This window comes from Haliotis asinina, chromosome 13, assembly GCF_037392515.1.
Source record: "Haliotis asinina isolate JCU_RB_2024 chromosome 13, JCU_Hal_asi_v2, whole genome shotgun sequence".
Lineage (NCBI taxonomy): Eukaryota > Metazoa > Mollusca > Gastropoda > Lepetellida > Haliotidae > Haliotis > Haliotis asinina.
Genome location: NC_090292.1, coordinates 15,515,910 through 15,587,998, shown reverse-complemented (window position 1 = coordinate 15,587,998; position 72,089 = coordinate 15,515,910). Strand labels below are relative to the sequence as shown.

Genomic DNA, 72,089 nt, shown 5'->3' with positions numbered 1-72,089 from the left:
GTTAAATATTTCATTCTGCCTTACTTATTTAAGATCAACAAGAATACCTATGGGCGCATTGCAGGGGTATGAAACAGTGAGGATTCAAAAGTTTGATAATGTTCCAAGTGATTGCCAGAGTATACGATGGGGAGAGTACAATGTATGCAACTGTGCCCCTACCGTTTCTGCGGCTTGGTGCGCATTGTACTCAAGTAGTATAGGGAATGATAGTCCGAAAACACTTTTCAAAACCCCCTCTAAAAAGCCTCATTTACTAAATGAGGCTTTGGTGGGACTATTAGCTCTTGCTATTATTGCCCCTACTACAAAGCTACGCCATCACGTTTACCGTGACTTGGCAGGCGGTAACACTGTGCCGTACGGTACGATCAATAATTCTTCTCTTACAAATCCCCTACCCGGCCCACCCCTCAAGTAGTATAAGTTAGGTTCGTCGGCTTTCATATCCACTTTATCTATGTTGTAAGTTTTGACTGACCATATAGGATCGGTGGCTCGCTTACGGTTATGTTATGTTTATATCGATGAAACAGTTTAATGTGAACCGCCTACGATCTCTTTGGTGTTCATAATAAAGGCTTGCTGGGCTTTTTGTATTCCCTGTGCTATGTACTTTTTTTTCTCGTCCTCGCTGATAGCAGACTTACGAGACTTGGATCGAATATCTTGTTTCATTCCGTTATATTTTTTGAGTTCAGAGAGGATTGAACTAAACTCCTCTTCTGAGATCTTACTGTCAGAGAGTGCCGTGGAAATTCGCTCACTCACTGTGTTGAGTTTTGCTTCGGCCAGAACCCTGATCTCGTCGTGTTTCAATGCCTTACGATTAAGCCTGCGTGATACTAACTTAAGCGCCAACCCTACCAACCCTGCCACCCCAGCCGTTATTTCAATACCTAGCACTATAGGTGCAGCCACGATGGTGGTTAACAACCCAACGCCTGCCGCCCCTAGTCCCATGCTGGTTGCCATAAGGGTAGTGTCAGCCCCGTCCACGATATTGAAAGCTCTATTATATTTTTTACATAATGCTTTCCGCGTGTCACGGTCTTGTTCTAGTTGACGTTTCACATCACATAACTGCCTCAAGCGGAACCCATCTACGGTTTCTAACGTCTTAGCTACTTCCTCTACGACTGGGTACAGACCCATCCTATAATATATATTTTGAAAGATATTTTAATTGGGGTTCAGTTAAAAATCTATCAATGTATTTGAAGCCTATAAGTTCTATACTAGTATTCAGGGCAATAGGTGAGAGGCTAATAAAATATCCTATGCTAATAAAAACCTCACTGGGGTTTATTAAGTGGTTTATAGGACCCGTGGTATCCTGTTGTATAATAATACGACAATAATCGGTTGTGTAATCCCAGCGTATTGACACCCCGGGTAAAATTTGGGGTGCTATTCGGGGGTCTCTATCGAATGAATACTTAAGGAAGACTTCTATGATGAGTGTGAAAGGGGGGGTTATTATTTCAGGATTACTAAATGTTAATTCATTTTCGTAGTAAGTTGATAACCCTTTTTTGTCGTGACTATAAGATTGTCTGTGTGATAATCCCCTCTCCGGAATGAAATCCCCGGCCCAGATACCGTTGTTCCTAATCTTAGTGACCCAATTATTTTCGTCTATTGTGATATAAGGTGAGGTGGGTGTTAAGTTGATCAGCCATTTAGGTTTTTTAAAATCTGGTAACGGCACCGGTCTGTACATGTTGTCTTTGAAGTGTAGGATGTAGAATTCATCTTCCTCACCAGGCTGATCGAATCCATCTGTATCTCCCAGGTCGTTAAGTGTAGTGTTGGGATGATGATTAGTCATTATTATACTATTATGATATAATTTCCAACTGGTTTTCTGATAATAATTCAGGGGTTAACTTTATACCCATGAAGTGTATGTTGTCAGGCAGGAAGATATTGATTAATGATATCTTGTTTTCTACGATCACGTTGACCCCCTGCAGACTGGTCTTGGAGTCGACACCCACCCGCACGTAAACGTTGCAAACTTGAAACTGGTGTCGTTTCACCCACCCGAGTTTGATCCCCTTCACGATCTCGATATCATTCCCCGATGGTTCCCCTAGGTAGACTTTGATGAACAGTGTTGAGTTTGCCGGTAGACTCTCTAGTATCTTAACCACGCCTTCGAATTCAGACACCAACTGCAATTTCACGTTTTGCATGGCCGGTTTACTCGATAGCATGTGGGCTGCTATAGTGTTGACTGGGCTGACGACTATGCTACGTCTCTGAGTTGGGACGTAAGCCACGAGCAGGGTTCCATTGTTCACGACTTTGTTTAGGTGGTTGTCTTTGTTATCCGTGAACACGTAAGGGGAGACGAGTCTAATATTGAGAAACCATTTGTTATCGGGTAACAACACCCACTTGTCATCTTCGGTGAAGACGAGCATATATGGTTTGTTTTTGACGACGGTAGTGCTCTCAACATCGTCTAAGTCGAACAGTTTACCTCCGAATGATGGGTATATTCTCCAGTTGTCATCACCGGTGTTGACGAGGGCGTACTTAGTGTTGGCTGTTGCCCCTGTGGTATCTATCATATCACTTAGGGCTCCACCAGAGGGGATTTCAACGCGTTTGTAAATGTTGTTTTTTAGTTGCAAGGCGTATGATTTACCATCTACTCCGGGAGCGTCGAAACCGCGTGTGTCTCCGAGGTCGGAGATCCCGATATTGACGCATTTTTTCACTCCGGGTCCTTGTGCGCTGGTCATGTTACGTGAAGCGTTAAGCTGAGGTATCCTATATTTACAGGATTATGATTTATATCTAACACCGATATTGTCAGCTCAGGTATGTTGCCCTGGGTTAATCTCTTATACTGCCGTGGTGAAAATGACTCGGTTCTACCGTCGTTGAATTTCTCAGTTTTCACCGGCACTGCTCTCAGTATAGTGGAAGGGTGGCCTCCTTGAATGTTATACGTTGTGCTCACCTGACTGAGATGAATGTATAGCTCTCGGTACGGTACTAGTTCGGGTAACTTCGTGCCTGTGACGGTTGTTGTTGGTTTTATCTCGTCAGGAGACATACCGAGTATCCTCGCTAATGGTCGGCCGAGCCTCAAGGAGGTTCTTCCGTTGTTGATTAACACCACTGTGCCGTTTGAGTCGTTCATCTTGAGTTCGGCTCCCAGAGGTTTGAAGACCTCGTCGTTTAGCGAGCACACGCTGTAGTAGCCGTCAGTTATTTGACTGCGAGTTCCACTGACGAACAGCTTATTGTTGCTGATATTAATGTTAGTCCATTGCGGTAGGTAGGTGATATCGCAGAGTGCGACTTCGAGTTGACCTGACGTGTTATCGATCGCGTGCGTCAGCTGAACGGCCTCACCGCTAGTTATTCCTGGAAGTGTTATGTACATATTATAATATATAAATTATATAATATAATATGGATTTAGCACACTTGAAAATCGTGGTGAATGCAGATGGTACGGGGTTTAAAACAACCTTTATTGATATCTTTGAAAAGTATGTCGTGTCCGTTAATAACGCGCAGGCGGTGGTAAACTGGAATCAAAACCCAATGCAGTTTTGGCAGAACCAACTCAACTTTGCTGTGTGGTGTGCGACGACAGGGTCGGGTGTGACACCAGACTATGGTATAGACGAACTGAGTAAGGCGGTTGTTTTGTTTCATATTTATTATCAAACGAGACGAATATTGAAGGAAATAAGTGCTCCTCTTCCCCAAGATAAAGCGTGGAGTATGACGAATAACCCCTATGATAGACGCGCTTATGAACGTATTTGTGGGGAGTTTGAGATTCCAACGAATAAAGACTTTCGCCTTCCTGGTGTGAACCATGGTCTCGGTATAGTTCTCGTGTACTTCTACAGGTCCGGAAAATATTATGCCGGTTCTAAAGATGGTTCATACAACCCAAACCGGCATACATTTACAGGCCCCACAACGAATGAAAAGATCCATGTCAGCTGTATAAAGCAAACCAGTCCTGATGCAGCCACAGCCTGGACTAAAATGATCTCAAAAACATCGAAAGAATTCACTCGTGCTGGTACAATACGCTTGAACGACTCGATTCGAACGTACGTGTGGGCGCTGTTGGGTGCGCAGTCGATGACGCGTTCTAACATCCTCGGTAAGGGAACTGCTTACGACGCTCAGACACAATTCGTTTCCAACGTTGAGGATGCTATTAATTCTCCAGTTGATCTCCCGCGGGCCATCGAACGCTACCAAAACGTGTTAGAATACGCCAGATCGAAAGTCAATTACGTGTTCGGCGTGGGGTTATACATGGCTCCGAGTGATATGCAACTGAGAATAAAAAAAGTGGTGGGTTATAACAACAAAATAGTTATAGCCACGGCGGACCAAAAATTGGGTATCAACCCCGATATTAACACCCCACATATCCCACACATCCCACCACGTGAAAAGGGTATAGTGGCGCCACCTCCGGAGCCTAAAATTCATGTGGAGGTACCCCCTGGGGGTGTGGGGGTTTCCACCACCTATCAGCAGCATATTGATAATAAAACAGCCTTAGTGATTGGTGGGGTAACTTTGGGACTTATTTGGTTAAAGATTTCTTAGCCGCTACGTACACCAGACCCGCCACGGCGACGATGGCTGCCCACAGGTTTTGACTGAGCCACATGGCAGTTTTAGACAGAGCGCCCAACAACCACGAGACGATGCTACCCAGGATTCCGGGAAGGGCTTCGGCGGCTTTACCAGCCAGTTTAGCTAGGCCTTCCCCGAGTTTTTTAATCCAGTCTTTAACACCACCACCACCGCTGGGAGTTCCCCCGCCGCCGGCAGGCCCCATAGGGGTTCCTCCCACCAGTGACACCACCAGGGTTGATATAATAAAACCCAATGCAGTCAGAATGCTGGCGATGGTGATCCCTTGCTCCCGGAACAATATCCGAATCCTGTTGGCTAAAGTTGTATCTTCGTTCAGTATTCTATCGATTGTTTCCCGAATACGGCTGATCTGGGATCGAAGATGTTCACGATTCGAGGAAGCGGCTTCCAATCGTGTACGTCTCTCGTCTTCTAAATCACGTATTCGTTCATTGATACGATTCTTCATATCATCGTCGTCAGTTTCGGTGAGTTTGGTTTTTTCCCTAGCGATGTGCTCGTCGATTTCGTTCAGTTTCCCCATGTTGTTCACGAGTTCTCCACGCACGCGTTTCACGGCTTCGTCTAAGCCGTACAGTTCCCTTACCGGAAAGTCAAACCCCGGTAACGGTTTGTCCCAGTAGGTGCTCAACAGTTTTTCTATGCTGTCCGAGGCTTCTGTAGCACGCTCTGGCGTCATTTCATCTATAGTGGTGAGGTGGGATCTGGTAGCTTGCAGATCTTCAACAACGGCCTTAGGTATTGCACCACCGTAATCACGCATGTTTAGATGTTCACGGATAAATTCAGCACCACCATTGCGGCTGGCTAGAGTTGACAAGGCCAGTGGTTTTTTATTGATCTTGTTAAAGAGGTCAACCCCTGGGGCAGACTTAAGACGTAGAACACCCTTTGTATCAACAAAAAAATTCTTATGGTATATACCCTGGGGTTCAACGTAGTTTTTATCGCTTTTTAAACTTTTGTAATAATCATTTACCGTTGTTTCCAAGAGTTCTTGGTTCAATGATGAACTAGTAAATGAGGTCTCCTGCTCATCATATGCCTGGGCACTATCGCCCCGCATATCATCCATAGGTATGTCTTCATCCATTAGTATTTAAATATATTTTATTTATATATAACAATGTACGGTAGAAAATTAGATCCTTTCAGAAAATTGAGAGAGCCACTAGGTGCCAGAGCCGTGCGACAGTCGGTGACCATCACCAACAATCCCAGCAAGATAGACCAGAATCAAACTCTGCTGGTTAGATTTCCAAACCTTGGTGAGAATGACCTCATTGTACCAGGCACTGTTCGACTGGCGTTTAATATCACGTTGACCTCCGACAACGACAAACGCGAGCTAGTGCGGAACGTGGGTCGAGCTATCATCAAGAAAACGACCGTCAAGATCAGCGGTAACGAGGTACTGAGCATCGACGACAGCGACGTGTTTCACTGCTACAAGGATCTCTGGAAAAGCGAGAGAGAACGAGTCAATGATGTGTACCAGGGTATCAGCAAATCAACCCGGGCGCGCATAGGATACGTCTTCACGACAGACCAGCAAGACAAGCTATCGGACGGTGAAAAGGCCATCGCTCTAGCATACGGGAATCGATTCTGCGTGCCGCTCGACTTCGAGTTGCTCACGGGACACGCGCCGTTTTACCAGGCCGCGCTGGGTGATAGGCTAGAATACGAGCTCACGTTTAACGACTATAGCAAAGTAGTGCGTACGCCGAACGGTGATGAGGCCAGTTATGCCATAGACAACATCTCTCTGGAGTTCGACATGGTCACTAGCCCGGAGCTGGCCAGGCAGGTTCGAAGCCAGTACTCTGGGAAGATGGCTATCCTGTACGATCGCGTACTGAGACATAGATCAGTCGTGCGAGATAAGAGCGACACTGTGTGGAATATCAACCTGAACGTGCCGGCGCGATCGATGAAAGGTATCCTGGTCGTCCCCGTGGAGGATTACGATCCATTCCGGAGGGACAGCGAGAAGTTTTTCAACCCCGAGATTGAAAAGGTGGAAGTTACCATCGAGGGCGTGCCCAACCAGCTGTTCAGTCATGGTATGAGGCCACACCAGCAGTGGGATGAGATAAAAAAGCTACCAGTGGGGGATTACATAACAAAGGACCTGGACCTCGGCTCCGTGCAGATCGGTGAATACCTGACCACCAAGTACGCCCTATGGTTGGACATGCGATCCACGGATGATGATAAACTGCACGGTAGCGGGCGTCGTATAGATAACGGTAGCGAAGGGATAACCATCCAGATTAATAAGAAGGCCCAAACCGCTGGTAAGTTGAAATTATATCTGTACGTTATTATGGACGTGCAACTTAATATAGACAATGGGAGATTCGTGCAAGCCATCTACTAGTGGGGGTCTCCCCCACCTACCCACTGACCCACACTGCGCTATCATATGCGGGCAGACTGGCTGTGGGAAGACCGTTTTCGTGTTGGATATGTTGGAGGGTTACTACAAGGATGTGTTCGATAACATCGTTATCATGTGCCCTACTCTAGGTATGAATAAAACGTACGCGCGACCTTGGGTGATGACGGACCCGGACGTACACAAAATCGACCCTGGAACACGCCTGCAGGACTGGTTGAAAGCTCTTCACGAGAAATTTAAAGGGGAACCGACGCTGTTTATACTGGACGACTGCAGCGCTAATCGCGAGATAACAAAAAAGAGAGACATGCTATCGTACCTGGCCTTCTCCGGCCGGCATGCAAATCACAGCGTCTGGGTGCTAACACAGAAGTTCAACTCGGTGTTGAAAGACCTCAGGGAGCAGACGCGATGGGTGGCCTTATTTCACTGCAAGGACAGGGATTCGTTCGAGGAGTGTTTGAGAGAGAACGATGTGATGAGTAAATTAGAACGGGAACGGGTAAAGAAACAGCTCGCTGAAACTAAACACGCTAAGCTCGTACTAAAGACCGACCAACCAGTAGCATATATAGTTTGCTAAGCAAAGCTAAGTAAAAGCTAAGCAAAGCTAAGCAAAGCTAAGCAAATGCTAAGCATAGCTATGATATTTGAAGTATTTGTCGTGTGCAACTTAACTTTCATTTCTCTGTGTTTTGTCTGCATCGGGTATTATATAGTTAAAACTAAATCTTACTTGTTATATTATAAGATGGAGTGTGAGGAATTGCTCGAACAATTGTCTGTGGAGGGTTCCCCAACTGGGGATTCCCCCAAGCGAGAGAAACTGGTGGCGTTGGCTGTTGGCGGCAAAGCCAAACATTACTTTGGAGACTACACTCCAGATAAAATTAACAAAATGTCAGCCGAAGAAATCGATAAGCTGTACGCTAGATACGAGGCCCGGCTCGGAGCAGAAATGACAAAGACAATAGGATCGGCTATGACCCAGATATACACCGGTATTGTATCACAATTCCTTCCCATTCCACCAGAGCGCCGACTTTACCTGTGGGAGGACCTAGATAAAGACCCTTTTATCGAACACGCCGTGAGCTCTATCAGCTGCGGTTTGTACCACAAATATGGTATGTTGTTGGCTCCAGTGACGGCGGCGATTATCACGGCAAAACATTGCCAATTTGAGAGAAAGAATAATAATAATAGTATAGATGGATGCTGCACAGGAAACCCCAGTGGAGGTACCCCCAACAGTGATGGAGGAGACCACTTCAACAGTAACCAGGCAGAAGAATCCTAAGAGAGTAGCTGCCGGTAAAAAACGGTGGTGTAACCAACATAAAGTGACCAACCCAACCCGACTGTTGTTGGCTGTAGGCGTAACTGCTGCCGTGGTTATAACATGGTTATACACCTCCCACAGTGAGCCACAACCCAACAGTGAGAACAGTGTGGGTATGGAGGTATCCCCCATGGTAGACCCGCATATCATGTTATAATTTAAAATATTTTATATCATATACATAATGTCTGAGGGGAAAACGTTCGTCAACGACGCATACCACGCCACAGTGGTAGCCAGTCTAGCCGTAGGGTACGCTCGGTTGACTAAAATGGTGCTTAAACAACCAACTATCAAGCTAGATTTCAACCTGCAGGATATGGGTATGCTCATAATGAACCTTGGTATGGCGATGGCCACAAAAGACATCCTAGTAAAACAAGGAATAATACCTGATGGCCACGATAGCTATGATGGTCGGTGGGGCGTTAGTGAATGCCCTGGCATTTTCCGGGAGTAATTTCCTCTTCTCGAAACTACGAGATGATCACGCGGCTGAAATACAGGAAGAAAGGAAGCGACACGATCTCGCTACTGAGAAATTACAAAGAGCACAGGCTGAGTACGCTAAAAAACGCCTCCAGAGGCTCGATTTCATTAACGAACAACTCCAGCGTGAAAACCATGCCGTTCAAACATTCTACGATGTCGATGAAGGAATGAAAGAATACTACCTACTAACTGGTAAACGATTGGAAGCGCTCAATAAACCCACACTCGCTCAGTACTACACACCATCCAAGGGACAAATGAATCGTGAACTGGGCTTCATAGTGTTGGGTATAGCAGCTACTGCGTTGGTTGCTAAGCAATTAAACTAAAATACCTATATAAGTAAACATGAGACCCGCTCCATACCGATGCGAATATATACTTATGGGGAAGACCGAGGCCTGTGGTAGGAAATGCAGGAATCAGGGGTTCTGTTGTTTCCATATGGGAAGTCCTAACTACACGTGTTCTGTGTGTGGTATCGGGGTTAAAGGGCACTACTGTTTATGTAAAGCTCACGGAGCGAACGTAGTCAGACATCAACTCATATACGAGAATAAAAAAGACTACATAAAAGAACGTAGGCGACTGCTCAAGATAAAATCCAATTAGAGATTGGTTCTCTTAGGTGTAAACATGTCTACTGTACATTCTTGAATATGGAAGCCTATCTTACGGTAAAACAATTAAAAGCTATAGCAAAACAGCTTGGATGCCGGCGTTATTCAAACCTGGGGAGAGCCGGGTTAATTGAATTGTTATCAAATAACCAAACACTGATCGATGCCTACATAGATTCACACAAGCTGTTGGAAGACTTACGAGAATTGTGGCCAACAAACCGAGTTTGGTTAATAAGTGATTACAAGAAATAAAATATTTTTTATCAAGAGTGGAGGAGTTACCTCCCCTTACTGTGAACCAATTAGACATTAGTTCTCTTAGGTGTAAACACAATGACTACTGTGCGCGAGCTCAAGAGGGTCGCAAAACAGAGAGGTGTTATCGGGTATTCTAGAATGCGGAAGCCAGCATTGTTGAGATTACTAGGTTTAGAAGTCCCTCCTACAGTAAAACAGTTAAAAACTCAAGCGAAACAGCTTGGATACACGGGTTATTCAAAACTGGGGAAAGCCGGGTTAACCACATTGTTATCACATGCCCCAGTAGCACGTCCAACTGTAAAACAACTGAAAACCGAGGCACATGATTTGGGTTTAGGCGGGTATTCTCGTATGAGAAAACCACAGCTTGTAGAATTATTACGACAGAATAGAGCTATTGACCTACAGTTCGTGCGCACTGAGCACGCCGTAGGCAATTATTTGAGAGGTTGGCGCATGCACATTGATAGAAACATAGACATTACAGATATTAAGCCTCTGATAGCTGATAAGGTCAACCAGGAACTAAATAATCTAGGAAGTATCAAGTTTCAGATCACAGTGAAAATGTCGCTTGATAAGCAGGTTGGGAGTACCACTGAGTATGTTCAACCTTACTTCCGAGGCAAACAAGAGGTCGTCACACATGCAGAGACCATTGACACATCAATCGATAATAGTTTTCAGCAGATACGAGAATACCTAGAACGCTACACACACATGGGGTCCGGGTGGGCTGTAGATAAAATCGATAATGTCTATCTAGACATAGCTAAATACGTGCCGTTCAGAGGCGGGTCATACCTAGCCTCGCCTCCCTACTATAAGAACAAACAAGCCATAGTAAACGTTAAGAATAGAGGAAACGATTGCTTGAGGTTATCTATCAGGTCAGCCTTATTTCCAGCTGCCACTAATCCGAACAGGCCTTCTAATTATCCACAGGACGATGGGCTCAACTGGGATGGTATAGATGAACCCACCCCAATATCCCAGATCACTAAAGTAGAAAAACAGAATAATCTGGCTATAAATGTCTTTGGACACAAAGGTAATACAACAATAATACACAGGGTCAGCCCGGTGAAGGATTGTCAAGTTATTAATTTATTCATGATTCAAAAAGGTGAAACGTATCACTACACGTGGATAAAACATCTCAGCCGGTTGTTGCACGACCAGTCGAAACACGTTGGGGAAAAACACTTTTGTGTACGATGCCTACACTGTTTCAGTCGGGCCGATTTATTAGAATCCCACCTGGAGGATTGCCAAGGTGTTGGGCAGACGGCCATACGAGTCGACATGCCTAAGGAAGGTGAAAATATCCTAAAATTCGACAATCACAAGAATCAAATGTCTGTGCCTTATATTATATACGCCGACTTCGAAGCCTTAATTGTAGGGGAATCATCCACTAGTGGAAGTTTCACACACAAAACACAAGAGCATAAAGCCTGTTCATTTGGATACATTGTCGTCCGTTGTGACGGGGAAACGAAAGCTCCGGTAGTGTATAGGGGTCCTGACGCGGCTGAAAGGTTTCTAAAGTGTTTGCAGGAGGAAGAAAAAATTATTAGGAATGCATTGTATAAAATCGCTCCAATGCGTATGACCAGAGCCGACAAGCTAGCTCACGCCAGTAGCACTAACTGTCACATGTGCGACTCGCCACTTAACGGTGATTCGGTGAGAGATCACTGCCACATAACTGGTAAGTATAGAGGCGCCGCTCACAACGCGTGCAACCTCAAGCTTAAAATCAATCCTAAGACAATAAACATCCCCGTTGTCTTTCACAACTTGAGAGGATACGACTCTCACTTGATCATGCAGGCCATCGCGAAAATCGATGGTAATATATCGTGCATCCCAAACAACATGGAGAGATACATCTCCTTCAGCTTAAACGGACTTAGGTTCATTGACTCGTTTCAATTCCTCCTGTCGTCACTCGACAGTCTGGTCAAGGCCAACAATACCTTCCCTATCACAGATCGATACACAGACGCCGAGACTAGACACCTGCTCATGAGGAAGGGCGTATACCCATATGAGTACATGGATAGCTGGGCTAAGTTCACAGAGACCAGACTACCTCCTATCGACTGCTTTTATAGCAAGCTGAATGAAGCGTCCGTCTCACGAGACGATTACTCGCACGCGATTAACGTATGGAATAAACTGGGTTGTAAGAACCTTGGCGATTATCATGACCTGTACTTGAGGACAGATGTACTGCTGTTAGCCGACGTGTTCGAGACGTTTCGGCGGACATGTTTCAAGCAGTATAAACTCGACCCCGCATGGTATTACACCAGCCCAGGTCTGTCGTGGGACGCCTTGCTTAGAAAAACCGGAGTTAATTTGGAATTGCTCACAGATTACGACATGCACCTATTCATTGAGAAAGGCTTGCGAGGTGGGATTTCCATGGCATCCAAACGATACGCGAAAGCAAATAATCAATACGTGAAAGGTTACGATCCTAACAAACCAACCAATCACATTCTCTACCTCGACGCAAATAACCTGTACGGCTGGGCCATGAGCCAGTATCTACCTACAGGAGGATTCGAATGGGTACCAAACGTTGATGTTATGAGCATTGCACCAGATTCGAACAAAGGTTATATCCTCGAAATTGACTTAGAGTATCCCAAGGCATTACACGCATCGCACAACAGCTATCCCCTTGCACCCGAACGTATGAAGGTTAACACAGACTGGATGTCTGAGTACCAACATAACTTGTCAGGTGGTCGTGTGGCGGACGTTGAGAAACTCGTGCCTAACTTAATGAATAAGACCAAGTACATCGTTCACTATCGCAACCTACAGCTGTACCTGTCATTGGGTATGAGGCTGACCAAAATACACAGGGTGCTCATGTTCGACCAGAGCCCATGGATGGAGCCCTACATCAGAATGAACACAGACCTACGAAAAAAAGCCACCAGTGATTTTGAGAAAAATCTCTACAAGCTCATGAACAACTCGGTGTTTGGTAAGACTATGGAAAACCTGAGGAAACGCGTAACCGTGAAACTGGTTAGATCTAGTGAGGAAGACAAGCTCAGGAAATTGATAGCCAGTCCGGCATTCAACCGTAATAAAATATTCACAGATGACCTAGTTGCCATACACATGAAGAAAAGTCATATAAAATTCAACCGACCTGTTTACGTTGGGATGAGTATCCTCGATTTATCCAAACACCTGATGTACGACTTTTACTACAACGAGCTCAAGAAACAGTACGGCGACAGGTGCGAAGTGTTGTACACTGACACGGATTCCCTGCTGATGGAGATTCGAACCGAGGACGTGTACGAGGACATGAAAAAACACATCGATTTATACGACACCAGCGACTATCCTAAGACCCATACTATACACAGCACGGTAAATAAAAAGGTCCTAGGTAAGATGAAGGACGAGTGTGCTGGCACGCCAATAGCTGAGTACATAGGTTTGAGACCTAAGATGTACTCCATATTGAAAGCCGACAATAGTGAGATCCGGAAGGCTAAGGGGGTTAAGAAGTATGTGGTGAAACAACACATCAAACACGCCAGATTCAAGGAGGCTCTGTTCAAGACCCGTACCTTTAGGCATAAGATGAACACGCTTAGAAGTGATGGACATAAGATATACGGACTGACTATAAACAAGACGTCCCTATCACCTATGGACACGAAACGTTGGATAGCTATTGATGGTATAAACACATACGCGTATGGACATGAAAAAATTTGAGGCTATTTATTACAGCCCGCGTGGATATTGGAAAGGAGCTAGCGCAGTAGATAAGCTATCTAAAATGGCACGAGTATCACCAGAGAAAGCCAAAGCGTGGCTTGAAAAACAAGCCCTGTGGCAGATCTATTTGCCGGCGCCACGCTACGTACCTAGAAGGAGTTTCGGAATTAACATACCTAATAGCATTCACCAGGCAGACCTACTGTTCCTACCTCATGATAAGAGGTACAAGTATGCCTTAACCGTAGTGGACGTAGCCAGTCGTTACAAGGAAGCCGAACCCTTGACCACGAAAGATTCGGCCAAAGTAGCCAAAGGATTAGAACGCATATACAAACGCAGCCCGCTGACTTGGCCAACAGAGCTGCAAGTTGATCCCGGACGGGAGTTCATGGGTGCCGTGTCACAACTGCTAGCCAAACACGATACGAAGGTCAGGCGTGGCACGGCCGGAGCCCATCGCAGCCAAGCCATAGTTGAGAGATTTAATAGGACTTTGGCTGAGCGCTTGTTCGGCCATCAGTATGCTAGGGAGATGACCACCCCTGGAAAACGATCGACCGAATGGGTCACGAGGTTACCAGAGGTGGTGTCAGCAATCAACCATGAAGTCACCCGTCTCACCGGTAATAAACCGGCAGACGCTATCAAACTAAAATCAGTGTTAGCAGAGTCGTCTGCTCCATTGCGTGGAAAGGAGAAACAGATACCAGATAGGGCCTTAGTTAGGTATCTATACCAGCCGGGGGAACACGAGGGTGATAGCCGTAAGCGAGCCACCGATCCTATATGGTCAGTCAAAACTTACAACATAGATAAAGTGGATATGAAAGCCGACGAACCTAACTTGTACTACTTGAGGGGTGGGCCGGGTAGGGGTTTTGTAAGAGAAGAATTATTGATCGTACCGTACGGCACAGTGTTACCGCCTGCCAAGTCACGGTAAACGTGATGGCGTGGCTTTGTAGTAGGGGCAATAATATCAAGAGCTAAGGGTCCCACCAAAGCCTCATTTACTAAATGAGGCTTTTTAGAGGGGTTTTTGAAAAGTGTTTTCGGACTATCATTCCCTATACTACTACTCAGACCACACTAGCATACAATTTAAGGCTTTATCTCTCCAATGCTCTCTGTCCCGGTGTGTCGTGTCAATTTCAGTCACGTGAATTTCGTGTAACACAGTCACACCTACTCAGGGCGGACGAGAACTCCTATGTTGAGGAGGCGTTAGCCAGGTTATAGAACTTGGACAGACTGTAGACAAAAGCTGTTTGGCTCCGATACCAATGTTGAGGCGGCCTCAGCCACGTAATGGAACTTGAGCAGTTTGTAGCAATTGGTGAATGCAAGTCCTCAAGCAAATATATCAACGAAAGCCCATGCATGTTCATAATATATGACAAGTCTAGATTGCTACAGTTTCTGAAAATGAACTAAGTCTCTTTATTAGCTATTTTTTACTCTATATTATTTAGTTAGTTTAATTAACGATAAATTCACAGACTCGCTAAAACTGCACGTTTAATCGAAGCTGACTATATTTTATATCATCACTATCGGCCCGTAAAGACAACGGAAAGAATTGATCTTTAGCAGCCAATTTGTGTCATGGAGGCGACAAACAAAACGTGTGTTCTCGCTCGCTGACTTGGGCACGGCGCTGACCAACGAGCTTAAGGCTGCATCACACTGCAGCAACCACACAGTTTTCAAACCACATTGAAGCAGTCTAGGCCGATGCTCATTGGATTGTCTGGTCCAGACTCGATAATAGAGCACCACCTTAAACGTGCTGAGTGCCATATAAACAACAAACAAACTTTAATGACACGGAAGAGATGTTACATTTCCCAATGCTACGGGACAGCAAGCAGCAAACAATCAGTTATTTCACTTTTTTAGCTGTTGCGTGGTGCCTTTGAGGGTTACTTCCAAAAATATAAGAGGGCCGGACTTTTTTAACTGCTACCGTCCCACGCAGCTTCTGTGTGGCTGCGCTTTCTTGTGGTACTGCAGTAGAGTCATGCGGGATTTGTGTTTAAGATGTAGCACTGCAGATTGTACAAGTTTGAAAGTCCGATAGTTAGCCGTCAACTCTGGTGGTCACAGCACAGATGACTAACTGACAAGTTTGGTAAGCCACTTCCCCAGGACGAGGTAATGTTGCCTGGTCATTCGAGCATGACCCCTATTAGGAATGTTCTGGTGCAAGTTGAACACCAGAGTTTCAGAAGGGGTGTGCCCCTGAGTTGGTGAGAGTGGGTTTGAGTGAGTGAGTGAGTTTAGTATTACGCCGCACTCAGCAATATTCCAGCAATATGGGGGCGGCCTGTAAATAATCGAGTCTGGACCAGACAATGCAGTGATCAATCTAAGTATGAATCTTCGCAACTGGGATACGGTGACACCTGTCAACCAAGTCAGCGAGTCTGACCACCAGATCCCGTTAGCGTATCACTGAAGTTTGTAAACTCAATTTCATGATGAAGAACGAGGACTATAGAATAAATTTTAGAACTTGCACAATTTGTAAGTTTGTGCTCAGTCTTAATAGTTATTTTTATAAACTTGACATGATGAACGTTCTCCAAAATTAGGCATTGTTAGAGAAAAATAACATCTCCTGACAACAGCTCACTGAAACATTGAAACCCCACCACCACCCTCCTTTCACACCTTGTCCAGTCAAAGGAAAGATCTTCAGTCCAATACATTGCTTACTGTGTTCTGCAACTGTAGATCTTCATACTGACATCATTGTGTTTTCATTAGGTCACTCGACCCATATCGTGTCCAGCCCCATGAGATAGTTTATCTTCATTGATAAAACACCATACTGCAGAGCCGCCAACAAATTTACTTAAAAATTCAGATCAGGGACCATCAGTATATCGGGAATTATATTTTAATTCTGTTTTTCATTTCATTGTTCATTTTTAATATTCAATATCCTAACTCTATTTTTAACACGTGAAACAATATTGGTGCACAAAGCGGTAACGTCGGCATGAGACACTACATGTGTATGTATATTTCTGAGGAATGTTTACTCCGAACCAGACAATCCAGTGACAATGTCATTAACAGCTAGCTCTATCTATGCTTCTACAAAGATCTATCCAGGAACATTAAATTTATAAAGTTGCGATACACGTAAAGCTGCTTCATTTCATGTACAGGATATGTTTAAATGTGTTAGCGCCTCTACATATGCAACAGTATTAATCGCTTGATTGTCGCAAACATAAAGTTTCATTTTAAGTTTAGGGTCAATAAATTTTCAGTTGACATTCTGATGGCTGTTCATCTTGCTCTTCGACAGCACCCGGCTGGCATTATAAAGTTTCGTGACATCGCATGTATTTCTTTTTCTACATAGTGCAGAATCCAGTTGGCGTGTTAAAGGTCAAATTTGCTAGTTAAAAAATTCGTAGATTTCACTGAAAGGAATCTATGGTATTACTGCAAATCCAAAACCAGTCTTTGAAACAGTCACCCTTTAGAAAACACGATTTCAAAAATGTCCCGATTTTCAGGCCACATTGAGATTTGACGTCTGCCACAGTCAGCTGAGTCACTGCCAAGTTTACAACATGTGAGGACAAAGGTAATGACGTCATGTTTATATATCTGACGTCACCGACTTCAGGCTGCCTGTCGAAGGTTAGTTATGCCAGAGACAGATTTTCATGTCTTGTTCAACTGGCCAGAAAACAAATGATGACTCTGACTACTAACGACCTGTGTAAAGGTTTGATATTATACCACAGTTAGACTAACATCAAGTCTCTGAAATGGGTGCACTCAGCAATATTACAGCTATAATTATGTCGCCGGTCTGTAAATAATCGAGTCTGCACCAAACAGTCCAGTGATCAACAGAATGGGCATCGATCTGCGCAAATGGCAACCGATGACACGCGTCAACCAAGTTAGCGAGCCTGGCCACCCGGTCCCGTTAGAGTAGAATCTCCTTTTATGGCAAGCGTGTGGTTGCTGAAGGCCTATTCAAACCTAGATCTTCACAGGTCGTGGAGGATGGGTCACCTTATGGGGATCTGCCGTCTGGGGTAGGGTGTGCCATCTGGGGGAGGGTGTGTCACCTGAGTATAACTACATGGGTCACCTTATGGATCCGGAGGTATGTCGTCTAAGGGAGGGAGTGTCACCTGGGGGTCTGTCATCTGTGTGAGGGTGTTTCTCCTGTGGGTATATATCTACATGGCCTGTTCTACCCCGAACCTTTAGGGATCATCTCGTATGTGTATAAAGAGTTTATTCATTCAGTATAACAAGAGCCCTAAGACTTCCTAATCTAGACTTGCTACAGCACATATTTTTAACCTGCATGGACTGCACTGGTTCAGGGTTTTTACGCATGCCAGACTATACCGGGGAAGTGATTTTCATAAACATTGCCGATGTCATAGCATATTATTGAATCTACAGCATGAATCTCATTCCATAAATTATATATGTAAATGATGAACACATATGTTTTACAATATCATGTTAATTGTGCCGTGCAACCCTGACAGGCACTGGAAGTAAATGCTGATAAACATTATTTTTAAAAAAGAAAGAAAAGGAAGCATGTATGTTCTACCCAAAATATACGATAAGTGACGCTCACCTCGATTCGACCTATCAGAATATTAATGGATTTTTTTTATCCGTGGTACGCTTCCTGTCTGGCACGACCTTGAACTTTCTAGAAATAGAAAATGGCGGCAAGGAAGAGAGTTCTGGAAATGATCGCGTCGATTTTTGCAGTTTATGAACAAAATCCGATATGTCATGAGATATCCTCGCAACATGTGGATACATAAGGTAGTGTTTTAACTGTTTATACCTTTCAGATATATTTATTTATGTTTTCATTACGTTGTAGAGAGATATAGCACAAGAGGCACGTGACTGCGCCATCATCCACTGTTGCCAGTGTTCAGAGCGGCAAAGCGTCAACAGGTCCCAACTCCTCTCGCGAAAAAGGCAGTGGTTGCTTTTTAATATGACAGCAAAATCTGACCTATCAAAAGTCTTTCATCCATTTATACATCGTAAGTGTACGCGATGTAAATTTGTTATTTGTTTTTAATTTTCTTTAGTAAATGCTGTGAAAATTGGGAATTTCTTCTGCAATTTGTTGCTGACTTGGGGCTGAATATTGGCCTCTGAACAGGTCTGAACATCAGCATTCAGTATTGTTATGTTTGTTGACAATGTTAAAGTGTTAGGCAGTGTTTGAAAATAAGGGGACACTGGAGTCCTTGGGTTATGGGTGAAATGATGACTTCCAAGCCAATGGTTTGCTGTGATAACCACCTGCAGGGGACCTTGAAGTGGTTTTTAAAGCGAATCACAAGCATAGGTTATGATTTTGCATATACCACTATGTCAAAAACATGTGTATTTTAGTTGTCAGTCACTATTAAGGACAGTGTGCAGATGTACTAATATTTTTTTTAAAAAAGTTGAATGGTTCTGTATTTATTGAAGATATTTCCAGTAAAACATTGAGATAGAGGCATATGAGTGGCAAACTTGATATGCCAAGGGAAGTGTTCTTCTCTAGGTGCGATACCATGAATAAGGTAAAGCGAAGTTGAGCCTTGGTCCGGTATCACACAGAGAGATGGTCAAATAACCGCTCCAGGGGTTTATCATTGTTATTTCACATGTCATAAGTTCTAAAAAATACATGTTTCACTTGAATTATTGTATATTGTTCTAGCCATGATTATATATATTACTCTACAATGATATTACACTCAGTAACTCAAAACTAACAACTAAATTCTGTGTTAATAGCGTACAAGAAGAAGAATTGTCTTTATCAACAACACAGAACACAATATACAGAAAATACGCTTTTGGCGTATTTTGTTCAGAATTTCTAATTTTGTCCCCCAAATTTGACATATACTGTAAACAATGACATGTGAACACTATATGTTTCCTACATACGATACAGTATATGGAAAATACACTGTTGGTCAAATTTGTAATGAAATGTTAATTTTGTATCGTTGAGTACAGATATTTTAACATGTGGATTAATTTCTAAACCTAACAGATGAGAGACGACAGACCCCCAGGTGATCACCATTCACACAGATGACAGACCCTCCAGGTGAACACAGTCCCTGCAGATGACAGACCTCACAGGTAAACATTGTCCCCTCAGGTAAACATTTTGCCCCCAGGTGTCAGACCCCCATAAGGTGACCCAAGTAGATAACCCCAGGTGACATACTCTTTCCCATGTGACAGACCCCTATAAGGTAATACACTCTGTTCCAGATGACACACCCTCCCAGTTGACAGACCCCCATAAGGTGACCCATGTAGATAACTCCAGTTGGCAGACAAAAGAGATATCACACCCAAAGATAGTAGATCCTGATGTAAACATCATTCCCTAAGTCGACAGACAAACTATGAGGTGACCCATGTAGAAAACACCAGATGAAACACCCTCCCCTTGATGACAGACACCTAGAAAGGTGTCCATGTAGATATCCCAGGTGACACTGACCTCCCATAATGTGACCCATGTTGATCCCCAAGGTGGAACAGCCTTCCCGAGGTGACAGACCCCATAAGGTGATCCATGCAGATAACCCAGGTGACACACCCTGCCACAGATGACAGATCCTCCAGTGATACACCCTCCCCTAGGTGACAAACCCCCATGAGGTGACCCATGTAGATCCCCCAGGTAAAACACCCTTCCCCAGGTGACAGCCTCCCCCTTCCCCTGATTATAAACTGTCCCAAATGACACACCCTCCCCCAGCCTGCAGACCCTAATAATATGACCCATGTAGATAACCCCAGGTGACTAACCCTCCCCCAGATGGCAGACCCCCATAAGGTGACCAGTGTAGATACTAGGGCTGGGTATTGCTCCTCATCTGCATATTGCGATACATTGTGATACAGAAAGGCGTATTGCGATACGGATTGCGATATATTGTCAATTTGAAACATGGCTATTTTGCAAGCAAAGCCTGGCAAAAATCAGCTATTAATAAATGATAATGAAACAGAGTTTCAATTTAATGGTTTATTAACAAGAAATAACAAATGTAAAAAGAACAGCACCTGGCATAAAAAAATAAATGAGGTTTTTGGAGATGACATGGTTCATCTTCATCACCATGAGCATGGACATTGGACAGTCAGGTAAGTATCATCACCATCTTATTCAAAATTCTTGTACCTACTATTTAATACTAAAACTATTACCAGATTTGGTATAACTCTAAACTCTGTATTTTTGTTATAAGATATTGGTTGTGAGCTTGTTATGTAACGTTAATGTCAAATAATACATTTTGGTTGTTCAAAGTTAGTTGTTATGAAAGATTTGTGAAAGCTAAATAAAAGTCAAAGTGTTTTACTAATAGCACAGTTTTACTAAAAACACTTATTCAATATTCAACCAACCAACTGTTGGGGAAAGTGAAGTTCCATAAGTAATTATTGTCTCATTTAAATCAAAAGATACCATAACTTTTGAAACAGCTACATTTCTCAAAATGCAGTCACTGACAGTCTGACACTGAATGACATCAATATCACTTAAAAATTCACTTTAAGAAAAAGGAAATCAGACATGTGTCTATGATGTTAGAAGCACAGTTCAACACACTATCACAACTTTGGTTCCAACACAGAAAACTGTTTCAACTTTCAACCAGTAAATGAGATGTCTGTTATGTAACTTCAACGGTCACGCTCAAAACACTTAAACAACTTGCCGGTTGCCATAACTGTGGATAAGTTGATGTCAGCTGTCAAGCATAAAACACCTCTAATGTAAGGGAACCAAAAAAGGCATTTTCCTTGAAAAGAAATAAATAACAGTTTCAACTAACTCTGAACTTTGGCACATATTTATGAAAAGGGCTTGTGCTTAATAAAACTTCAAACAGTCATTTTCAGATTTTTCTTCAAAAACACCAACATGTCAACATGTTCTGGCTTAAGACTTGCTCTTTGCTGTGTAACAATATCACCAGCAGTTGAAAAAACCCTTTCAGAGGGCACACTTGTAGCTGGCACACAAAAAACACACTTTGCAAATCTAGCCAAGAGAGGATATTTTTTATCTCGTATCTTCCACCAGTTACGGGGATTTTCCCTCAAAGGGACAGGCAACTCACTCTTGTATTGCTCTGTTTCAGCCTGTGCAAGTTCAAGGGATGATTTTGCAGGCTCTGACCTAATGTAAAAGACATCTCCCAAGAAATCCTCCAATAAAGAATCCTTGGTTTCATTCTTTGCAGGAGGGCTGGACTCTGTTTTCACTGTGACTTTGTGATCATCCTCTGGCATGTCACTTGTATCAGTCTCACTTTGAAGCTGAGGAAGAGCTGGTTCAGCGTCTGGTTCAGTCTTCACCTTTACACCTTGTGGAACACTATCCCACATGGCTGCAACCTGCGTTGTGAGCTTGCTGTACACATCAAACCTCTCTTCTGCATTGAAGTAGGGTAAGATCTTGAATCTTGGATCAATAGCTGAGGCAAGGGACAGCATGTCCTTCTGCACAGTATACCTGTTGCTCAAGTCATCCATCATGATCTTTTTCATGTCCCTGATAGGAGGTGAGTCATCTTCCTTTTGGATGAGGACAGACTGCAGCAGCCGATGCTGGATGGGTTGAATGATTGAAATGATAGGGCAACTCTCATAGCACATCAAGACCGTTATTTCCTTGATTGGCTGAAGGAAATTCACAAGCTCCTCCATCAACGTCAGATCCTCATCACTGATTGTGTTCAGATCCTTTGGGGGCCCCAGCTCCTTGGACCGCAACGTTGTTATCACAGCCAGCTGCATTTCCAGGTATCTTTGCAGCATATCATAGGAGGAGTTCCATCGTGTCACAACATCAATCACCAGCTTGTGCGAAGGCAATCCAAGCATATGAGCTTTGCTTTGTAGAAGTGAGGAAGCTTTTGCACTTCTGTGAAAAAACGCTGCAAGTTTTCGAACTTTTGCCAGGACATGGGAAGTCCTCTTCACCTTAAGTGCCTTTTGTATGCTGATGTTAAGGGTATGCGCGAAGCAAGGCATGTGTGGCGCCTCAACAAGCTGTACAGCTTTTACAATGTTGGCGGCGTTGTCAGTGACAATTGTAGGGGGGTATTTGTATCTCCAACTTTCCATTCACTCATAACTTCCTTCAGTAAGTCAGCCAAGTTGTCAGCTGTAAAGAAGTAGAAAGAATAAAAAGTGTGCATCTAACATTTTCTATCAAGTAAAGGAAATATTTCAAATGAGTGAGTGAGTGAGTTATTGTTTAACGCCGCTTGGGCAATATTGCAGCCATTAACGGCAAAATATTTCAAATGAAGGTGGAATTTAAAATTCAAGGGCTTCGCTTGAAACTAACTGAAAATAAATTTAAAGGTTAAAATTAAAAACTACTTTGATTTGTTTAAATAAAGAATACACTAACTGTCAGTGACTGGAATTATTTGAAAAATGTTGTGAGGTTTTCAAATAACAAAGCAATTAATATTTAAGCAGTAACTAAGTTTACAGGAAATAAATTAATTCAAATAATACATATAAAAATTATTTAGAAATTAAATCACCTGTGTGGCTCTCTCCTAGTGACCTTGTTTGGAGTACAAACGTTTCCAGTTTCCAATCATCGTTGACCAAGGATGCTGTTAGTGTAACATAGTCATCAGCTGCGCGGGAGGTCCAGCCATCAGTAGTCAATGAGACCTACAAATAAAAGAAAAACAAGTTGGTTTAAGCCTTACGATGAGAGAATATTTCAATGGAAAAATGGAAACTCTACAGAATTTAAAAATTAAATATGTATTCTCAGTTTTTCATCATCATATAAACTTTCTGCTTGAATCTGTAATGTAATTTTCATTTCAAATAAAATAGCTTTAATTTGGAACACAGCTCTTCAATATTTTTGAATTGTATTGTTTTTAACAAAAAACATAAATTCTTTGGAAGATTTGCTGATAAAATTCTGAACCTAACTCAAATAATGTTTTTGTGATTATTGACCATATTTCATTACTATTTTACTTTATTTTTGAGTGTTAATATTGAAAACTGAATATATTTGAAAACATCAAAAGCTAAAAAGCTGAAAATTTGAAATTATTAATTGATTTATCTAATATTTATTAATTCATTGCTAGTTCATTATTCTAGTTACAAAATAAGTGATATTAGCCTTACCTTTACTGCTTTCTGCATTTTACTTGCTATTTCACTTCTAACTTCATGGTAGAGTTTTGGGACAATCACTTCAGCAAACTGTTTTCTCAATGGGACAGAATCGCCTTGTTGGAGTAAAGACAGAAGGGAGCGAAATTCGCTACTGTCAATGAAGGAAAAGGGGTGCAGTCCTTTGACTAGAAGCAATGCCATTTGATGTGTTATTTGTTGTGCTTCGGTCGAATTCGATTTACACTGTTTATTCCTGTTGGTAAACACATGAAGACTTTGTTGACTCGTAGAAGATGTAGTTAAAGAGAAGTCCTCAACGCTTCAATCACCAACGCTGGCTACAGGCAGCTTGCTCGTTTTCGTTGCTATGGCCATGGGGTGATGTCGGCGAAGATGTGTGGTTAAATTTGTCGTACCCCCACTTGTTTTCACAATAGATTTGCATTCATAACAAACGGCATAGCTGGAATCAACCTTTCCGTCGACAGATTTTAGACCAAAATATTTCCAAACACTTGATTTACTATGCCAATTCGGCACAGCAACCCACTGTTTATCCGCCATTTTGGAAAGGGATGTAAGTTACTTTGACTAGTTACGAGGCTGTTCATATTTGCGCTACTTTGATTTTAGGACATCCTGGTTTATTTACACTTTTCACATAGTTTTTGCAGGTGTTTTTAGACTGAAATGGTTACAGTAGAAACGTCCAATATATTGGAAAATTACACACGTATGTACCGGTACATATTGTGTTGTTTCTGTATTGCGATATACCGATATACCGATAATACCGCCCACCCTTAGTAGATACCCCAAGATGACACACCCCTATGAGGTGACCCATGTAGGTATCCCCAGGTGACAGCCCCCCATAAGGTGACCCATGTAGATACCCCCAGGTGACATCCCCTCAACCAGGAAACAGATCCCTATGAGGTGACCCATGTATGATACACCCAGATGACACACCCTCCCCGAGACGACAGCCCCCAATAAGGTGACTCATGTAGATAACCCCTGATGACACAGCCTCCCCCAGGTGACAGACCCCATAAGGTATTATTGATAGATAACCCAGGTGACACACCCTCCCAGACAGCAGACCTCCATAATCTGACCCGTGTAGATACCCCCAGGTGACACACCCTCCCAGTTGACAGACCTCCATAAGGGGACCCATGTAGATACAGCAGCACTGAGGTGACCCACCCTCCCAGTTGACAGACCTCGATAAGGTGGCCTGTGTAGGTAATCCCAGATGACACACCCTTTCCCCAATGACTGATCCCCAGAAAGGTATCCGTGTAGATACCCCAGGTGACACATTTCCCAGGTGATAGATTCCCCACAAGGTGACCCATGTAGATAACCCCAGATGACAGATCCCAAGAAGGTAACCCATGCACATACGCATAGGTGACACACCCTCAGCTGGACGGCAGACCCCCATGAGGTGACCCATGTGGATACCCCCAGGTGACACACCCTGCCCCAGACGGCAGACCCCTATGAGGTGACCCATGTAGATACCCCCAGGTGACACACCCTCCCCCAGACAGCAGACCCCCATGAGGTGACCCATGTAGATACTCCCAGGTGACACACCCTGCCCCAGACAGCAGACCCCCATGAGGTGACCCATGTAGATGCCCCCAGGTGACACACCCTGCCCCAGACGGCAGACCCCCCATGAGGTGACCCATGTAGATACTCCCAGGTGACACACCCTGCCCCAAACAGCAGACCCCCATGAGGTGACCCATGTAGATGCCCCCAGGTGACACACCCTGCCCCAGACGGTAGACCCCCCATGAGGTGACCCATGTAGATACTCCCAGGTGACACACCCTGCCCCAGACGGCAGACCCCCATGAAGTGACCCATGTGGATACCCCCAGGTGACACACCCTGCCCCAGACAGCAGACCCCCATGAGGTGACCCATGTGGATACCCCCAAGTGACACACCCTGCCCCACATGGCAGACCCCCATGAGGTGACCCATGTAGATACCCCCAGGTGACACATCCTGCCCCAGACAGCAGACCCCCATGAGGTGACCCATGTAGATACCCCCAGGTGACACATCCTGCCCCAGACGGCAGACCCCCATGAGGTGACCCATGTGGATACCCCCAAGTGACACACCCTGCCCCAGACAGCAGACCCCCATGAGGTGACCCATGTAGATACCCCCAGGTGACACACCCTACCCAGACGGCAGACCCCCATGAGGTGACCCATGTAGATGCTCCCAGGTGACACACCCTGCCCAAGACGGCAGACCCCCATGAGGTGACCCATGTAGATACCCCCAGGTGACACACCCTCCCCCAGATGGCGGACCCCCATGAGGTGACCCATGTGGATACCCCCAGGTGACACACCCTGCCCCAGACGGCAGACCCCCATGAGGTGACCCATGTAGATACCCCCAGGTGACACACCCTGCCCCACCCCAAACGGCAGACCCCCATGAGGTGACCCATGTGGATACCCCCAGGTGACACACCCTGCCCCAGACAGCAGACCCATATGAGGTGACCCATGTAGATACCCCCAGGTGACACACCCTCCCCCAGATGGCAGACCCCCATGAGGTGACCCATGTGGATACCCCCAGGTGACACACCCTCAGCTGAACGGGAGACCCCCATGAGGTGACCCATGTAGATACCCCCAGGTGACACACCCTCCCCCAGACGGCAGACCCCCATGAGGTGACCCATGTGGATACCCCCAGGTGACACACCCTGCCCCAGACAGCAGACCCCCATGAGGTGACCCATGTGGATGCCCCCAGGTGACACACCCTCAGCTGAATGGCAGACCCCCATGAGGTGACCCATGTGGATACCCCCAGGTGACACACCCTGCCCAGACGGCAGACCCCCATGAGGTGACCCATGTGGATACCCCCAGGTGACACACCCTGCCCCAGACAGCAGACCCCCATGAGGTGACCCATGTGGATACCCCCAAGTGACACACCCTGCCCCACATGGCAGACCCCCATGAGGTGACCCATGTAGATACCCTCAAATGACACACCCTGCCCCAGACAGCAGACCCCCATGAGGTGACCCATGTGGATACCCCCAGGTGACACACCCTCCCCCAGACAGCAGACCCCCATGAGGTGACCCATGTAGATACTCCCAGGTGACACACCCTGCCCCAGACGGCAGACCCCCCATGAGGTGACCCATGTAGATACTGCCAGGTGACACCCACTCCCCCAGATCATGTTTCCTGAATCCTGAATCCTGATGGCATCATCCGCAAAAACATAAACAAAAAGTCAAATGTGTATTGTTACAAAATACTATCTAAATTGTAAGCAAAAACAGCGTCATTGGTATATACCTTGGTGGCAGTGAAAAAAACAAATAAGCAAAATTATAAGCGTACAATTGGGAATCAAATGTGCAATACTTTTTACTTGGATTTACTTCCCTCGAAACCAAGCCCCCGGGAGACTGAACCCAGTCAGAGCGAGTGGGTGTGCATTCAAGGGTAGTGAATACTTTCCAGTGGCTGGTTCATTTGCAGATACACTGAGGGTTTATTGTGTGTTTATAGAGATGACCTGTTTGGTTGACAAGTTAGAAATATGTTGAGTAATAAGAAGGTAAGATTCTTTATGGATAACAAATTCTTGTATTGTATGCAATGCACGTTTTGGTATGGATTCATATACAGTTGTTAAGCAAGAGTGATAATGGTATAAGAATCCATACCAAAATGTTGCATTACATAAAGTGGAAGAGGGTGTCATCCATAAAGAATGCATATATAGAAAAACTGAGAATCTGAGTTTGCACCGGTTTCCATTGGATCAAGTCATCTGAGAAAAATAGATGCTGTTCGTTCGCAACCCACCGATGTAATAACATGTCATGTGTACAAGTATCACACCTGCCTGTCTCTGTAATTACATAACGAGACAGAGACTCAGGTACACAAGCCATAAGTCAATGTATCTGTTTATGGTGTATAGCCTGATAGGTGTTCAGTTGAAATTGCATGTGGTCAAGGATTGAAGTTGTGTATTGTATATTGTCAATAGCAGGCAGGCAGACAGACAGACAGACAGACACAATGAGCTTTGTCTGTGACAGAGACTGCTTGTTACACTTAACATATTTTTCTATGCTTCCCCCCTTCCAGCACCCCCCCCCTCCCACCCTCCCAAAAAAAATAGATAAATAATAAATAAAGTACAAGGTAAGTGATGTCACTGCTTGTCATACTTGTCATATACTATAGTGTGACCCCACCCCCAACACCCTCCATCGCCATAAATTATGAATGGTCACTTGTAATCACAAGAAATATCCCTGCATGCATCACTTGCTGTGTTTTTATAAGTCACCTTTCCAGTTCAAGCTGCGTGAACCTAATCCCTACACATGCACTACGTGTGCACTGCAGCACAGCTATTGAAACCACTTTTCATGTCGGTGCTGTGGTGAAGTTGGGGGATATTACTTTTAAGGTTGAATTTTAATTATTGATAAATTGTTAGTGTATATCCAAACAAAAGGTGTCAGAATCTGCAAAGTTGTGTTTTGCGTTACATGTGATTTTTAAGATAATTTAATATGAAGATATTTATCACTGGCATTGTGTTTTGCGATATTAAAATGGACTCAGTCTGTGCATGTTTGACTATTGCCGAGCAGGGCCCTTATTCTCAAAATGTTCATAGGCCCAAGAATTCTGAACTTTGATCGTAGCCAGTGTGTTATGAATTGGCATAAGAAGTTTGTTGGGCTTTGAACGTTTCAAGACTAGCTAGCTTGATCTTCCAATATTTCCATACCAAACTTGGCACATAGATAGGTCAGGTGGTGTACTGTTGCATTTTGGTAGATTGAGCATTCTGAATTGAATATTTAAAGCGTTCCCATGGCAACAGATTTGCCTTTGACTCAAATTGGTTCATTCATTGTTTCTTTACCAAATGTCAAACTTACACATATGAACATATGCACGGTGAACTAGTGCCTTTTGGCAGTTTTTGAATTCTGATTAAAATAATGTTTGTGTTTCTATGGCAACAATCCTGGCTTCAACTGAAGTTTGTGGTATTGCTCCTTTATGGAGTAGAACTTAAAAACCTTCACTACTCTCCGTCCACTTATCCAAAATACGTGCCAGAACAGCTGACTTAATCATGGCTTGTATACATATTCATGAAGAGTATTTTGCCATTGAGTGTGATGTTGATATTGTCCTCTTCTTTGAAAATGTATGGATATTCATAGAGTATATCCCACCAATGGCAGAGGCACAGAGTTGACAGTTTGAAATGATTAATTTGTGACATGAATACTCTACCTTTTCTTGTATCCGCTGTTTTGTTGTCTAAAAGTTATCATGAATTATTCGGGCTAGTAACGTGTCTGATGGGCCCGTGACATCCTTGGGTCACTAGCCTGCCTGCCTGCCTGGCTAGTGACAGTTTGAATCTATTTCTAATGCTGCCCATGTATAAACCAGGTGACATACCCTCCCCCAGATGACAGACACCCATGAGGTGATCCTCATGGATATTAACATGGGTAGATCACAGGATGTCTTGAGGGTTGTTTGTGCATCTTTAGTACAGATGCTCTTCTTTAAGTGATCAAGTGGTGTTTCGTTAAACTGTACAGCCACCAGATGGATACTAACACGGGTAGATTACAGGGTGTCTTCAGGAGAGTTTGTGTACCTTCAGTATATGAGCTCTTCTTTAAGTGATCAAGTGGTGGTTAAGTAGACTGTGTATAGACAGCAAATGGATACTAACATTGGTAGATTACAGGGTGTGTTGAGGGTGGTTTATGTACCTATAGAATAGATGATCATCTTTAAGTGGTCAAGTGGTGGTCAAATATACTGTGTACAGCCAGCAGATGAATACTAACATAGGTATGTTACAGGGTGTCTTCAGGGTGGTTTGTACATCTTCAGTTTAAAGCCTGTTTTGGAAATAACTGAGTGAGTGAAGAAATGGCGTACCATCACCAGATTACAGAGTATCTTCAGGGTGGATGGGTTGCACAGCCTCCGGTTAAAGGTATTCCCTGAAAGTTGTGGTCACCCAGACTATATACAGGTGAGATAGATTGTAGTTTGAGTAGTTTTGGATAACAGAGGCAAGAAATGGATGCTAGCTTGGGTAGAGTTTTATTACAGGTTGTCTTTAAGGTGGTTTCTGGAAGTCATCAAGTATAAAGGCCAGATATATGTACGCTTGGGTAGATTTTGGATTCTAGGGTGTGTTCAGGGTGGTTTGTGTAGCTTCACGTTAAAGGTATTTTGTGAAAGTCATTAAGTAGACTGAGTGTAGATTCCACATACATGCTAGCTTGGGTAGATTTAGACTACAGGGTGTGTTGAGGGTGGTTTTTGTAGCTTCAGGTTAAAGGTATTCTCTGAAAGTCAATAAGTAGACTGAGTGTAGAGGCCAGAAACATGCTGCTTGGGTAGATGTAGACTACAGGGTGTGTTGAGGGTGGTTTTTGTTGCTTCAGGTTAAAGGTATTCTCTGAAAGTCATTAAGTAGACTTGAGTGTAGAGGCCAGATACATGCTAGCTTGGGTAGATGTAGACCACAGGATGTGTTCAGGATGGTTTGTGTAGCTTCAGGTTAAAGGTATTCTCTGAAAGTCAATAAGTAGACTGAATGTAGAGGCCAGAAACATGCTAGCTTGGGTAGATTTAGATTCCAGGATGTGTTGATTGTGGTTTGTGTAGCTTTAGGTTAAAGGTATTCTCTGTAAGTCATTACGTTGACTGAGTATAGAGGCCAGATGCGTGCTAGCTTGGGTAGAGTTAGATTCCATGGTGTGTTCAGAGTGGTTTGTGTAGCTTTAGGTTAAAGGTATTCTCTGTAAGTCATTACGTTGACTGAGTTTAGAGGCCAGATGCGTGCTAGCTTGGGTAGAGTTAGATTCCATGGTGTGTTCAGAGTGGTTTGTGTAGCTTCATGTTAAATGTATTGTCTTAAGGGTGGCGTTTTTCGATTAACACCAGTAAGAGAAAGGTTGTTCATTTTAGACCTGCAAATGTGCCTTTAAACCTTTAGATTATTGCCATGCCTTACAGTTTACTGCATCTGAGCTGGTTAAGTCGGCCAGCTGAGCCCTAGGAGTTATCATTTGTAAATGTATAGTTGTGAGAGGATTTGCTTTTATTGTTTATAAAACACTGTATGATAATCTAGTTCAACCAATTCTTTCTTATGGCAGTGCCATATCGGGTACGCAGGAATTTAGTTGCATCAATGCAATACAGAACCGCGCCTGTCGCTTACTTATATCGGTTGGGAGTAAAACCCCAAACTTAGCAGTGTGGGATGGACGTCTCTCTCCGTTAAATAACCACTTGTTTGAAATTTTACAAGTTTGGTGTAAGATACTTGTTAGGTGATGTTGGACCATCAAGAATGTCTTACTCAATTATGGAACAATAGAGGCCATCTAAATGGCAATAAACTTTGTACATATCGTCTATTTGAGCATTAATTCAGTACTGAGCCATATATAAGTACTATCATGGATAGATATCAACTGAGTGAACTGCGGTGTGGGACCCTCCCCTTACTGGTGGAGTTAGAAGGTTTGCTCTCCTCAAGGTTGCATCAAGCGATGTATGCAAACCGCTTGCCACTCATATAGCTCACATGTTCCGGTGCAGACAAAGCATAAAAACCTAATTAAGTTCTGGTGTCTCTCCATGTCACCTTCTTCCGCTCCCCCAGATCCCCCCTCCAGAATTCACCATTTTCAGTAACTTTTGTTTTTCCGGATTCACATTCATCAATACATGTTACTATTACACCTTGTTGAGACGTATTAGCTGATTTATTTTCATCACGATATGGCTGAGATATTGCCAATGTGATGTTAAATATCAACTCACTCACAATTTTTTGAGACATAACATTTTCAACATAGTCACATTTGCTACCAGTTTCATGAATGTAGATAATTACCCTTAGTTTGAGACAAAATGTAAAAGTCCAGCGATCTATTGATAAAAGTCACCTTTTAGTGGCAGGCAAATCTTTTTGCAATTATATGAATATTCAAGTTACTATTTCTACAAACTGTAATAAAGTCTTTTGATACTTGTATACGTTCGTATGTTTTTGTATTGCCATGTCAAAGGGAAGTAACCCTACTGTAGCTGTGTTCATAAAAGTTCGTTTCAGTAGTCCGTACGTTTCACTATCCGAGCATTTTTGATGAAAAACAGAAGTGTCTGGATTAACGCAGTCTGACAGTAGATATATTTAGATTACAGGGTGTGTTCAGGGTGGTTAGTGAAGCTTCAGCTTGAAGGTATTCTCCAGAAGTCACATGCAGTCACATAGACTCTGTACAGAGGCAACATACATGCTATTTTAGGTAGAATTTTAATACGGGGTGCTTTCAGGGTGGTTTGTGTAGCCTCAGATGCATGGCTTTCTCTGGATGTCATCAAGTAGTCACATACACTGTGTATAGAGGCCAGGCACTTGCAAGCTGTGGTAGATTTGGGTTACAGGGTGTCTTAGGGCTAACTGTACTTTTGGTAGTCATCTAGTAGTCTACATAGAGCCCAGATACTTGCAAGGTTGAAAGATGTATGTTGATTATCAGGTAAATACTGGAGTTATTAATTTTTGTGAACGACCTCTCCAGGGGTTGGTTATCAGATAACTAACCCACTCAAGAGGTTGGTTACCATATAACCCCCCTAAGGTGCTTATCCCAACAAATCCCGGTTGAGAGAAACTTTTCCCTCGGCAGATCGGTTATGATAACCCTATGCCTGTACGTCCGTGGTTTTGTCTGAAACATCTTTAATACATAAATAAGTTCAAAACCATTCAAGCAAGTTTATTTTCTGCAGTATCTGCACATTGCAGTTAATAAATTGGAACCCTCGAGACCTTCCCCTTTTCCCATTTTTTCAGGTTCATTTGAATCACCTGAAATATAAAATAGTTATTTAGAGTTGTCAATATCACACATATTTTACTCAAGTCTAAAATAAATTAAAGACTTAGGGGGTAGCAGAAAGTCATGAGCAATTGAATGAGAGGTCGGTTGGCTCCGGACCAATAATTTTAAATTTGATTATCAACGGGAATGTTCAAAGGTTTTCCTTGAAATTTTGATTCAGCTGGGACAAAGAAAACATACCAGGTGTCTCCTCAGAAGATGCTTTTTCTGGAGCTGAAGTCTTGGGATCAGCTCTACATAGTACTTACTCTAGTTTTGACTTCTTACTGAGGATACTGCTGACCATCTTCATTTGTTCTCATTAACTCTTTTATACATCCGCACACCTGCAATAGTTGTGTATTAGTCCATGGTCCATGTCAATGGTCCATGTACTATTCAGATAGATAACAAAAAGTATGTTGTGTAAATTTTCTTTTTTCATATATCAGCTGTGGTATTGCTTGAATTATTGCTAAAAAAGGTGTAAACCACACTCACTTATTGAGTGTAATAAATCATAGAATATATAATTATTGTTATAACAATATACAATAATTCATCTGACTAACACTCGGTGCGATACCGGGAACAAGGCTCGGCTTCGCCTTATTTTTTCCCAGTATCCCACCTGGAGAAAAACTTTCCCTTGTCATATCGGGTTTCACAACCCTGTGCCTCCACCTCAATGTTTGTATTTCAGTTATTTTCAATAAATAAATACAGTACCATTTCCACCTCAACCCCCGCCCCTTACACCCTCTACCCCAGAAAAATAGAATTGTAACACCTGTGTAAAATGTAATTTCATTTTTAACATCTATTCATTGCAGTTAATGATCATTAAGTTTAATTCAGTATGTAGTTGACCGTGTGGTATATGCGAAATAACAACATTAAGCTTGTGATTTGCTTTGATAACCACTCGCTTGGCAGTTATTATTTCACCCATAGTGGTCAGATATATACAAGTGTGGATATATCGTGAATACATTGTGTCTTGTGGATGGCTCTTGTAACTTCAGATTATGGATATGTCTCTTGCAGTATTTACTGAGTCTAGAGCAGTTTGTGGGTATTTCCCCTGAATAGCTCCAGCTGCTCAGTTAGCATGGTGTTTTACATGTGAATTGTGTAGTTTGGGTCAGTCAAATGGTGAAACCAGATATACGTTACATGAATATTGCACAAAGAGTTTAGATGTTTTCAGTTTCGATTGAGGTTATCCCCTTACCTCATGACCATATACACCAACATGACAAGATTCACCCAGATGGCCAGGGATACTCTGATATTGAGATCCACCCAGAGATCAACCCCATGACCAGATCCATCCCCCATGACCAGATCCAGATCCACTACCCCCCCATGACCAGATCCAGATTCACTACCCCTCCATGACCAGATCCAGATCCACCAGCCCCATGACCAGATCCAGATCCACCCCACCCTATCCCCCATGATCAGATCCACACCCATGACCAGATCCACCCCACCCCACCCCATCCCATCCCATCCCCCATGACCAGATGCAGCTAGCTCTACTTAGTTGTACCAGATAGTCAGGTTTTTTGATGATTACATGGCCAAGATCATTGCTCTTGATGTCATTCACTGGATTAACTTTGAAATTCAACAAAATAAAATCAATTAGGAAATCATTATTTCATTACAGCTTACAGTCACCATGTCAGTGAATCACATGATGTAAGGTCAAGGTTAAATTTAGAGATAAGATGTCAGGTTAGTTTTTTGTAATTCTAAGAGATGATAATTGTGGAAGTTGTAAAATTACTTTTTATACTGTCTGAGTATTTCATCTTGTATGAGTGATGATATATTCTCTGGATGATGTTTGACAGACCGAAGATTCCGGCATCTATTCAAGATTTATTCCAATAGAATATATCAAGACCAAGATGGATCCAGGGTGCTGATTTCAAGTGTTCAAGTGTTTCAATAGTGTTATGTATAAAATAATAAAGTTTTTCAGTGTGGATGTTTGAGACTGTTGTCAGATTGTCATCATGGGCTAGGTGGCTGAGGATTTTCTGACTGGAATGCTGTCTTTATTGAGCTGTGCAGTCAGTGACGATTGTGTTCCAATGCTGTTTGGATTCACATAGAATTAAGGTCTGTGGATTAGCCTAGTGGTTAAAGGGTCTGCTTGTTTCACCAAAGTCAAAGGCTCAAGACATAAGACAACGTCCCACATGGGTACAATTTCTGGTATCCCCTTGCTCTGGTATTGCTGGAATGTTGCTAAAAGCAGTGTAAATCTAAATTTACTCACTCACGTCAAATTTTGGCTACATTTGCATGCTTTCATCAGTATTTGGTTTGGTCCAGACTTCATCACATAGTGAAAACTTTGCATTCAACAGGATTCCAGGTTTAAGACAGCAGTGAATAAATAATGGAATTTGCACCACACAATGCAGTGATTGACATCTACATGTTTGGGTTCAGCAATGTCAATGGATAAAGTGAGCAAGGGTGACCACATGACTCATGTGGTATTTGTTATCCCCCCGGCATGTAATGTGGGGGTATATAGTCGACGCCTCGTCTGTCCGTCCGTCCATCCGTCCATCCGTCCTTAATCATTTTGTTTCTGGAGCATAACTCCGAAACCGTTAAATATTTTTAGACCAAACTTGTTAGATATAGTAATCTCACCCTATGGTTGTGCCTTTTGCTATTTACAGATTTTTGGCATTGATATTTTTTTTGTTTTCCATGGAACATGTTGGTGTTAGTCTTATGGTGGGGTGGGCTTCATTTCCGGAGCAGAACTCAAAAGCTGTTCAATATTTTTCTGCAAAACTTGGTAGATACATCAGTCATAAGCAGAAGTGGTGCCTTATGCTATAAACAGGGGTTTTTGTGACTTATTGTTTTCTCGGTTTCCATGGAAATGTTTCGGACATAGTCTAAAAATGGAGGTAGGGGCATCGTTTCCGTAGCAGAACTCAAAAACCATTCAATATTTTTGTACAAAACTTGGTAGATATATCAGTCAGATGTTGAAGTGCATTTTGCTATGTACAGGTTTTTGTGATTTCTTATTTTTTTTCGGTTTCCACGGAAATGTTTCGGACCTAGTCTGAACAGTGAGAGGTTTGTTTGGTTTCCAGAGCAGAACTCAAAAACCATTTAGTGATTTTCTACAAAGCGTGGTAGATATATCAAGCAGAACCTATAGTGGTGCCTTTTGCTATTTCCAGGTTTTTGTGAGTTATTATTTTCTCGGTTTCCATGGAAACGGTTTGACCTAGTCTGAAAAGAGAGAGGTGTGTTTCGTTTCCTGAGTAGAACTCAAAAACTTAATATCTGTCAGTAAAACTTTCTAGATATGAGTGGCAGACCCCAAAGTGGTACCTTTTGGTTTTTAAAGGTTTTTGTGATGTATTATTTTCTTGGTTTCCATGGAAACATTTCGGACTTAGTCTCAAAATGGGGGGATGAGCTTCGTTCCCAGAGAACAACTCGAAAACTATTTCATATCTCTCAACAGATCTTGGAAGATATATGAGACAGATCTTGAAATTGTGGCTTTCTTGGTTACAGATATATGACATTTATAGGTTTCATGAATTCCATGGAAACAATTCAAACGTGGTCTAAAAAATCAATGAATAACTGTCAGATGATTTGTCCTTTCAAACATGAGGGGGCCGGGTTGATATGTCATCTTCAGATGATTCTTGTTTTATATACACATAATTTGCTCCATGTGTGTTAAGGTGACATTCAGATCACAGCAAACAGCTTTCAGTGCTCTGATTTTCCATGCCACCCATCGGGGGAATGGTGTGCGAGCTGGCTAAGGCGCCAGGCTAGTGAATCTTAATGCTTGCAATGGAGGTTCACATGTTTTGGGGGTGAACATTTCTAGGGAGAATAACGTCTTGGTCTGCCACTGATGAATCTGTACTTGAATCAGCCATTACTGACACAAATCTACATTGTGAAACAGTGTTTTTCACTTCATATCTTATGACATCAGAGATTGCCTTAATGAAATCAACACAAGCATCTCTGCCTTGGTGGTCATTACCAAGATCTACACCAATTTTTTTTTCTGAACCTGACAAAGAAAGTGGTAATCAGCAAATGATCTGCTGTGGTTTGCAACTGCAAACGCTGTTTTTTCATAATGTTCCACCTCACAGGAACCAACATTAGCGAATGCTTTATCTAAGCCCCAAACTACTTTTTTTGGGCGTAAACTTCATATAGCATGCCATATGTTTTGCTGATGTTTCATGCGAAGTTAAGGTTTACCTGCGATCAACAACTTTTCCAAGAAACAGACTTGATGTTTTATCAGCCAACTGTGGGTAGAGCGGACACGTCTTGCAGTAACATGAGTCATTGTTGTCTGCTGCTAACCACGGAAAACACTTACATTTTTTATTCATAGTCCTTATCCTTTTCTTCTTGAGTTTTCTTCTGTTTAACGTTATCAGAATGTTTAGTTACAGTGATGAATTTCTCCATTTTTATTGATTTGTGATCATCTTGTAACGATACCCACAATCGGTACGAACATGCAAGGGAGAAAGCCTAGCAGCCTATACTACATGTAACGTGATTGGCTGAGCAGAGCATGTGTCAACCCCTGGCAGTGTGTGTAACAGATGCAAAATGTCGGAGTGGGGCGCTGTGGCTATATACACAACGTCGTGTATATATTATGATCTTATATATATCCGACAATACAATGTCGTGTATATAAATCATTTACTGTAAACTGTCTTATTTCCGCGTGTTTGAATTTTCATGAGTGACGGTCACTAAATCTTTTCGCGCCTTCTTATTTTCGCGAGGTGCTAGTTGACAAATATATTGACAAATGCAATAGAGTATAAATACCTGAGATGTAGGCCTACACAGTGGTATGCAGAGAAGGTGACCGTCAGTTGCAAGACAAACACCAATGAAACAATAGACTTGTGAATCAGTGTTATGAAGCCTGTACATGCACGGTGGATAGTGAAATGTCTGGACAAGCTCTCCAAACAGAAAGACATTGTTCTGAGGGGTTGGCAAAAAGCTAATCTCTTGTGAAAACATTTAGTAAGAGGATCAGTAAGTGACATGTTAATTAAACGGTCGCGAAAATTTGGCTGTTTACAGTATATGCACAACGGTCCTTTTATCGTTTATATAATGCTGTCATTCACACAAAAAGTAATTTAAGTTTATGTTAACCTTAGGATATATTTATAACTGGTGAAATAATTCCATAATGACATATTTACAATAGAGAACTTTTTTGCGCAACACCCAGTGCGGATTCAAAATTTGTATCTTAAAAAAACGAAGTTATGCAACAAATGTTATTTGTAGATCTATTTGTAATATATTTTCATTCTTTCTAAAGCAGTCGTTACAGTTTATACATAATACGAGGGAACAGGTCAAGATGGCCAAAATGTACCAGTTTTATTTTCAATGTGTTTGTACAATCGCATACATTTATGGGAATATGTCTTTGTAGCAAATAATATTTTTTTCTCGTAAATATTTAATGTTGTATTTGTCTTTAGAAAGACAAAGCTGTGCAGGGTAGCAGGTGATCAGTAATGTGTTTGGAGAGAGCAGTGGCTACCTCGATATATATGTGTTACAAAATCACCCTTTACAAAGCAGTGTGTCAGTGTGTATTAAGAGATGAAACTCAACAAAGCAGCGGGTACTTCTATCATGTGTTAAGAAATACAACTCCACAAGGTAACAGTTAGTGTGAACAGGGAGACTATATATGTTGTAGATTATCCCTGGTGTGAAGAGTCTGTACATTTTTAGTGTATCGTATGTAAATAAACTGGGTGGCCGTCAAATCACCTGAGTTACAAAATGCCCCTCCAAAGTGGGTCAAAATCCCCGTTTTTGGTCAAATTTCCCAAAAGGGTTGTCATAATGCTCAACTTTATTTGAAATGATTAAATATATGCCACAAATACATAGTTTCTGTCAATTATGTTATTCATATAATATTATACAGTAATGTTTCTGATTATTGCTCCATCAGTAAACTGATAAGAGGAAAAGTAATATTCCGGTGTAAACAACACTGTAATTCCATTACAGAAGAAGTGACCGACGTACCCGACGACGATTTTAGATATTTAAAGTCGGCTTCTGCCTGTGCCAATTTCGCCGACGGGGTAGGTGCACCTATGGGTAATTTATTAATGATAATGTGATAGGTAATAAACCACCGTGATGATGTTCTTATGGGAGTAAACCGATAGCGGATGCCTATGATTGTATATTTGAGTGCGTGATTACCTGATTGATAATATGTGTAAATGCTTGATTGCATGTATGGGTGAGAGAGTGTTTGGGTGAGAGAATGTATGCATGGGAGAGCGTATGGGTGAGAGAGGGTGTAGGTGAGAGTGTGACAGCAAGAGAGTGTGAGAGAGAGTGCATTGGTGAAAGCGTGTGTAGGTGAGAGAGCCTATGTGTGAGAGTGTGCATGGATGCGAAAGCGTGCAGGTGAGCGTGTGTAGCTGAGAGAATGTATGTGTGAGAGAGTGCATGATTGTGTGCATGCATGGGCCAATGTGGTTAAAACTTCTGTGTGATTGTTTTCTCTTATTTTACTGTACTGCTGTGATATGCTGTGATTTTAGTATCTCATATGCCAATGTGTTTGGAGATAAAACTACCAAAACAATGGGTAAATGCGTGTGTTAGGAGATTAAACCGTTCGAAGCAATGGATACCTCCATATGTATCGCGCAATAAAACTCTACAAGGCAGCGGGTACCTATGAGTGCATTAGGAGATAAACTCTACAAAATAGTGGGTACCTACATGTGTATTCGGAGAGAAGCTCTTCAATGTAAGTGACCGACGTGGGTATTAGTGGATATACATTCTTCAACGCAGTGGGTACGTGTGTAGGAGCAGGGACACTATATACGGATTGTTGTTGATTATGCTCCTCAGTACATCTTATTTTTATCCCACGGGCATGTAATGCCTCGTCTGTCCATCCGTAATCATTTTGTTTCCAGAGCATCACTCAGAAACCGTTCAATATTTTTATACCAAACTTGATAGATGTAGTAATCTCAATCTATAGTTGTGCCTTTTGCTATTTACAGAGTTTTGGCATTTTTTTGTTTTGTTTTGTTTTTCCATGGAACATTTTGGTGTTAGTCTAATGGTGCAGTGAACTTTGTTTCCGGAGCAGACCTCAGAATCTGTTCAATATTTTTCTGCAAAACTTGGTAGATATATGTGGTAGACCCCAAAGTGGTGCCTTTTGGTATGTACAGGTATTTGTGATTTGTTATTTTCTTGGTTTCCATGGAAATGTTTCGGACTTAGTTTCAAAATGGAAGGATTGGCTTCATTTCCGGAAGTAGAACTCAAAAACCGTCCAAAATGTTTCTGCAAAACTTGGTAGATATGTGTTGCAGACCCAAAAGTGGTGCCTTTTGGTATGTACAGGTATTTGTGGCATATTATTTTCTCGGTTTATATGAAAATGTTTCGGACTTAGTCTCACAATGGAGGGATGGGCTTTGTTTCCGGAGCATAACTCGAAAACCGTTCAGTATTTTTCTACAAACTTGTTACATACGTCAGTCAGAGTCTAAAGTGGTGCCTTTTGGTATTTACAGTTTTTTGTGTTATATTGTTTTCTCGGTTTCAGTGGAAATGTTTCGGACTTTGTCTCAAAATGGAGGGATGGGCTTTGTTTCTGGAGCACAACTCGAAAAGCGTTTCATATCTTTCAACAGATCTTGGCAGATACATGAGGCAGATCTTGAAGTGGTGCCTTTTGCTGTTTACAGATATATGGCATTTATATTTTTCATGACTTCCATGGAAATGATTCAAACTTAATCTAAGAAAACATCAAGTAACTATCAGATGATTTGTCCTTTCAAATATGTGGGGACTGGGGGGATATGTCGTCTTCTGATGACTCTTGTTTATCTTTGAGTGACAGGTGAATGACAGGAAATGCCGAAACATAAAGATATTTCATTATAAAAACAGTTCCTAGTTATTTGATATTCACGCTATTGTGTCTCGAAACGCATTGACACTCACTTAAGGTGGAATCGCATAGTTCGGATTGTGAATATTCTGATTAACCCTGAAAAGAATTGGAATGAAGTCATTATAACGTTGAATGACAACAATCTGACACAGTTTATTCCAAATAAGGCCTCATATATTACACAATACACTGATGCAATATCACATATTTCTAATTTAATATAATACACTAACGTGGTGCAGGTGTGACAACACCTAAGCAAGTGGATTGATAAGTCATACGAGTGGGACAACACATATACAGGTGGAATGACACTCGTACATGTGGAATGACACTCATACAGGTGGAATGACAAGTCATTCAGGTGTGACAACAACCATACAGGTGGAATGACAGGTCATACAGGTAGGATAACACTTATAGAGGTGGATTCAAACCTTTACTGGTAGAATCACACTTGTACAGGTGTGACAACACCGATATAGGTGGAATGACACTCATACAGGTGGAATATCCTACTGGTGAAATGCTTATGGTATCAACAGAGACACAGTACATTAAGTACATTAAATATCAATATCTGTAATATGTTTTTGTTAAATAATCATTCGGGGCTAAATTCAGGATGAGATAAAACCCATGGTTGAACCATACAAATTACTAGACACCCTGATTTCTAATTATGCCATGGAGACCCAATGCTATGGTGGATACCCTTAATACCTATACACAACGTATAGTGTTAGCGGACATCGTTTCAGTGCCAGTTGCCTACTATAGTTGACATCCTTGTACTGTACAAAATGACTCTGCATGGCATATATTGGTATTGTACCTAAGCGTACCTTTGTACTGTCCCAGATTCCTTTCGACGAGAAAACCCTTGCATTGTGTTAGATACCCTTATAATGTATCATATACATATTGTCATGGACACCCTTATACTGTACTAGAAATCTACTTTAGTAGATACCCTTATACTGTACTGAAAACCTACTTTAGTAGATACCGTTATACTGTACTGAAAACCTACTTTAGTAGATACCGTTATACTGTACTGAAAACCTACTTCAGTAGATACCCTTATACTGTACTAGAAATCTACTTTAGTAGATACCCTTATACTGTACTGAAAACCTACTTTAGTAGATACCGTTATACTGTACTGAAAACCTACTTTAGTAGATACCGTTATACTGTACTGAAAACCTACTTTAGTAGATACCCTTATACTGTACTGAAAACCTACTTTAGTAGATACCGTTATACTGTACTGAAAACCTACTTTAGTAGATACCGTTATACTGTACTGAAAACCTACTTTAGTAGATACCGTTATACTGTACTGAAAACCTACTTTAGTAGATACCGTTATACTGTACTGAAAACCTACTTTAGTAGATACCCTTATACTGTACCGGAAACCTACTTTAGTAGATACCGTTATACTGTACTGAAAACCTACTTTAGTAGATACCGTTATACTGTACTGAAAACCTACTTTAGTAGATACCGTTATACTGTACTGAAAACCTACTTTAGTAGATACCGTTATACTGTACTGAAAACCTACTTTAGTAGATACCCTTATACTGTACCGGAAACCTACTTTAGTAGATACCGTTATACTGTACTGAAAACCTACTTTAGTAGATACCCTTATACTGTACCGGAAACCTACTTTAGTAGATACCGTTATACTGTACTGAAAACCTACTTTAGTAGATACCGTTATACTGTACTGAAAACCTACTTTAGTAGATACCGTTATACTGTACTGAAAACCTACTTTAGTAGATACCGTTATACTGTACTGAAAACCTACTTTAGTAGATACCCTTATACTGTACTGGAAACCTACTTTAGTAGATACCGTTATACTGTACTGAAAACCTACTTTAGTAGATACCGTTATACTGTACTGAAAACCTACTTTAGTAGATACCGTTATACTGTACTGAAAACCTACTTTAGTAGATACCGTTATACTGTACCGGAAACCTACTTTAGTAGATACCCTTATACTGTACCGGAAACCTACTTTAGTAGATACCCTTACACAGTACCGGAAACCTACTTTAGTAGATACCCTTACACAGTACCGGAAACCTACTTTAGTAGATACCGTTATACTGTACTGAAAACCTACTTTAGTAGATACCGTTATACTGTACTGAAAACCTACTTTAGTAGATACCGTTATACTGTACTGAAAACCTACTTTAGTAGATACCCTTATACTGTACCGGAAACCTACTTTAGTAGATACCCTTATACTGTACCGGAAACCTACTTTAGTAGATACCGTTATACTGTACTGAAAACCTACTTTAGTAGATACCGTTATACTGTACTGAAAACCTACTTTAGTAGATACCGTTATACTGTACTGAAAACCTACTTTAGTAGATACCGTTATACTGTACTGAAAACCTACTTTAGTAGATACCGTTATACTGTACTGAAAACCTACTTTAGTAGATACCCTTATACTGTACCGGAAACCTACTTTAGTAGATACCGTTATACTGTACTGAAAACCTACTTTAGTAGATACCGTTGTACTGTACTGAAAACCTACTTTAGTAGATACCGTTATACTGTACTGAAAACCTACTTTAGTAGATACCGTTATACTGTACTGAAAACCTACTTTAGTAGATACCGTTATACTGTACTGAAAACCTACTTTAGTAGATACCCTTATACTGTACCGGAAACCTACTTTAGTAGATACCCTTATACTGTACTGAAAACCTACTTTAGTAGATACCGTTATACTGTACTGAAAACCTACTTTAGTAGATACCGTTATACTGTACTGAAAACCTACTTTAGTAGATACCGTTATACTGTACTGAAAACCTACTTTAGTAGATACCCTTATACTGTACCGGAAACCTACTTTAGTAGATACCCTTACACAGTACCGGAAACCTACTTTAGTAGATACCCTTATACTGTACCGGAAACCTACTTTAGTAGATACCCTTACACAGTACCGGAAACCTACTTTAGTAGATACCCTTATACTGTACCGGAAACCTACTTCAGTAGATACCCTTACACAGTACCGGAAACCTACTTTAGTAGATACCCTTATACTGTACCGGAAACCTACTTTAGTAGATACCCTTATACTGTACCGGAAACCTACTTTAGTAGATACCCTTACACAGTACCGGAAACCTACTTTAGTAGATACCCTTATACTGTACCGGAAACCTACTTTAGTAGATACCCTTACACAGTACCGGAAACCTACTTTAGTAGATACCCTTACACAGTACCGGAAACCTACTTTAGTAGATACCCTTACACAGTACCGGATACCATCTATCCGGTACTGTCTAAGGTATCATACCATGTACCATGGCGATGTAATGTAAACCTGGTAAATTGTAGTGAACTGTAACGGATTTCTCCTCTGTTGGATGTCATATACTGTACCAGATGTCAACTGTAATGGATGCACGTGTCCTTGTTTTGTGTAGTAACAGATTCCTTCTGTAGCGGTTAGCATTGTACTGTTACAGTTTTGTACTGTAGATGATACTATAATAGGGATTGTACCGTACCAGAAAACTGTCCTTTTGGATACATTCATACTTAAGTGATCACCCATATACTGTACCAAATACCTCCTATAAAGGATATCTTTAAAATGTACCAGATATCTGAATTGATCTTCAGTAGCCCATGCTTGTCGTAAGAGGCGACAAACGGGATCGGATGTCCGATTTGCTGACTTGGTTGACTCGTGTCATCGTATCCCAGTTGCATGGATTAGTGGTCATGATGTTGACCACTTGACTGTCTTGTCTATACAGACAGCCGACATATAGGTTGAATATTGCTGAGTGTGGCGTAAAACTAAACCCACTCACTGAGTACCTCAAATCTACTGCAGGGGATACCCTTATACTATAAATATTACATACCTACTGCTGAATGTCTTTCACTGTTCCAGCTCCCCACTGCAGCAGATGATCTCATACTGTAAAACATATTTAATTCAGTGGGATATATATCGTGCTACATTAATATTTATATAAAGTCATAATGTACATAGGCATCTGCATAGTTCTTAGCAACAAGGAAAATCAAAAGACTAATAATTTACTTTTGAATATGTCCAAATATATTTGCAAATATCTTCTTTAAGAAAATAAAAATGCATGAGATAGACCAGCAAGTTGAATTCAGCAAAAAGATACATGTAATTGTTTCTTTTGTTTCAAATCTTGTATCCACATACTTGGAGTGATATGTATATCCCGGGGCATATCCTTCTGGAAAAACATCCTTATGATGTCATAGGGGGGGGGGGGGGGGGGGGGGGCACCAGAAAGGGGCTTCAGACATTATACTCATGTTTGGAATCGAACCTGGGTCTTCAGCGTGATGAGCAAACACTTTAGCCACTAGGCTGCCTCGCTGCCCACATATACTTGGAAGTATTTTGTAATTTGTAAACAACATTGCTAGCAATCACATGCTCATTTGAAAAATAAGTATTGTGATTTGAATCATCATTTTACGAGATATCTTTATGATGTTGCATTTATTGATTTAACATGACAGAATTTTCCCACTAGCCCACGGGCAAGCAATCTTGAAAATTCAACTAGCCGGGCGAATTCAAAATGCAGGTCGGGCAAGGCAGGCACAGTATTTCCACACCCCTGATCAAGTAGTCACATAGACTGTATCTTCAGGGTGGTTTGTGTAGCTTCATGTTTAAGGTATTCTCTGGAAGGCATCAAGTAGTCACAAAGACTGTATCTTCAGGGTGGTTTGTGTAGCTTCATGTTTAAGGTATTCTCTGGAAGGCATCAAGTAGTCACATAGACTGTGTCTTGAGGGTGGTTTGTGTAGCTTCATGTTTAAGGTATACTCTGGAAGTCATCAAGTAGTCACATAGACTGTGTCTTGAGGGTGGTTTCTGTAGCTTCATGTTTAAGGTATACTCTGGAAGGCATCAAGTAGTCACAAAGACTGTGTCTTAAGGGTGGTTTGTGTAGGTATGTTTAAGGTATTTTCTGGAAGTCATCAAGTAGTCACATAGACTGTGTCTTGAGGGTGGTTTGTGTAGCTTCATGTTTAAGGTATTCTCTGGAAGGCATCAAGTAGTCACATAGACTGTGTCTTCAGGGTGGTTTGTGTAGCTTCATGTTTAAGGTATACTCTGGAAGTCATCAAGTAGTCACATAGACTGTGTCTTCAGGGTGGTTTCTGTAGCTTCATGTTTAAGGTATACTCTGGAAGGCATCAAGTGGTCACAAAGACTGTGTCTTAAGGGTGGTTTGTGTAGGTATGTTTAAGGTATTCTCTGGAAGTCATCAAGTAGTCACATAGACTGTGTCTTGAGGGTGGTTTGTGTAGCTTCATGTTTAAGGTATTCTCTGGAAGTCATCAAGTAGTCACATAGACTGTGTCTTCAGGGTGGTTTGTGTAGCTTCATGTTTAAGGTATACTCTGGAAGTCATTACGTAGTCACAAAGACTGTATCTTCAGGGTGGTTTGTGTAGCTTCATGTTTAAGGTATTCTCTGGAAGTCATCAAGTAGTCACATAGACTGTGTCTTGAGGGTGGTTTCTGTAGCTTCATGTTTAAGGTATACTCTGGAAGTCATCAAGTAGTCACATAGACTGTGTCTTTAGGGTGGTTTGTGTAGCTTCATGTTTAAGGTATTCTCTGGCAGGCATCAAGTAGTCACATAGACTGTGTCTTTAGGGTGGTTTGTGTAGCTTCATGTTTAAGGTATACTCTGGAAGGCATCAAGTAGTCACATAGACTGTGTCTTTAGGGTGGTTTGTGTAGCTTCATGTTTAAGGTATTCTCTGGAAGTCATCAAGTAGTCACATAGACTGTGTCTTTAGGGTGGTTTGTGTAGCTTCATGTTTAAGGTATTCTCTGGAAGTCATCAAGTAGTCACATAGACTGTGTCTTCAGGGTGGTTTGTGTAGCTTCATGTTTAAGGTATTCTCTGGAAGGCATCAAGTAGTCACATAGACTGTGTCTTGAGGGTGGTTTGTGTAGCTTCATGTTTAAGGTATTCTCTGGAAGGCATCAAGTAGTCACATAGACTGTGTCTTCAGGGTGGTTTGTGTAGCTTCATGTTTAAGGTATTCTCTGGAAGGCATCAAGTAGTCACATAGACTGTGTCTTGAGGGTGGTTTGTGTAGCTTCATGTTTAAGGTATTCTCTGGAAGGCATCAAGTAGTCACATAGACTGTGTCTTGAGGGTGGTTTGTGTAGCTTCATGTTTAAGGTATTCTCTGGAAGGCATCAAGTAGTCACATAGACTGTGTCTTGAGGGTGGTTTGTGTAGCTTCATGTTTAAGGTATTCTCTGGAAGGCGTCAAGTAGTCACATAGACTGTGTCTTCAGGGTGGTTTGTGTAGCTTCATGTTTAAGGTATTCTCTGGAAGGCATCAAGTAGTCACATAGACTGTGTCTTCAGGGTGGTTTGTGTAGCTTCATGTTTAAGGTATTCTCTGGAAGTCATCAAGTAGTCACATAGACTGTGTCTTGAGGGTGGTTTGTGTAGCTTCATGTTTAAGGTATTCTCTGGAAGGCGTCAAGTAGTCACATAGACTGTGTCTTCAGGGTGGTTTGTGTAGCTTCATGTTTAAGGTATTCTCTGGAAGGCATCAAGTAGTCACATAGACTGTGTCTTCAGGGTGGTTTGTGTAGCTTCATGTTTAAGGTATTCTCTGGAAGTCATCAAGTAGTCACATAGACTGTGTCTTCAGGGTGGTTTGTGTAGCTTCATGTTTAAGGTATTCTCTGGAAGTCATTAAGTAGTCACAAAGACTGTCTCTTCAGGGTGGTTTGTGTAGCTTCATGTTTAAGGTATTCTCTGGAAGGCATCAAGTAGTCACATAGACTGTGTCTTCAGGGTGGTTTGTGTAGCTTCATGTTTAAGGTATACTCTGAAAGTCATCAAGTAGTCACATAGACTGTGTCTTGAGGGTGGTTTGTGTAGCTTCATGTTTAAGGTATTCTCTGGAAGTCATTAAGTAGTCACATAGACTGTGTCTTGAGGGTGGTTTGTGTAGCTTCATGTTTAAGGTATTCTCTGGAAGGCATCAAGTAGTCACATAGACTGTGTCTTGAGGGTGGTTTGTGTAGCTTCATGTTTAAGGTATTCTCTGGAAGTCATCAAGTAGTCAAATAGACTGTGTCTTCAGGGTGGTTTGTGTAGCTTCATGTTTAAGGTATTCTCTGGAAGGCATCAAGTAGTCACATAGACTGTGTCTTCAGGGTGGTTTGTGTAGCTTCATGTTTAAGGTATTCTCTGAAAGGCATCAAGTAGTCACACAGACTGTATCTTCAGGGTGGTTTGATAGCAGTTATGGCTGAAAATCTGTACATCCGTTACTTTCAGCCTGTACATCTGGTACTTACACGTCGTACATCTGACCCTTACAGCCTGTACATCCAGTACTGATTTCTTGTAATTCCCTTGCTTATAGCCTGTTCATATGGTACTAAAAAGCTGTACATCTTGTTCCTTTTGGTTTTGACAGTCAGTACATCCAGTACTGACAGCCTGTACATCCAGTACTGACAGCCTGTACATCCAGTACTGAAACCTGTACCTCCAGTACTGACAGCCTCTACATCCGGTACTGACTGCCTGTACATCCAGTACTGACGGCCTCTACATCCGGTACTGACAGCCTGTACATCCAGTACTGACAGCCTGTACATCCTGTACTAAAACCTGTACCTCCAGTACTGACAGCCTCTACATCCGGTACTGACTGCTTGTACATCCAGTACTGACAGCCTGTACATACTGTACTAAAACCTGTACCTCCAGTACTGACGGCCTCTACATCCGGTACTGACAGCCTGTACATCCAGTACTGACAGCCTGTACATCATGTACTAAAACCTGTACCTCCAGTACTGACAGCCTCTACATCCGGTACTGACAGCCTGTACATCCAGTACTGACAGCCTGTACATCCTGTACTAAAACCTGTACCTCCAGTACTGACAGCCTGTACATCCGGTACTGACTGCTTGTACATCCAGTACTGACAGCCTGTACATCCTGTACTAAAACCTGTACCTCCAGTACTGACAGCCTCTACATCCGGTGCTGACAGCCTGTACATCCAGTACTGACAGCCTGTACATCCTGTACTAAAACCTGTACCTCCAGTACTGACAGCCTCTACATCCGGTGCTGACAGCCTGTACATCCAGTACTGACAGCCTGTACATCCTGTACTAAAACCTGTACCTCCAGTACTGACGGCCTCTACATCCGGTACTGACAGCCTGTACATCCAGTACTGACAGCCTGTACATCCTGTACTAAAACCTGTACCTCCAGTACTGACAGCCTCTACATCCGGTACTGACTGCTTGTACATCCAGTACTGACAGCCTGTACATACTGTACTAAAACCTGTACCTCCAGTACTGACAGCCTCTACATCCGGTACTGACTGCTTGTACATCCAGTACTGACAGCCTCTACATCCGGTACTGACTGCTTGTACATCCAGTACTGACAGCCTGTACATCCGGTACTAAAACCTGTACCTCCAGTACTGACAGCCTCTACATCCGGTACTGACTGCTTGTACATCCAGTACTGACAGCCTGTACATACTGTACTAAAACCTGTACCTCCAGTACTGACGGCCTCTACATCCGGTACTGACAGCCTGTACATCCAGTACTGACAGCCTGTACATCCTGTACTGAAACCTGTACATCCAGTACTGACAGCCTGTACATACTGTACTAAAACCTGTACCTCCAGTACTGACGGCCTCTACATCCGGTACTGACAGCCTGTACATCCAGTACTGACAGCCTGTACATCCTGTACTGAAACCTGTACCTCAAGTACTTACAGTCTGTACATCAGATACTTAAAGCCTGAACATCCAGTACTGAAATCCTGTACATCCAGTAGTGACAGCTTGTACATCCAGTACAGCCTGTACATCTGGTATTGAGAGCCTAGCTGTGCTTCCGGTACTCCTGTTCTGTGCATGCGGTATGGCAGCATATCCATCTGATACTTACTGTCTGTTCATCCCATGCTGACGGACTGTATATCCGGCACTGAAAGCCATTATTTCTTATACTAACAGCCAGTATACCCAGTACTGACAGCCTGCAGTATATCTGGTACTGACAACCTGTACATCTGGTAGTATCAGTCTCTACAGCCTGTACTGGGCAAAGTCTACTTTTGGCACTGAGAAGTTCTACTTCCAGTCCTAACAACTGCCATTTCTGGTCCTGAAGAACTCAACTTCCGGTGCTGTCAAATTCTACTTTCAGTTCAGACATGCTACTTCCGGTATCAACGAATTCTACTTCCGGTTCTGACGAATTCTACTTCCGGTGTTGAAAAATTCAATTTCCGGTATTGACAAATCCAACTTCCGGTTCTGATGAATTCTACTTCCGGTCTTGAAAAATCCAACTTCCGGTTCTGATGAATTCAACTTCTGGTTCTGATGAATTCTACTTCCGGTCTTGAAAAATCCAACTTCCGGTTCTGACGAATTCTACTTCCAGTACTGAAAAATTCAACTTCCAGTTCTGATGAATTCTACTTCCGGTCTTGAAAAATTCAACTTCCGGTTCTGATGAATTCTACTTCCAGTACTGAAAAATTCAACTTCCGATTCTGACGAATTCTACTTCCGGTGTTGAAAAATTCAACTTTTGGCTCTGATAAATTCTACTTCCCGTTCTGACGATTTCTACTTTTGGTATCGAGAGATTGTACATCCAGTCTTTCAGTTCTTATAGATTGTACTTTTGGTACCACAGGCCTGTACATCTTCTACTGACAGCCTGTACATGCGGTTTTGGCATGTGTGTACATGTTGTATTTAAAGCCTGTACATCCTGAACTGCTCGATGTACACTGTGGATGTTCAGACTCCAAACAACAATGAAATGTGTCGTGAAGATAATGAATAGTTTGATTGTTAAGAATTTGCCTGTCCGACACAGTTAGGAAGTTGGTGATATCACCACAATAGCTGTTAGAAGACCACCTTAAAACAAGCTGCTTGTGTGCACCAGAGTATGTAGGTCTGTCACACAGTCTTGGCTGAGAAGTTTTTTCACTATAATTCCATTTTAAATGGCTACTCTGAAATTTAAGAATGATTTCTTGATAAGCCTATCATTTGACACATCAAGTGATATGAATACACAACTTTGATTGTCAAATAGTAACTACTTTTTTACCGTATGGAAGATATAAGGTTAAAAAAATGAACGTGCCTTCTTTGATCACAGGGTGTGTGTGCATGCATACTTGTGTGTATTCTGTATTTCATTTTATTAAATAGATGGTAAAATGAACACCACCACAATCGGAATTGCGAAAAGACAAGAGTTTATTTAAGAGGTAAACTGTTTGCTTATATGTTCATCTAGAAACATGGGTGGTAGGGTAGGGAAGCCTAGCCTAGCCTAGCCTAGCCTAATGGTTACAGCTTACGATCATCATGCCCAAGGCCCAAGTTCTTTTCCCCACATGGGTGCAATGTGTGAAGCCCATTTCTGGTTCCCCGTTGTCATAATTGCTGTAATTTTGCTAAAAGTCGAATAAAACCACACTAATCCACTTACTCACTCACTCACTCACTCATCTGGGATCAATCATATACAGAGACCAAGAAGTAGGACATGCCACTGACACCCACTGTTATCTCTCTCTCAGAAGTGAAAACAGTCTCTCAGCAGGTTCACAGCTGACAGATCTGCCCCAGGTATGCAGTAAGAGCTGAAATATCCAGACACATTTGTTTTTGCTTAAATCATTCAGATAAATGAATATGCAGATATCTGGATTTTTGTCGTCAAGGCTTCATTGTTGAAATGGTAGTGAGCATACACTTCTCGGTTCAAATCACTTCAAAAACAGCATGGTCCTTTTGATTTGCCAGTTACAATGGGTGATCGTTTTTCTGCATGGGATGATAACACTCCTTTTAGAATAATATAAGTGACAGTTCGACTTTTGGCTTCTGGTATGGTTCCTGACTCAATGTGTGCTGCTACAACTTGCTACATGTAAAGACGGAACCCAGCTTACACGTTGCTGTGTTCACCTTGGCTAGACTACAGTTTACCACCGGAACCCGGGGACTACTGAGCGCTCGCTAACAAGTGTGCTATGGCGAGAGCGCTCTGTAGAGCTACTGATCTGTCTCACTGTGCCACGCTGCTGTATCCTTAGCCCTTGGGCACCCCCTTTCTAGATCCTTAGGGTTAGGGCACCCCCCTCTATATCCTTAGGGTTAGGGCACCCCCTTCTAGATCCTTTGGGTTAGGGCACCCCCCTCTAGATCCGTAGGGTTAAGGCACCACCTTCTAGATCCTTAGGGTTAGGGCACCCCCCTCTAGATCCTTAGGGTTAAGGCACCACCTTCTAGATCCTTAGGTTTAGGGCAGCCCTTCTAGATCCTTAGGGTTAGGGCACCCCCTCTAGATCCTTAGGGTTAGGGCACCCCCTTCTAGATCCTTATGGTGAGGGCACCCCCCTCTAAATCCTTAGGGTTAAGGCACCCCCTTCTAGATCCTTAGGGTTAGGGAACCACCTTCTAGATCCTTAGGGTTAGGGCATCTCCCTCTAGATCCTTAGGGTAAACGCACCACCTTCTAGATCCTTAGGGTTAGGGCACCCCCCTCTAGATCCTTAGGGTTAAGGCACCACCTTCTAGATCCTTAGGTTTAGGGCACCCCCTCTAGATTCTTAGGGTTAGGGCACCCCCTTCTAGATCCTTAGGGTTAGGGCACCCCCTTCTAGATCCTTATGGTGAGGGCACCCCCCTCTAAATCCTTAGGGTTAAGGCACCACCTTCTAGATCCTTAGGGTTAGGGAACCACCTTCTAGATCCTTAGGGTTAGGGCATCTCCCTCTAGATCCTTAGGGTAAACGCACCACCTTCTAGATCCTTAGGGTTAGGGCATCCCCTCTAGATCCTTAGGGTTATAATTAAGGCACCACCTTCTAGATCCTTAGGTTTAGGGCACCCCTTCCAGATCCTTAGGGGTAGGGCACCCCCTTCTAGATCGTTAGGGTTAGGGCACCCCTTCTAGATCCTTAGGGTTAGGGCACCACATTCTAGATCCTTAGGGTTAGGGCACCCCCCTCTAGATCCTTAGGGTTATAATTAAGGCACCACCTTCTAGATCCTTAGGTTTAGGGCACCCCTTCTAGATCCTTAGAGTTAGGGCACCCCCTTCTAGATCCTTAGGGTTAGGGCACCCCTTCTAGATCTTTAGGGTTAAGGCACCACATTCTAGATCCTTAGGGTTAGGGCACCCCCCTTCTAGATCCTTAGGGTTAGGGCACCTCTTTCTAGATCCTTAGGGTTAGGGCACTCCCTTCTAGATCCTTAGGGTTAGGGCACCCCCTTCTGGATCCTTAGGGTTAGGGACCCCCCCTCTAGATCCTTAGGGCTAAGGCACCCCCTTCTAGATCCTTAGGGTTAGGGCACCCCCTTCTAGATCCTTTGGGTTAGGGCACCCCCCTCTAGATCCGTAGGGTTAAGGCACCACCTTCTAGATCCTTAGGGTTAGGGCACCCCCCTCTAGATCCTTAGGGTTAAGGCACCACCTTCTAGATCCTTAGGTTTAGGGCAGCCCTTGTAGATCCTTAGGGTTAGGGCACCCCCTCTAGATCCTTAGGGTTAGGGCACCCCCTTCTAGATCCTTATGGTGAGGGCACCCCCCTCTAAATCCTTAGGGTTAAGGCACCCCCTTCTAGATCCTTAGGGTTAGGGAACCACCTTCTAGATCCTTAGGGTTAGGGCATCTCCCTCTAGATCCTTAGGGTAAACGCACCACCTTCTAGATCCTTAGGGTTAGGGCACCCCCCTCTAGATCCTTAGGGTTAAGGCACCACCTTCTAGATCCTTAGGTTTAGGGCACCCCTTCTAGATCCTTAGGTTTAGGGCACCCCCTCTAGATTCTTAGGGTTAGGGTACCCCCTTCTAGATCCTTAGGGTTAGGGCACCCCCTTCTAGATCCTTATGGTGAGGGCACCCCCCTCTAAATCCTTAGGGTTAAGGCACCACCTTCTAGATCCTTAGGGTTAGGGAACCACCTTCTAGATCCTTAGGGTTAGGGCATCTCCCTCTAGATCCTTAGGGTAAACGCACCACCTTCTAGATCCTTAGGGTTAGGGCATCCCCTCTAGATCCTTAGGGTTATAATTAAGGCACCACCTTCTAGATCCTTAGGTTTAGGGCACCCCTTCCAGATCCTTAGGGGTAGGGCACCCCCTTCTAGATCGTTAGGGTTAGGGCACCCCTTCTAGATCCTTAGGGTTAGGGCACCACATTCTAGATCCTTAGGGTTAGAGCACCCCCCTCTAGATCCTTAGGGTTATAATTAAGGCACCACCTTCTAGATCCTTAGGTTTAGGGCACCCCTTCTAGATCCTTAGAGTTAGGGCACCCCCTTCTAGATCCTTAGGGTTAGGGCACCCCTTCTAGATCTTTAGGGTTAAGGCACCACATTCTAGATCCTTAGGGTTAGGGCACCCCCCTTCTAGATCCTTAGGGTTAGGGCACCTCTTTCTAGATCCTTAGGGTTAGGGCACTCCCTTCTAGATCCTTAGGGTTAGGGCACCCCCTTCTGGATCCTTAGGGTTAGGGACCCCCCCTCTAGATCCTTAGGGCTAAGGCACCCCCTTCTAGATCCTTAGGGTTAGGGCACCCCCCTCTAGATCCTTAGGGTTAAGGCTCCCCCTTCTAGATCCTTAGGGTTAGGGCACCCCCTCTAGATCCTTAGGGTTAGGGCACCCCTTTCTAGATCCTTAGGGTTAGGGCACCCCCCTGTAGATCCTTAGGGTTAGGGCACTCCCCTCTAGATCCTTAGGGTTAGTGAGTAAAGGTTAGGGTTGGCTTACCTTAGATGTGATTATATCCATATATATCCATCCATTGTGAATTTGAAACACGTTTCATATATCATTGCTTGATTGGCTGCATGACATCTTGAAAACAATGGCTAGGTGTGGCTTCTCGCTTTGATGAATGGGTAGGCGGGACCTAGCTCTGCGCATGCGCAGTAAATGAAAACAAACCATAATAGTTTGTTTTCATTCACTGCGCATCCCCTGACCTGTGTGGTAATGACTCGTTAAACGAGCACTAACTAACTGTGATCGCACCAGTGGTCCCGAGTTAGCGTGTCCGTTCGAGCCCCACCAGCACAGCGAAAAAATCAGAGAAAGTGCGCCCCGTAAAGAGCACTACTCCCTTCACCTTCACTGAAATAACTGTGGTTTCTGATGAAAAGCTGTTAACTGGCACATATTTTGCTTTGACTTTTAGTTTAGAAAAGCATCGTTTGTTTAAATTCCAACTGCAGTATATATCAACACGATATGGATCAGGATGGAAAACACAATGAAAATACAGTGTATTGTCATGGCATTTCCTACGACAGAACTCGAGGTAGTGCAAGTCTTACGTGTCGTAGCATCTATGAACATTTTTTTTATACATTATCAACCCGTATGTTATTTCCATTGGTAATTCTTTAACTATTGCCGCATTAAAATCTTACATAGAGTTCCCGTACAATCAGCAGCCACCATGTAAGAAATGAGAGAAACCTCCAACCAACGAGTTTATGAGGGTCTGTCACCTGGGGGAAGGTGTGTCAGCTGGAGGTATATACATGGGCCACCTCCAACCAACGAGTTTATGAGGGTCTGTCACCTGGGGGAAGGTGTGTCAGCTGGAGGTATCTACATGGGCCACCTCCAACCAACGAGTTTATGAGGGTCTGTCACCTGGGGGAAGGTGTGTCAGCTGGAGGTATCTACATGGGCCACCTCCAACCAACGAGTTTATGAGGGTCTGTCACCTGGGGGAAGGTGTGTCAGCTGGGGGATGTGACATCTGTGGAAGGGTGTGTCACCTTGCGGGGGGTCTGTCACCTGGGGCAGGGTGTGTCAGCTGGAGGTATCTACATGGGCCACCTCCAACCAACGAGTTTATGAGGGTCTGTCACCTGGGGGAAGGTGTGTCAGCTGGAGGTATCTACATGGGCCACCTCCAACCAACGAGTTTATGAGGGTCTGTCACCTGGGGGAAGGTGTGTCAGCTGGGGAATCTGACATCTGTGGAAGGGTGTGTCACCTTGCGGGGGGTCTGTCACCTGGGGCAGGGTGTGTCAGCTGGAGGTATCTACATGGGCCACCTCCAACCAACGAGTTTATGAGGGTCTGTCACCTGGGGGAAGGTGTGTCAGCTGGGGGATCTGACATCTGTGGAAGGGTGTGTCACTTTGCGGGGGGTCTGTCACCAACGAGTAGCCCCTGGAAGGTCTTTGTCACCCATTTGTGATTATTATACATCCCTGACAATTGAAGAAATTCTGTATAGAATGTAGCAGTTAGTTAGAAGTATTTTAATTACGTTTTGAGGAGCAGTTCCTAACTCATCTGTATCCTTTTTGGTTTTAAATTCTGACACTACTGTATATTTTTACATATACTTATAAAAATGTTATACACCTGCTATCCAAGCAGTTAATCGATTGCATCAGAAACACCAGTCTTCATAGTTTGCAATAAGACACATATAATTTAATAGAACTTAAACAGATATAAGCTATAACAGAACTTAAAGCTCTTAATATAAATAGTCATTTATGGAGATTTGTCTCAACAAGCAACATATAATTCTGACCTCCCAAGAGAATGTGTATGACAGAATTACATTACATATGTGTTTTGATAAAATTACATTGACAAAATGTATATTACATAATATAAATATTAATATTTAGTATTTCCCATGACCTACCATATATTATCCAACTTTAACTTTGTATTCTGATTTTCAGTCAACAGTTCTTAAAGAAAACTTTAGGTTATGTAGGTTTGTTAGAAACTATCACAGAAAATGTGTTTAAAATGAAATACATGTTTTTGATGACATAAATTCGAATTTATGTCATCAAAAACATTTATTTTATTGAAATGTGTTAATGTGTTTCTGCATTTATGTATATTTTGACCAAATTAACAGATAATATGTACAATGGAATAAAGTCCTGCATGTGTAATTTAATGTAAAAGAACACACACGCCATGATACAAAAACTCAGAGCTAAAACATTGTAAGTGCAGCTATAATGTAAAGTAGGAAAAGATTCTGCCTTTTTTTATATATTTGTGTAAGAATTTGAAAAATCTATATATTGCAGCAAAACATGAAGAGCCGTCTCTAATAAATGCACTGTCATCTTTTTCATAACTCTTGTATGTAGACACTACAGTAAAATGTCAACCTTTTGCTGTTTACAACACTTAACAGTGCCATTTATTTTACTAGAAATTTAAATTTATAATCAGTATGAATATATGTATGTTTTTAGTTATGTAATGAAAAAAGGAATTTTGAAAGTGCACTTATCCTAGAAGTAGTATTGTTTCTTCTGTGTCTGAGATAATAAATGCATATTTTCATGATATTCCCTTTTATTAAAAATTAAGAAAAAAAATATTTGAATTATACCCTTAATTCAGGATAATTAAAATGCAGTAGAAATTTGCAATGTTTTTATGCATTATTTAGCCAAACAGTGATTATATCATGACATCACTGTTGCAGGCCTTAAAAAAGTAGATTTTAGTTATGCCCATGTTTATCGTACTTTCAACATTGCATGGCTACATGTAGGTGATGATTGACATTATTCATCCATTACTGTTATTTTACAATTACTTGACTATTGTTTCTCATTTCTCTCTCTACCTGCTAAAATATCTGTGTTGTCAAATTCTCAATGCCATCTTGCATGACCCGATGAAATTTGCAGAACAAAACTTTCATTGTTTCACATTTAGCGCACAGCATCAGCTCATTGCCGCAGTGAAATTCATGAATGCAGCCATATCGGCCATAATACTGAAGCAATTTGAGTGAAAATAATACAGTGCAGTTTTAAATGTGTGATACTGAGACATCTAGTGCCAGACTTATATCACAGATTACAAAATCTCGAGAAAACAACAAAACATGGCCTGAAAATTATCAGCTGATTGGACACCGCCTCACTTCGAACTGCTATGTTGTGATTCATTCTTACAATATAAGCAGTCCTGCCCATCCCAGGAGCATCACAGTATCATGTAATAAATATTTCAGGACATAACACTTGATATATCGTCATAAAAGGGAAAAGATATACACTCCATGCATCAGTGTGAACGTTACCTATGACAGTGAAGGCCATACTGGTTAACTGTCTCTAAGTGGAATAGTAACACATATGGTGCACATCGCTCTTACGACATGCACTGTCAGTTTAAGGTTGTTCCATTCAGATCAACCCACTAACTGGATTAGGTAAGGGAAGATAAATTAAAAATATCGCCCATTCACTCAGTGTCAGATAGGCCCACTTATCACCACCAATACACTGCTGATAGGTCATTAATCCAGATTAGCAGACCTTGTCTCATGCCAAAACACGTGGACACTAGCACTTCACTCGTACATGGTCAGCGGTAGATCAAAGCTTTGTTTGGATGATTGTATCAGTTCTGTGTTGAGTTAGTGAGTTCATTTGAAAAGTTTACCGCCTGGAAATGGAAACGGAAACAGAATATCAGAGACAGTCACTTTTATAGCCTAAGAGATAAATGTTTTAGGGGACTTCACCAGAAGTTGAGTTTTTCGGATATTTGTTGTCTGGGTATCTGGGGTCTTACTGTACATGCAGCCTAACCCATGTTAGACTCGCGTCCCCTCCCGACTACCCCCAACTCCACCTTGCCAGTTGACACATCTGCCCCAGGTATACATGTAGACTAACCCATGTTAGACTCGCGTCCCCTCCCGACTACCCCCACCTCCACCTTGCCAGTTGACACATCTGCCCCAAGTATACATGTAGACTAACCCACCTCCTCCCTCCCAGTCGAAGATCTGCCCCAGGTAGACATGTAGATAATACACACAAAAAAGATGCAAGGGGTGTTGCATGGTTTAACTCTTTATTTTTGTACTTTTGTACAAAGTTGAAATTGATGCATTAAATAAAATCAATTCATAAGGAGAAATATATACAAGGATATTATATCTGTATCTTCTTTCAATAAAATGAAAGTTTATTTCATTGACACATTTTCAGTTTGTATTGGTCTGGGTTGTTAGTGTTGTGGGTGTCGCTGGTAGGGCTGGGATGGGTAGAACAAATTGGAATCGAGTACCTGCATGGTTTGTAGTAGATTTATGAATGATTTATCATCATGTTGGGAGAATGAGAAGATAACCATAAGAGTGTCAAAGTCAGCTGCAACAAGTGCATCCCTGAATTCCCCATACATTTTAGAATCAAATTATAAATGGTCTCTTGTCACCAATACCAACTGTGTAAATAAAACAAAACAAAAGATTCTGTGTGTAAAAATAAACACTGTGCTTGAGAAACTGTGATCCTTTGAAATGTAAACAACGAAAAGTTCTGATTTTACACTATATAGCATTTTCTGAAAATTTCCGACATCCAGCTGTCTATTCATTGCTTGTAATGAGTCAATACCTTTTAGAATATGCATGGCAAGAGTATCTCTATGTGATCTGAGTTACGTTGACTTAATGTTGAACATAATGGAATTATGCCCCTTATCTTTGTATGTGCATAACCTCTCTGTTGTTATTTGGCGTCACAGAAGAACAGGGCAATTACTGTGAGTCATGTTTAATCTTGAGCACACAAACCTATTTCATGTATGCTTTTGTCGTTCAGATAGCAGCCTGTATTTTCATGGCTAACGCTAAGTGCTTTTATCGGTGCACTAAGAAAAACAGAGGAGTTGACTGTTTTTTATTACATAACAAAATTTTGTCTGTTTCTCAAACAACTGTGGTAGTTGCAGTTATATCTGTACGAGCAGGCAGGAAATTTACTATTCTACATTTGTGTGTACTTTTATGGTTGTATGCAGATCCAGGACCAATTCTCGTACAACAGTCAGTTTTCAAGTCTAATGAAAGTGTGCGCCTGAAAAAACCTCAGCAACCAGGGAGTTAACCCAGGTGACATATCCTCCCCTGAGATTGCAGATACTCCCTTACCCAAACATGTCATATTTCCTTGAGGTGAGCATGTTGTTTCTTGAGTTCAGCTGGTTATTTAGGATTTTCCCAATTTGACATGATATGGTTTCATAAATACACCATACATATACCATTTAGCTACCAAATGTCGTTGATCAGTTTTCTTTATTGTAGTGGATTATGCAACAGGGGTTGTATCTGATCGGTAGACAAGGGGAGATAATTTAAAACATTTGGTGGAAGAGTAAGCTCCCTTGGTGTGCTTTTTGTCTGGTTCAGCATAGTGAAACATCAGTGCCCAGTGGCCAAAAAGGACAGAAATTGAGTGACTGCATACTTGATTGCTGTATCATGAGGAAGCCATTTTATGAAAAGGACACCAAATATTTTGTGGAATAGTTAAATTGTTCATGATTATTAATGTGTTTGTTGAAGAAAATCTTCCGAGATGTCATATAGTGTAGAGAGAGCTACTTTTAGTAGATGAGGTAGCACTACAGTGTCACTCAGTTCAGTCAAGATATTTAATACCTATGTAAGTACATCAAAGTGGATCCTTTGCTCGGGTCTTTTCTTTATCTGTATGCCGGCATGTTGTGAGGATAATAACCCTGCAACAAGTTGAGTGTTTTCAGTGGTTGTCCGGACACCTGTGCTCTGAGTGTGTCTCAGACGAGAAGTGTGATCCCTGAGTAGTAATTGTACCAACAGCCAGTAAGATACAGATGCTGTTTAAGATGAGGGATGTCATTGTTTGAAACCAAACTTAGTCACTGACCTAAGAAAGTCTTTCATGGACTCTCTGAACGTTAATATTATGTCAGCAGGTCTGTCAGTGTTGCTCAAGCACAAACTGACCAAGCAAAACATTGTCTAGTATTCATTTGTAGCATTTAGATTTAGTTTATAAGTCAGGGTTCTTTGTCATAGCCTACATATTATTTATGTCTCCAAGGTAAAACTGTATTATTGGGTTAAATGAACACCTCTGTCAAGCATTCTCTGACTGGAAGGGAGATAATCCAGTTCCTGAATCAGTTTGATGGTGATGTAAGAGGCAGGTGAAAGGGGGAAATGTGGAGATAACATAACTCTTGCTTGAGCTGTAGGGAATATTGAATTCATGTCGCAGGAATGAGCTGGAGTTCACTGACATATGAGTTCTTGTTGCTCAAACACTATCTGACCAAGGAGAACCGTCTTGGAATTATTTTACATCGTTTCAGGTAAAGTTTTAAGTCAGGGTCTTTGTCACAGCCTGAATATTATGAGTTAAAGACTTTGGCTCAATCCTCTCAAATACTACGGTTAACAAATCTGATGGCTTGCAGAGACTTCCTCCATTCTAAGCACTGCTTCTAGGTCAGTATTGGTTTGAAATTGAACTGAAACTGGTTGGCTTGACATGACATGACCTTACATGAACGTTACTACTTGCATACTCTCCCGTGTTACTCAATACCAGGTTTGAGCCTTGTCACCTGCATAGGGTTCAGTCATGTATCATCTATACTGTTTTTCTTCCTCAGACCTAGAACACGTTAGGGCTGGAACACGTTAAGCTATGGTTGGGTTACCCCTTTAAGGTCCTACAGTTAGGGTGCCATGCTCTTGGTGGGGAACCACGTTAAAGGTCTGAGGGTTAGAATGCATTGCTGTGGGTTGGCAGTCCTTTAAAGATAAGAGATTTAGGACACCAAGCTGTAGGTGGGACACCCCTTTAATGACTTTTGTGTTAGGGTGCTATGTTTTGGGTGGAACTCCCCTTTCAGAGTCTTAGAGTTACGGTCCTGTGGTATGAGTGGGACACCCCTTTCAGTGTCTTAGGATTAAGGTGCCATGGTATAGGTGGGACCAGTGTTTGCAAAATTATTTTTTAAATTACCAGCTGGCGATAAGTGCCTGCAGGCTTCAAACTTTACTGGCCCTGAATGAAATCTGCATTTGGTTAAAGTCAACCCCACCCCCCTTCTCCCTACCCCCCTCCCCCAAAACAGAAACAAAACAGACTACATTATACAGTCTCATGCTGTTTCTACAAAATCAAGCTAAGCCTATGGCACAGAGGGGTTGATATTTGTTAGAGTGGTGTTGACATCCCAACGTCAAAGCACTGACATACCAGGAAGTGAAACTCTAAGTTATCGTAACATGATGGATGATTCCCAGACATTAGTAAAGAACACGTCCGGAAACATTCCAGTAGAAAGATGGTTCACACATAATTTACCCGCACATATTTGAAACTGCCGACCCCATACAATAACAACGGGCGAGGACCACCGGGCCGGCGGTTATTTCAAGTGCAGGGTAAGACATCCCTTTCAGAATCCTAGGGTTAGGTTGACATGCTATGGGTGGGACACCCCTTCCAGAGTGTTAGGGTTAGGGTGCCACATTATGGACAGAACACCCCTTTCAGAGTCTTAGGGTTAGGGTGCCATGGTATGGGTAGGACACCCCTTTAATGTCCATGCGTTTGGATTCCATATTATGGATGGAACACCCCTTTCAGAATGTTAGGGTGCTATGTTATGGGTGGGACACCCCTTTCAGAATGTTAGGGTACTATGTTATGGGTGGGACACCTCTTTCAGAATGTTAGGGTACTATGTTATGGGTGGGGCACCTCTTTCAGAGAGTTGGGGTTAGAGTGCCATGGTATGAGTGGGACACCCCTTTCAGAGTCTTAATGTTATAGTCCTTTGGTACAGGTGGGATACCTCTTTCAGAGTGTTAGGTTTAGGGTGCTGTGTTAAGGGTGGAAATTTGATAGAACAGAAAGAGTGTGTTGTCCCTGCATCTGGGCAAATTCCCAGTACACAAACATAGGGTCAACTAACAAGCTGCTGCTGATCAAGGTAAAAATTAGAAGTTCCTGAATGGTATTTTCTGAAAAAAGAAAACACATTTAGTTATTGGCAATGAAAGAGCTGTCAGCCATAATGACTAAAAACAAAAACATTGGGTCCCAGTGGTTTTCAGTGAGCTTTGGGCTTGAGAAGTGGAACACTGGGAGGGGGGGCACCCCTCTGGTGTCATGTTATTGGTGGAACACTCCTTTCAGACTCTTAGGGTTATGTTGCCTTGTTGAGAGTGGAGCCATGTTGTGTGTTGTGGAGGGGTACATCCTTTTCAGTGTGGTCGGTTCGCTCGTCAGTCTGGGATATTGATGGGATATTGCTGAAAGCGTCATAAAACTGAAACCACCCACTCCTGTTCCAGACGTAAATGTTGTCGAACTATGTTGGGGTGAATACAGCAAAGTCCTGGGATGGTCTGGGCAGCCATCACTACACTCTGAAACTTGTGACAAAGATGGGTCACCCTTATTCATCTGCCCTGTCTTGGCGTTGTTACATGTGGACGTCCAGAATGTGGTCGATTGATGATGTCATTTGTGTTCTGGTAGCATCTCACCAGGGCAGAAATGGCAGTTGAAAGGTGCAACCAGGGCATGCCTTGAGCCTTTCAAAGCAACAGTAGTGTATGGCATTCATTTGCTCTGTTTCTGTTTTCTGGCATGCACGTGCAACAATGTATTGCATGTCTCAAGGACGAAACCACTGATGTCATGGAATGTGGTACGTGCATGCATGTTTGATACATGTCACTAATCTCTGAGTTGAAATCCTTATGTGTCTATACAGGTTTGACACATTTAGATTTTAAATATTTGTATGCACAGTTTCTTTATGTGCCTGGTATATATTTGTATATTGAGGAGATGAGGCTTCTTGTCTAGTGCGACAAGGTTATTTTTGACCAGAGGTTGCACCGAGTGCAAGAAGGTCTTAATTCAATAAAGTATGCCCTGATATACATGTGTATATTCAAGCAGCAGTTGTTGAGATGCCCTGTGATCATGAACATTGTGGATTTTTCTTCAGGTACACAAAGAAGAAAAATCCAATTATCCTGACATTTGTTATGCAAAAGCAAATGTGTCCAGTGATTGAGGGTCTCACTGTGTAGTCACGTAGTAGTGACATACACTCTGGAGCAAGTTATTGCTGTTACCAGATATGTAGGGATCAATCACTGTTGACATGCTATGTGATCTTGTTTCCATGGAGACAACATCATGTTGGCAAATATTAGTCAGGCTAGTACGAATATGACTGTGTTAAAGTTGTTGTCCACATCTGGCAAGTAACATTGGCTTGTAGACATCTCAACTTTTCTTAATGTGCCTGAAGTGTAAACATATTTGTGTAGGTACGGTCAACAGTGGACCTAACATTTGCAAGAGAAATCTGGAGCAAACCAACTTTGTACCAATGTAATGAATTGACAAGGACTTGGATCCAGGGATGGTGGCACAGTTGTTATATCCAGAACAATATCATTAAGATTGCTGAATGGCGGTTCTGTTTTTACAGCCGAGATAAGTGTCATATTATCACCTCTGAAACATTTAAGTAACCGCCTAAATACACACAGTTAGCCATATTTTCAGATTCACTCTCGTGTCTTTGTAGCAAATAAAAATAACGTCTACTTTTAGTTGAAATTATTAGTTATTTAATGTTCTTGCTACTAGCTAAGACAACATAGTTTTGGGTTTGTTTCCCTGCCATGTTGTAATTTCCAGTAACACAGGCTGATGCTGCAGCTAAAGCAGCACTCAACAGATCTGTGACACCAGTTCTACTTCCCTTCACTCACAACAAACTGATCATCAGACCTTACCATTAATGCAGATGAAGTGGGACACTCCAGTGGATATGAATAGGTTAGCTACAATTAAACCATCTGGTGAATATATCTACTTGGGTTTTCAGTCCAGCTTTGAAGAAGTCATTATGCAACAGTCGTTTTTCTCATGGCAGATATACTCAAAATTCCTGTTGAAAGATGCGGTGTCTCTATTCTGTATCCCTTGTGACGAAAGTATCACAGTCAAGCCTCATAAGGGATAACGTTTAGTGTAGAAACAGTAAAGGGTATTTTCACCCATGTGAATTTCCATTTAATCATTGCTTTGAAAAGAAATATAATTGTTTCAATTTTTTTTTCATAAATATTTTATGTAAACAGATAAACAGCACAGTAGCCAGCACCTGAAGTAATAATGTAAATCCAGCTAGGGTCCATGCAGGAAGCACATGTACTGTAAGTCCCCATGGTCCTTAGTTATGGTGATGTACCTTCAGTTGTTGATTGTCCATAGTTTATAATTTTCTGGTTGTTTTTAATATAGTTTGTCACCAGGTTTAAATATTCTTGCCAATATGACCAGAAATCTTAATTCACTCACTCACTCACATACTACTTTGATGATAATTGTTGAATAAAATACTGAAGATCCATCAGAAACATCTCTCCAGATATACAATGAATACTTAGAGTGTGTGTAATATCATGATTTCTACAATATCATGGTCGCCCTTCCTTTGATGATGGATGGATGCCACAGGATAGGTTATAAAACAAATAAAACTAAACTCACTCACTCACTCACTCACTCACCATTGTTAGACACCAACCATACCTGTACTGTGTTAAAGGACTCTACAGTTATACTGGTCAGTGCTGGACACCAGCCACCTCTGTACTGTACACAGACACAAAGGAAGGTAGGGTACACTGGTCAGTGTTGGACACCAACCACCCCTGTACTGTACACTGTCAGTCTTAATTAAAGGGAGGCAGGGTTCACTAGTCAGTGTTCAACACCAGCCACCCCTATTGTGCACCTGACGGTGACAGTCTTAAAGGAATAAACTGGTGGTGAGGACAATTGGAACTTCCAGTACTAAAAAATTCTACTCTTAGTACTTACAAATTCTACTTCCGGTGCTGAGAAGCTCCACTTCTGGTGCCACCAAATTCTACTTCCGGTGCTGAGAATCTCCACTTCTGGTGCCAACAAATTCTACTTCCGGTGCTGAGAAGCTCCACTTCTGGTGCCAACAAATTCTACTTCCGGGTCTGACATAATTCTACTTCCGGTGCTGATAAATTTTACTTTCGGTGCCGACAAATTACACCACTGGTCACAACAAAATTTTACTTCTGGTACTCACAAATTCTACATCCTGTACACCAAGTACGAAGACTGTACAGACTGTACATGCAGTACTCACAGCCTGTACACCAAGTACTACCAGTTCCAACAGACTGTACATCCAGTACCGACATCCTGTACGTCCAGTAGTAACAGTGCCTGTATTTTCAACATGTCATGTCATATGTGTATGTCCAAACAACAATAGAACAGATTGTGGCAAAATGTAAACATGAACGGTCAAGAATGTTCCTGTCTGACTCTGTCAGAAGCTGGTAAGATCTGTACAGTAACTGGTACAACCGTAAAACAAGCTACTTGTGAGCAACCGTGCATGTAGATCGATGCCAAACAGTCGCATCCAAGTATGTAGATATATGTCAAACAGTCAGCTTTACAAGTAATAGTATAGGTGCAATACAAGCAACGACGTTTCCACTAGACACTAGGTTCTTTAATTGTCAAATAAGGCTGGGAATTTCTTCATGAGATTTCTATTTTTACATGGCTGCTCTGAAATTTAAGACCGATTTCCCGCTAAACCTTTCATCTGACACATAAAGTGATATGAATACACAGCTTAGATTGTCAAATTGTAAATAATGTTTAGCTTATGAAAGATCTCCGGAAAAGCTGTACCTTCTTTGATCACGTGGCGTGTGTGTATGCGTACCTGTGTTCCATTTGATTGATTAGATTGTAAAATAAACTGCATGACATAATTATGAACTTGCCAGTGGACGAGATCATTTTAAGGGTAACAGTGGTTGCTTGTATTCCTAGAAATTTTCTATTGTTGGGCCTTCATTCTTCAATTGTTAGTTGCTTTTGTGTTCTCTGATTTTAAGTTTCACGGTGTTCATCTTGGCACAATAATATGCAGAGACCAAGAGTTCTCAGACATGCCACACTAAGCTCGGAGGTGACAACAGTCTCCCAGCTGAAGGTCTGCCGCCAGAACTCATGTGTTCGAGGCGTGACGTCATATCTGGCGATGATGACGTCATGACTCTGTCCCCGTCTCGGCTGTGTCCGGACATTGGACTGTGTACTTGAACCCAGTTATTGTTGACTTCCGGAGGCCGACTGACTTGTTTACAAACAATAGATACGAATGGCTTTGGTCTGAAAGTCCTGTTGTTCTTTTCCATACCCAAATTAATCCTCGATGTACTGCCATAATTATTATAGTATATTATGTTTAAGACTCTATATTTCTACAGAAATACCCTGAATGCATCAACAACACATACCTAATTCATTTACGCACACATAAAATATTATTTGCCAAGTCACTTGACCGTTGTAGTGTCAAAGGTAAATTGATTGACGTTTCAGAATTTATAATTACAGTCTGTCAACAACAAAAGAATTTATCAATGTTTCACAGTGATGGTTTGTTTGCGTATTTGTTGTGTCGGATTCAACCACGGTAACCCCGGTGAGGTAAGTGAGTGAGTGAGTGAGTGAGTGAGTGAAAAATATGGTATTCAGTGCCAGACCAGACAATCCAGGCGACCTGCTGTATGCCATTGCAGTTACCATTATATATGTGTCCAAAGTTTGTTTTTCGGGTAGTAATGCATGACACAGAAGCATACACATGGCACAATACACGTTTTCAAAAAGAAGAAAAATGTTTTGCTTGAGTGTCAAAAATTGTACATATTCATAGTACGTTGTCCGGTCAGAAATGGCCTACGAGACACTGAATTACAATAGAAAAGACTATTTGAGAGCGCTAAAATATAATTAAAATGTATCACATAATCATAAGAGAGGTGTAAGCACAATACTCACGGATCTTTCTTTAAATTACTACATTATAAGAGGGGTTTTTTTTCTGCGCCTAAACATAGCGCTCACTGTAGCGACAAGTGGTGTGGAGAGCTGAGGATACTTCCTAAGAGATGGTTTGATCTGTGGAGGACTGATTAAAGAATTGTGAGTAAATAGCATTGGCTTTGGGCCACAACGTAGAGATCGGATATCTAAATAAAATGGACATGAGGTTCGAAAATGTGTCATCTTCAACTTCAGAGTAGTTGCAGTGTTTACCAACTTCTACCCCTGAAAGGAGAGAGACACATCTCCCTTCCCTGAGAGCGGTCAGAGACTGAAGGAAACATAAGGAGAAGCTGCCAGAGTATTTTTGAATATTGTAAATGTTCTCAGTTTGTTACCTTTGGCCTGTCTATTATAATTCAATAAACCTCGATACCAGAAACTTATCTCTAATTACGAGAAAATCCCTCAGAGTAAGTGGAAAAACATCATCAGAAATTAATCTGCCTGAGGAAATTTAAGACCATGTTATCCCAGCATTTTCTTAACCTCAGGGACCAAGTTTGAATGCAGCTAGTCAATCTTGATACTTCATTCATATTTAATTTTCTCCAAAAATAGTTTCTATTTATTGTTTTGAAATACAGGAGAGCCACCCCATTTCACCCGTAACTGCAAGATTTGCTGACTTATGACCAACACCAAGAAACCGACAAAGACCTAAACGATCTTACAATCCTTCCATCTTGCATATTTTAGGATAATTGTATTAATTATCTGTCTGATTATCTCAAATATGCCCAGCTCACATGACGTCATCGGTCTGTCGGTGACAATATACACTCCTCAACAGTGGTCAGTACGTCCAGCACCAACTTGTTTGTTTTGACAGTGTTCCATGAAGTAACGCAACATTGTTACACAGTTATTGTCGCAAACAGGAAGCGTTACTTACGGTGAAATCCAGTTCTGGAGTATGACAACTTTTCTTCAGCAAACCTAACGCATATCTTTACAAGAAATAAATAAACAATTCAGATGTTCAGAATAAAATACAGGTTTGTTGTAACCTACATTTTTAATAGATTATATTAGCCAGATTACAAAAATAGTAAAATTTGTAATTTGATTTTGTTTAATTTCAGAGGGAGATGCTGACGAAAGAGAAAATATTGTCAGCTCGGATAATGCTTCTCGATTCTGCATATCCTTACTTGAACAGCCGCATCCATGTGTGTATTTAAAGATGAAAAGAATAAAGTTGATTTTAAATTCTGTACAAGCTTTTGTTCTTTGTGGAGTACTGTGTGATTTTGTGTCTGGTTTGTAACACCACATTCAACAATATTCCAGCTGTATGACTGTGGTCTGTGACAGTCCAAGTGCGTTAGGTGCAGGAGCCTTACCACACGATCCCGTTAGTCATCTTGTTTCCTGAAAATCCAATTGCAACCCACGTCTTCACGGGTAGCCTGTAGACCAGCCATAACACGATGGTTACAAATTATATCCGCTAGGGTGCAGCAGTTGCTCTCCTGTGGACCATGGAAGATCAGCTGGACACGCCCTGCTATCTGGGTAATCCCAGACCCTTTGGTGAACATAGAATATTTTCTTCAGTTTCCAAATCGAACTGTTTGTACCACGCTGACACTATGCAAACACATACAAAGTGTAATATTCATATGCACTCGTAATCAGGGGAATCGGGGTTAAACACTATTGACTCCACTGCCGTAACCTGTACTGTTCTGACTTCGGCTTTGATAACATCTAGCGTATGGATCAGTGGGACTTGTTCATACAACGATTCCTGTGCTGCTCAAACAATCATTCAGTTGTATTTCAGTGGGTGTGTGAAGACAACTGAATGGCTAATGTCGAATGCAGGCAGTGTCTGAAATTATCGTTATCTCACCCACATTGCCGTTTTCAGTCCTGCAGACCTTCAGTGGCACTTCAGTACCTTGCCATACCAACTGGGTACAAGTATGTACAGTGGTGAGTTTAGAGTACAAAGGCTATGTCGTCAGAACCGCCAGGTATATGACGTAACGACGACAGCCCAGCGATGGCCCGGCGATGGTCAGGCCCGGCGACCAACCTCGCAGCGTGTCGGCTGTAGAAAGAAGGACATTTGAGTCCTTCACGGCGCGCGCCTTGTGCCGTTTTTGTACTTTCATCTTAATATTCGAGTTCCATATGGTGACATACTGTAATTCATCTGCTATACGTATTTTTATATTGCAGTATGTGTCTTTAAGTCAGAACAAAATACCTTGTAATAATTACGTGTTCGTTCAGAAAACATCTGATTGCTGTTATTGTAAAGCTTCCTTTACCCTTGTATAAAAACCATGGTCATTCTGATATTATGTCAAACTTACGAAATGTAAGAACTTATGAAAATGTATTGTTTATCTACAGCCGCAAGAATTTATTAGTCCATATAGATCTAGAGCACAAAGCTGCAGCGGTAATGACACAGAATTCACAATTTATCGTGGCCTCGGTGTCAGTGTTAGTTGCGTCCTCTGAATGGCTACAGGTTCCGATTATCACAAAAACACAGGCGAGAATACTTGAAACAGATAGCTATTAAACCTGACAACATCGTTACACTTAACAGTAAAAAGCAACTGAAGCGATATGCCCTGTGGTCAATGTAATCTGAAGCAGAAGCACAATTTTGCACGAATGTGTGTTTTAATGTTTCGAAAAGATCGCATATCTTGTCTTCCAAAGAATGACGATAAGTCGATGGAACAATCGTCCGTAATTTAATGGCTAATCATATATTTATCAGTTATTCTTGTGAGAATAATCGTAAAAGTTATCTTTGCTCTCTGTAAGTGTGAATATGATTCCCAATCACTGGTCTCTGTATTACTCTCTGGTTCATCTGAGAGACAAAACTGAAATTAGATGGGATGTGGTGTAGCAGTGCGGTAATGCCCGGCACTCCCACTTATAGCGGTATATACTCTGGGAAACAATTTAAGCAACTTAACATTGACTTGTACTGGTGCTATGCACTGGAATGCATATTTGAAAAGAAAATATGTTCAATAAATATAATAGTTGTTTTTGTGGGCACCAGTTTACAACACTACAAACATGTTAGGAATCTTTTCGCAGATTCATTTCTTACTTTCGTCTGCATTAAATGAACATAACGTTTAATATTGTTTATACAAAAACTTCCCAGCCACTGAGTGCTTTTGAATCACCGAGTGCGGGGGGAGTGGTTGATTAACAGACATAAAACGTCACGAGAAGTGGACAATGTGTCTGTACAGGTTAAGTGAAATTCGTGCATACAACACGCCGCTGTTTGCCGTCTCAGGACCAAGGCCAGCGAGTTCAAGTACAGAGGTAGTGACGTCATCATCGCCCGTTCTGACGTCACAGGTTTCCAGACGTCTGCTGTCCGTCCGAGCTGTCATGAAGAAGGCTTGACCATAAGTTTGTTTCTCGAAATATTGAAATGACCAAAATATTCTCTCGGTTCTCGTGTTAAAGAAGGAAGGAAGGAAGAGAGGAAAGAGCGATGGATATACACTAGCATTTCAGCAGCAGTGTCCTATTTTTCATTGTATGTGGGAAAACCAAGTTCTAGGCATAGTCAGCTTCTTTATTGTAAAGAATGAATATATTGATACAAGGTGTACGTTCATAAGATATCACTCAATGATTAAATGATTACTGAAAACATGAATTAAAAAATACAAAAAGACAACTAATACTCAAAGACTATACGTGTGCTGGAACATTCTACGGCAGCATAGGACGTCATGTTGCATTGCTCGTGTAAGCAGCGAGCTAATTTGTGAGGGCTGGGCGATATCAGGCGATCAGATCACTGTGTTGCACGGTACCAAAACTACCCGCCACCGCCACCCCCACCCCCACCCCATCACTTCTCCCCCGGGTATATCGTATCTTGCCTTTCATACTTTAGGTTTAGGTTTGTCATTCATTCGTGGACGCGTACGCGTAAATGTTGCAATGGTAAAGCTTTGGGTGTGAACATCCTCAAAGCAATTCTGTTGACAACATTGTTAAGGCCAGTTCTGGCGTTCCCCGCCGTGATTCTGATTTTGGAATATTACCAAAGATACGTGCTGTACCTTCACAAAATCCCCCCAGTTTTCAAACCATTCACCGCCCCAGTGCCACTATGCAATGTGACCTCTGCGGCCACAACCAGCAGCAACATTCTCCCAGAAATTCTGCAGGGCAGGGCAGGGCAGGGCAGGGCAGGGCAGGGCAGGGCAGGGCAGGGCAGAGGCACAACAAATGATAATCGTTTCCAGCACAAATTTAAGCATGGCTAGGCAAACTGTGCACTCTTTGTGACGCTGAGTGACGTACATGGACGTGTGTGGAACTGCCATCCTGAGTGTGTGAGTGAGTGAGTGAGTGAGTGAGTG

General features: G+C 42.2%; 1 long non-coding RNA gene across 1 annotated transcript; it reads left to right on the top strand.

The window, feature by feature from the left end:
• The first annotated feature begins 18,274 nt into the window (after positions 1-18,274).
• Positions 18,275-68,931, top strand: LOC137260003 (uncharacterized). Its single transcript, XR_010954723.1, has 3 exons — positions 18,275-18,370; positions 19,617-19,708; positions 68,802-68,931. It is a non-coding gene; the product is annotated as an uncharacterized lncRNA (long non-coding RNA).
• Positions 68,932-72,089: the final 3,158 nt, after the last annotated feature.